Source organism: Gossypium arboreum, chromosome 7 (assembly GCF_025698485.1).
Source record: "Gossypium arboreum isolate Shixiya-1 chromosome 7, ASM2569848v2, whole genome shotgun sequence".
In the NCBI taxonomy this organism is placed as follows: Eukaryota; Viridiplantae; Streptophyta; class Magnoliopsida; order Malvales; family Malvaceae; genus Gossypium; species Gossypium arboreum.
In genome coordinates this window covers 83,164,595-83,236,683 of record NC_069076.1, presented here as the reverse complement: position 1 = coordinate 83,236,683, position 72,089 = coordinate 83,164,595, and the positions used below count along the sequence as shown (strand labels likewise).

The 72,089-nt window shown below is 33.6% G+C and overlaps 2 protein-coding genes and 1 pseudogene across 5 annotated transcripts; 1 reads left to right on the top strand and 2 right to left on the bottom strand.

Annotated features, from left to right (window-relative positions):
• Positions 1-28,652: 28,652 nt before the first annotated feature.
• LOC108469965 (mitotic-spindle organizing protein 1A-like) lies at positions 28,653-30,828 on the top strand. Of its 4 annotated transcripts, none has more exons than XM_017771121.2 (2): positions 28,653-28,807; positions 30,273-30,828. In XM_017771121.2, the coding sequence occupies exon 2, from the start codon at positions 30,284-30,286 to the stop codon at positions 30,503-30,505; it is 222 nt and encodes a 73-aa protein (XP_017626610.1). In that variant the 5' UTR covers positions 28,653-28,807; positions 30,273-30,283; the 3' UTR covers positions 30,506-30,828. The 4 variants fall into 4 exon arrangements, with proteins under 4 accessions (XP_017626610.1, XP_017626595.1, XP_017626617.1 ...); XM_017771106.2 differs by lacking the exon at positions 28,653-28,807 and adding an exon at positions 29,468-29,615; XM_017771128.2 differs by lacking the exon at positions 28,653-28,807 and adding an exon at positions 29,471-29,619.
• Positions 30,829-32,767: 1,939 nt separating this feature from the next.
• On the bottom strand, positions 32,768-37,866 carry LOC108457587 (uncharacterized; annotated as a pseudogene).
• Positions 37,867-56,223: 18,357 nt separating this feature from the next.
• On the bottom strand, positions 56,224-63,247 carry LOC108475744 (abscisic-aldehyde oxidase-like). The gene is made up of 10 exons (XM_017777736.2): positions 62,447-63,247; positions 60,525-62,219; positions 59,745-59,998; positions 59,449-59,655; positions 59,050-59,268; positions 57,981-58,946; positions 57,434-57,529; positions 57,175-57,273; positions 56,854-57,043; positions 56,224-56,742 (listed from the first exon to the last, which is right to left on the bottom strand). The coding sequence occupies exons 1-10, from the start codon at positions 62,661-62,663 to the stop codon at positions 56,531-56,533; spliced, it is 4,155 nt and encodes a 1,384-aa protein (XP_017633225.1). The 5' UTR covers positions 62,664-63,247; the 3' UTR covers positions 56,224-56,530.
• Positions 63,248-72,089: the final 8,842 nt, after the last annotated feature.

Genomic DNA, 72,089 nt, shown 5'->3' with positions numbered 1-72,089 from the left:
TTTTGAGCTCCCTAAAGCTCGTATTTGACCTTAGACATCTTTGATCACTAACAAAAAGTTTCTAAATGATTTTAAATTAATTTTAAAGCCTTAAAAAATGTTTTCAAATTATTTCTATGATTTTATTTAAAGTTTTAAATTATAGTAAAATTACTACTTTTCCCAACCCGAATGACCTTGATTTAAGCTAAATAACTTCAGATACTTGTGTTATGATTTGGACAGGTCCCTATTATTACTTAATGACCCATAATTTTTTTAATCATATTTAATCTTTCTAAACTTGGTAAATTGGGTTCATAGAAGATTAAAACGTTGCGAAATGAATACTTTTATAAAAAAAAAAAATTGGTTTAAGTTTGAAAGTGCTCTGGTAGCACCTTCCATTCATATCATAAATCAAGATAGGTGAGGGGTGTTACAACAACCCGCTACATAAACCTGGGTGCACAAGGGAATAAGGGATCCTTTTTCTTCTTCTCTTTCTTTTCTGAAGAACGTCACATTTCCTCCCTCTTCTCCCTTTAGCTCATCATACCCATTGCCGACTCTCTCTTTAACATAGGTGAACCAATGCTCTCCTCCTTTATCATTCTCTTCCTATTGGTACTTGGTATCAAGAAATATAATTAAAATTTTAATATTCACTTGTACTTTGATGGCATATATACTTTTTGTTGACCATTGACAGACTTGTTACTTAAGACTTATCTGATTTCTTAAGGCTAAAGTATTGGGATTTTATTTATTCTATTTATTATGAAGATTGTATTTCCTTAAGTAGTTCAACATAGTTGTGTACATATATCCACGTAAATACATAAGTTAATTATCAAGGAAAAATGGTTCCTATTTTCAACATGGTATCAAAAGCTTGAGAACTTAGATTTAGGAGCCTTTTTTTTTGGGGAATTTCCAAACCCTAGAAAACAAAATTTTATACTTTTCTTCTTTCGACCAATTTTTTTCATCGCCCTCTTTAACAAAGTTGTAGTCTAATCTCCAATGAAACTTCAAAATACGGTGCTCAGACTCCATACCTTTGGCATCCATGCCCATGTGCCAGCACGTGCAGCCCACCTCTGTCGACTTTGATTCTCTGGCCACCACTGTTGGATTTGTTGGTGTTTCTTCGATATCCCTTGATGTTATTGGCTCTAGTGGTGTTTTTTTAAGAGAAAAAAAATGGCAAAAAAAAGCTATTTATGATAACCTCGTTACAAACCAGTTCAGTAAAACTTGATAGGCACAATTACCTCGCATGGTCATGATCGTATTTATTGTTTATTAAAGCTAGAGGACTATAGGGGTATATTACGGGTGATTCTTAAAAACCTGATGTCAATGGTTCCACTTACTACCAGTGGGACTCTGATAACTCTCTTGTTATGTCCTAGCTTATAAATTCTATGTAGCCTCAGATTTTTAGAACATACCTCTTACTTGACCTTGTAGAAAAAAATATGGCATTCAATTGGTCTCATCTACTCACAAGTTGGGAATGATGCTAAGATTTTTTAAATCCGTAATAAGGTTCACAACACTAAGCAAGGTGATGTGTCAATTTTTCATCATTTTTCTAAATTGAGTGATTTATGGCAGAAGCTAGATTATTACCAAGACTTCCAAGCCAACTGTACTAAAGATGCAGTAAAGTTTCAGAAGCTTGTGAAAAAAGAGAGGGTTTACGACTTTTTGGCCGATTTAAACACTGAGTATGATCAAATTTAGGTTCAAGTTCTAAAAAAAAATTCATTTCCCTTCTCTTAAAGAAACATACTCCAATGTCCAGTATGAAGAAAAAAGAAGAGGTGTTGTGCTTTATACAACACCAACTGAGAAGGCTGGGTTGATTGCTAGTGGCTCTTAAGAGCACAAGAAAGATGGTAACATTGATAAAGATAATATGAAGTGTGATTATTGTGGGAAGCCACAGCATACTAGGGAAAACTGTTCGAAATTACGTGGTCGATCCACCATAGGCCATAAAGGAAAACAAAATAAGTCAAATCAGGGTCGAGCAAACTTGTATGAGGCTACAGAGTCATCTACAGAAATTACATCCACTGGACCATTTTCTTCGGATGAAATTTGACATCTCAAACGTCTCTTGTCCCAACTTGACAAGTTCCTCTAAAATTTTTTTAAACTACTCCCCAAGTCAAACAAAAATATAGTGTCAAGATAGCCAATGAGTCTTTTACTTTTGTAAGCGGATCAGGTTCTATCAACTGTACGCCCAATATTAAACTATCCTCTGTACTACATGTTCCTCATTTTTTTATTAACCTTTTATCTGTTAGTGTTATTACAAATACCTTAAACTGCAAAATCAAGTTTTTCCATGATTATTGTGTATTCCAGAACATTCAAACAAGGAGGAAGATTGGCAGTGGTAGATTGCATGATGGCTTATATATGTTGGAGGCTAGTAGTGGTTCTGTTCAAGCTTTTTTTTTTAGGTAATAACGTTACCAATCGAGAAATAATGCAGTGGCATAGGCGGTAAGGACACTTGATCGGTTGAGCGTGTGTGCGTTAAAACAACAAATTTATATAAAAATTTTGAAAGCTCGATTTTGCTACAAGCGTACAGTGTTAGTTGTAAAATTTATAGTTCCGATGGAACACAAAGTATTCCAATAGGTCGAACCCAAAGGAAGAGGCAATTGATTGGTAACTAACATACACAATAGAGTCTAAACGACTACTGATACGAATTTATAGTACGACAATTCATAAATAGATGAGTTTGCAAGAAAATTAAATATTCTACTCTAAGGACCAAATTGTAAGAAATGTAAAACTAGAGGGATTATCCAGCAAATAACTAGTGAGGGTTGTTTGACTTCGATATGGTTCACCAAATCTCACACTAGAAACATAAATCGTGTAAATTACCAAGTGGCATCAATTTTCCTTCCGATCTCAATTTTACTGACTTAGACAAATTAAGTCTGGTCTATCTTCCGATCTCGTCAGTTAATCTGGGACTAACGAACGGGAGCGTGACAAGATTACCTTTCGGTCTCACTTTATCTTAATATTCCTTTAGGGGTGTCACTACCTAAGTTCTTAGTTCTATTCAAATTATTACGATTTATACATTTGTCCAAGAGTTTTAGTTTACGCACATCTCCATTAACCAACCTCTTTAAAGGTATAGTTACACATGCTCAAAACAAAGAAAATACACATAAACATCGAAAAAAAAAAGGCAGCCATGAAAGTAAAGCTTGAGAAAAATGTAAAAGTTAAGATTTTTATGCAAGAAAACTTAAATAGCATGAAACCAAAAGCATCTAATAAAGAAATCTAAAGGCAAAAAAACATAAAAGGAATAAGCTTTAACAGATTAAAAGTAAAATAAATAGAAATACATTAAACTAAAGCTTCAATAGTTTTGAAAGTAAGGTATAAGGATTGTAAATGTAAATAAACCTTAGCTACAATATTAACTAACTTAAAGAAAACTAAGAACAACAAGAATAAGAAGTAAATGCAAAAAAATAAACTCTAATCTAAGATAGAAGAAGAGAAAAATAAAAACCTGGAAAAGTGTAGAGAAAAACTAAAAAGAACTTAGAAAAAATTAAACCTAAAATTAAGCTAATGTGTGTTTGTCTCCTCCTCAGCAATTTTTGGCTATTTTGAAGTGTATTTTGATGACTTTTTGATACCAAAAATGCCCTTACATGAGCCTTGTGTGATTGGTGGGCCAAGTAGGCAAAGGTTGCCCCTTTTTTGTACAAGTTTGTATTCCTATAAAAGGGGATATCACGATACCCAGAAGAGGGTATCACGATATCTCAAGCAGTGTTGAAACTTAGGGTTTTCCTTGAGAGGTGGATACCGCTATACCCAAGGGGATATTGTAGTACCACTTAAGGGAATCATTGATCCTTTACACTGTCAGAGGTATCGTGATTTCAAGGATTGGATATTGTGATACTCTTTGCCCTAGGTACTGTTCTCGATCATTTTCAACTTTCAACTAGCGGCCAATTTCAGTAAAAAAAATAGACAAAAATAAGACATTTCACTTATTACCCGAAAATATGAAAATAACAAAAAACTATGCTAAAAATTCTATTTTGTTCAAGAAAAATCTCTTTAAGTGTGCCGGAAAAGCCTAATTTGCCACATCAATTTGTGGCAGATCAACTCCCCCACACTCAAGTCTTTGCTTACCCTCAAGCAACACACAAAACTTGAAAAAAGACAACCCTTAGACTAAATCAGATAATTAAGTTATATAGTTGGACAACATCAAATTTGTACAAGAATTTCTTCACATGTAATTTAAGAATGACATCTAACAAATTTTGTAACATCCCGAAATACGGCTTAAATGGAGCAGTGGTTGCGAAACCACGAATTCAAGATAGAAAAGTTTATTGCAATTAATTTTATGATTTACCGAGTGATTAGATGCATGTGTTAGAATACTGATAAGAAATTTCAGTGATTGTATGTCTGAGTTGCATATTAGGGCTTAATTGCAAAAGTTAATAAATATGAGTTCTAAATGCTAAGGGATTAAATTGAAGTGCATAATTGAAGTAGAGGTCCTTAAATGGTAATTAGACCATTATATTTTCATGGAAAAAAATGGATAACATAGGTAGAAATAACTAAAAATTTTAACGATGGGCATTTTAGTGAAGTGTCAAATAAAAGAATCAAAAAGGGAAAAAGATGGAAAAAAATGTGCTCATCTTCTTCCTTAGGTCAAATTTCAAGGGTTCTCTATAGCTAGGGTTTGTTTCAAGCTTCCAAGCTCCATAGTAAGTGATTCCAAGCCCCGTTTTTAATGTTATTTACGTTTTTGGAGTCCTAGTAACTTGATTAAGCTTATTCTAGCAATAATTTAACCTAGGGTTTATATTTGGAAAAATACCTATAGGTGAAATGTGTTTATTTTGATGTTTTATGGTAGATTATGAAGCTTGAAATTGTGTTAAACAACTTTTGCTAAGTGATTTTAAGTGAAAACGAGTAAAACGACATAATCGGTAAAAATACCTAATGTTCATAAGTACATGTTAGAGTGAGAATTTGATGTTTCCATAGAAGGGAAAAATGATCAGCATGTCATAAAACGTAAGAAAATAGGATGGAATTTCATTTCCGAGCCTTGGGAAAAAAGTGTAAATATGTAAAAGTTTAAAGGCAAAAGTGTAATTTTGCCAAAGTTTGAGGAATGTTTTAATAAATGTGAGTATTAAATAAGCTAAATTTTTTATTATATATCAAAAAAGAATGAAATTCAGAGTTAGACCGGGGAAAGAAAAATATAGTGGACTAAATCGATATAGTTGATCGTATTTTGTTTCGACGTAAGTTTGCGGTAAATAAATGCAATATTCTATTATTTTATGTTAATGTTGTTAATTTCCAGCATGTGTATATTTATTTTATGAAATTATTCAAAGAAGACTCAAGCATGAATTGACGGAGAAGTAATTTTAGAAAGTCCCGATTGAACCTTAGGAATGTGTAGGATACAAATGTCATGACATTAGGGTTTAAGGATACCATGTAAGCCAATGCCAAGCATGACAATTGGTAATGTTTCTAAGGCAAGGATACCATGTAAGACCATGTCAAGACATGGCATTGATAAGTTACTATAAGGCAAAGGTCCCATGTAAGACCATGCCAAGGCATGGCATTGGTGAGTTCATAAGGCAAGGATACCATGTAAGACCATGTCGAGACATGGCAATGGTAAGTTTCAAAAGGATACGATGTAAGACTATGACAAGTCATGGCAATGGTAAGGTACCCGTGTATCCTTAATATTCCAAGTGGTTCAACGGGAAAATTTAAAGAGAATATCAAGGTAAGGTAAGGTAAGACGAGTTATACTAAAAAGGTAAGAGAAGTTCATGCTAGAAGAGCAAAGGTAAGTATATAATGTTCATGTATGCTTGATAAGGAAAAAGGTAAGTAAAATGTATTAATAAATTTGATTAAGTAAGTAAGTATTTAAGTAAGTGAGCAAGTGAAGAAGTTTAAAATATGTCTATGACAATTAATGAAGTTGCATTAAGTAGTATCATGCCAAGTAGTAAGATAATTCTTATGAATGTTGTTATTTATTTGCATGCAAACTTACTAATTTTAATGCTTATCCGCTTTATTTTCCTTCTTTTTATAGTTTTTTCAAGCTAACTCAGGGATCGTAAAGTACGTCGGAGGTCTGGGCACACTGTCACAAGGATTATTTTGGTATAGCTAGGCGTTTCATTTTGAGTATGGCATGTATAGCATCGTAGCCATTTTGTGTGTATGATCTTATGATATGGCTAATGAATGGTATGTAAATGCTTGATAATGATTAGCTATTGGAATGGCTAATCAAGGACATGTTTGGTGTTATGTATGCCTAAATGTTAGTTATTCCATGGAAATCATGAAAAAGGTGAAATTAGCTTTAAAACAGTATCGGATAGCAGTAATGATGTGAATTTGAAAAATCACTAAAAATATTAGAAATGGATTTAGATAGTGAATGAGATATATAATTAAATCTTATTGAATCTATTTTCATATGAAAGAAACAGAGTAAATAAAGGATTTGTATTTTATGAGATATTTAAATTTTGGTAAGACAGGGTCAGAGTGATTTCTGAATCCCCTATTCTGACTTTAGAAATTCACTAAAAATTGTAAAAAAATATTTAGGAGTTATACTTTATATTTATAGATTCTTTATTGAGTCTAATTTTAAGAAGAATAAGCTTCATGGTTATTTAAATTCTGTACAGGGAGAAAATTAATTCGTAGTGAACAGAGGTCAGAGCAGCCAAACACTAAAACAGGGGAAAGTTTAACTAATAACCTGTACTAATTGGCTATACCAAAAATTCTGAAAAAAATTAGTAAGAAGACATATGAGTCTAGTTACAGAGAAAATTTATGATTTAAATTTCGTGTTTCGTAACTCGAGTTATGATTTATTTAGTGTCTATGACGCAGATGGACAGTTTATTTATGAAAGATGAAATAAATTGTTTTGATTTGTTTAAGTGATCGGAAAATTTTTATTGATTCTGGTTTGTTCCCGAACCATTTCAATTTCATGTTATAGGGTCTCGAGGACCCTTTTAGGGACATATTGAATGAATGAAGCTAAATTAATTTTAAAAGCAATTTTTATGCCCTGAATTAGTAAGCTAAGTCCGATAACACCTCGTGCTCGACTCCAGCGATGGTCTCGGGTAAGGGGTGTTACAAATTTACCTACTCCTAATGTAAAAGTTATTAGTTAATGAAGTTAAAGTGCCAGTAGAGGTAGAGGCAATGTAAATGAACATATCTACAAATGTTATCCATCAAAATAAATTATACGGATCACTCATATATATTTAAAAAGAATTGTTCATGTTCGTTACAACAAACACAAGCTATGTAAAAATTAATGCGTCGATGACTTATTCGAGTAAGCCTTTTAGGCTTGTAACATTTTGAGGTTGAAGTTGGTACGGAATTAAAGAAAGTTCATCTCAGAACAGTTCAAGCACTATGAATAGTATAGCACACAAAATTGTTCCTAGTTCCTCTCAGATATGATCATTACATCTCACTGCCTTATTTATCCTTCTCTCATCTTCCTTATTTCTCCAACAATGTGGAAAAGGATGATTGATATTAGCTCATTTTTGCACACTATGATTTCAAGAATATTTTATGCTCCTTTATTTTTAATTTTTTGTTTTGAGCATATATATACTTTGTTTATTCTTTTCTTTCATAATGCTTTTGATTATCACTTTTATCTCTTTCAAATTTTCCTTTTCTTTTTAAGCATTATTTCTAGGAGGAATAACTTACCAGCTAATTCAATCCCTTTCCGCTAATAACTTCAGTACACTTTTTGAGAAACCTCCATAACGTTCCTACCAAACCCACAATGTCCATGGCCTGACGTCCATTCAATAGTGCGTTACAAAGTTTAAGGACTGTGAAGGGTTGGGTTTCGAACTCAATTTCGGCTCAAGGTGTAAAACACAGAGGCTCATTAAGAAGGGCAATGTAAGGCTCAAATTCGAGAACTAGGGATAATGTAATGTTTAAGGTTGGTCCTTTAGGGTTAAGGCTATAAAAACAATGGTTAAGGTCTTTCCCAAATTATCACCTAGCAACAATCTATTAAGCATGCATCTATTTAAACAAACAATTAGCAATTTGAATTATTTATCTACAAGGATCCATATATTCTATTTATCTTATGGTATATTTTATACATTTTCATTTCAGTTATTGCCTCAATACATTATACCTATTAACTAAGTAAACTAATTAATCTACAATTAAGAGCAAGAAATTATCTAGTATCATTAAAAAGTTACAAGTTTGGCAACTCTATATACGCATTTGATATGTACGACTACTAACTTATTACTTAATTACAGTCCAAGCACCATGCAATAACAAAAAATAAAAATGAAAGTAAGAAATTTTTTTGGATTTTTTTAAAATTTTAAAACAAGAACGAAATTTTTTTTGGAGTTTTTGAATTTTTTTTGAAAAATGCATAGAAATTAAAATAAACATAAAAACAAAAATAAATGCACATAAAAACTTATGTGCACCCCCACACTCAGAATACACATCATCCCCAATGTGTTTAAAAAAAAGGATATGATGTTACCGAAATTCCCTAGAATTGAGCATTAGACTATCTCGGACGTCCACTTCCTCGTTGAAACTCTATCTGTTGTGTAGTCTTTCAAGGTAATTCACTGCACATAAGAAAAATAAAGAAAGAAAAACAAAAAACATACCGAACACAAAATAAAAAATAAAAAAAATAGTCAGAAGTGTTTAATAGTTTACATGCCGCATAAAATTAAATAAAATTAAAATGCAAAAGCATGTAACTAAGCATTGGACGTGTCGTCCCCTAAATCAGTCACGTCGACTCTAGATATGTTTTTTCCTTTCGGAGTGGTCTTCTTCACTTTCATTCGTCGGAGAGGCATGCTCTGTTCTCTTGGATCTACACCCTTGGACATAGGACCTGTAGATATAGCATCGTCCTCCATAGTCTTATCTCGAGGCATTGTTTCACGACCCTCTAATGCCTCATCTTCCGCTGCCTCAACTTTCTTGTTTCCTTTTGTAGGCTCTACTTCCCTTTCGTTATCTTCACCCTCGGATGAGGCACTCGATTTGGTGGGCCATTGTATGGATCCTACCTCTTGCCTTACCATGAATGCAATCATAAATGACTTCATTGCCTCAAGCATCCAACTGCTGCAACGTATATCACATCTTAACCTGGATTGCCACCATGTAGGCTCACCCTTAGTTTCCTTCTCGACACTCATCCTTTTTGTAGATCGAGGTACTTCCCTTCTTTCGCTACCTAGTTGATTCCACTCCTAAATTTTCTTCCTATGAAGCTCTTGAAATTGTTGGAGCAAGAAATCTCCGATGATACTATGTGTTGGGCACTGAGTTTGCTCGGTGGATGCTATGCCAACACCAATCCTACGACAAAGGTTAGTGACTAAATGTGGGAAATAAATACTGACCTTACCACCTATGATGCAACGTTTTATTTGTCGATTCACCAAAGTACCTACACAAATTCCTTTTCGCTGCAAAATGAAATATAACAGGGCTGCTCTAAGCACATTTACATTGTTAGTATCTAATGCAAGGCAAAGACACATGCATATGAATTGCATCCATATTTTCGCAATGGGGAACATGATTGATTGATTAAATGAGAGAGGTTGCCTCGAGGAAGATTTGCACTTCCATTTGCCTCTAGCTTCCATAATGTAGTTTAGAATGGCATCCGTGTTTAAATTAGTAAAATCGAGGGACGAAAAATCATCCTTCTCGTAAAATGGAACGCTATAGTATTCGCAGATGGCGGTAGGGGAAATATTAATATGTTAACATCTGACATATACCCTATTATGTGTAATAATTTTTAAATTGGATTATAATTTCAGTACTACGGGTATAACGGCAAGTTGCTTGGGAAGCAAGCAAAAGTTATCCTATCAGTGAAAACGAACATCATCTCAGATTTCATCGCTAAAAGATAAAGCCGAACCTAAACCATGTTCAAGGATGAACATACGTCCCTGAATGGTTTGATAGAATTCTACAGGCTCCTTTTAGGCAAATTTGACTCCATTGAATTCCGGCATTGGAACCGAGGCAATTTGGGAACAAAATTGTTTTTTCATTCTCGAGGGCATTCTTATAGTTTTCTCAATGAAAAGTAATAAAAATTAATTAATTACCCAATCACAAGCATACTTATTCAACTCTTAACTCTGAGCATATCAAAACCTTCTCTTAACCATACTTATTATAGAACTAAAAGACTTATTACTTATTATAGAACTAAAAGACTTATTCATATCTTACCATAAATACAAACATTCAAATCTTACCAAACTTTCTTGAAAAATCACGCCATGCAAGTTTTATACAAAAATCTTATGTGTACTGTCCCTGCGGGCTTCACGAAAAATGCCATGTGTCTCTCTCTTATGGACTTATACAGAGTTTCATGTATTATGATCTACCATTCTGATTTACACATTATCAAAGGCTACACCATGAACACATTTACAGACATATCATATCATGCCATGGGCTTTAACCACATGGTCCTACACACATTCATGTATCATGTTTTTTCTTTCCAGTCTCATCCTACTGGAGCCTACACCATGAATGGTTCCAAGTCATACCAATTTGCAATGGGCCTCTATCTCATGGTTTTACACTTGTTTTCAATCAGTGATAAGCCAATCTAGTTAGCATTATTATTGCCCTACTAGAGGCTTCACAATAGAATGTTTCTCATTACTTACTTAACCAGATTTGAACATATTTATGACTGGCATTCTTTTCATATCACCACTATACCTGCATTCTTACCAATCAGTATTCTTCTCAATAGAATCTTACATAGATCATCTTAACACCTACCTCATCTTTATTATGATCATACATTTACTGTTTTCTATAGATTTCATTATCTTTTATATATAAATAATTCTACTTGAAAAGTTTACACAAGAGAGAGTCAGTGTAAAGACTCACTTAGTTCTCACCTACTGTAGTTCTAAGCTCTAGACTTAACATTCTTCTCAAACCAGTAGCAACCATTACTTAGAAACATAATTTCACTATTAAATCTCCAATACATACAATTTACTTGTCATATGAATTGCTAACAATTTCATGCAAAACCTTGCACTTACAATTTACTATTTAAATTCCACATGCAAACTTATTTATTCATAACTTAACATGTAGAGCTGAAACACTTACCCTGAGATGGAATAACCATTGATTGACCTTATAATATCAGATTCTAGTTTATTTTGGAAAAGATACAATCAAACTTAAGGAAGAAATCAGTGAATTCCATTTAAGGAAGAAGAAGAAAAGAAGAACCCCTTTCAAAACTCATCTCACACATATAAATATGACTCAATTTACTTAGTGCAGTTTAACAAGTGTCATACGTTTCATAATTTGCCTTCTTAATGGCCTATAGTCTCTGAGAGAATATAAACAAGTTCATTGCATTCACAATTATCAAATTAGACTGAACAATTGTGTTCTAACCAGATTACTTATAATTTGGATAGCACAATATTCTAAACAAACCAAACGTACTATACTTTTTGGTGAATACTCATTCCATACTTACTCTTTATCAATTATCACAAAATTTTCCTTAATATAACAGATTATCATGAAATCAAATCCTTTAATATAACAGATTATCATGAAATCAAATCCTTTCTTTCTTATGTGGCCGATATTGTAACAGCCCAATTTCAGTGAAATCGGAATAGTAGTTTCGAGACCACAAATTCGAGTCTAAAAAATGAAATTATTTAAATTTCATAAAATGATAGGTATTATGATAGGAATATTGCATGAAAATTTTTATCGAAAAATTTTATCAATTATGTGTCTAATTGCAACAAGGACTAAATTGAATAAAATGTCAAAGTTGAATTCTAGTAGTTATAAGGATTAAATATCTATATAATTAAAATGAGAAGTCCTTATATGGAAATTAGACCATTGATGAAAAACATGTAGATATTTTTAATGAGTCATCCATGGAAAAATTGAAAAGGTTAAGGACTAAATTAGAAATTGAATTAAATAAAGTATGATAAATGATTAAATAGAATTAAATCCATTTTATATCATCTTCTTCTTCATAAAATACATGGAAACCCTAGGAGAGAGAAAAAAATTCTCAAGCTTGATTTGGTAAGTTCTATGTCTCGTTTTTAATGATTTTTATATTTTTGAGATCGGGAAAGCTTAATTTCTTTATTTGGGTGATTAAATTGAAAGAAAATCAAAGTTTAGAAAATTACCCATGGATGGATATGCTGTAAATTGAAAGTTTCTGATAGAAAATGAAAGATTATTGATAGATAAATCACTTTTACAAGGTTGTTTTTGGTGAAAACAAGTGTAGGGACTAGATTGCAAAGTAGTGAAATTCTTGGAAAAATTATAAAAATTATGAAATACATGTGCTGTAAAAGTTATATTGAAATTTTGAATAAGCTTGGAATAAGGAGTAAATTGCATGAATTTCAATTTCTGAGCCTAGAGATGAAATTGGAATTAATCAAAAGTTTAGGGGCAAAATGGTACTTTTGCCTAAAATGTGAAGTGGGCTTGATTGAATGTAAAAAAATCATAGAATTGATGATTAAATTTATTTATATAGATCCGGAAGTGTCGAACAAAGAAAAAGATCGAGGGAAAGAAAAAGTTTCAGATTAATAGATACGATCAATTGTCGAGGTAAGTTCGCATAACTAAATTAAGCATGTAAATATATTGAATTGATTGTTGAATATTGTGAATTATGATTTGTAATTTGTATGTACATGTAATAGATCAATCTTGATTTGTGATTTACATGTAAATGATGAAATATTACATGAATCCATGTGAACATTGATTTCCGATTGGACAGGTGATTTCCGTGTATATGAGATCCTGCATATGTTGCAGTAAATGTTGTTCTGAAAGGGATAATCTTTTGATCTCAATATGAAAAGGAATGTAACCTGAAAGGGAGATACATGAAAAGGATTTATGTACCCAAATGGTACAACTTGAAAAGGTTATGTACACTTTGTGTGTACACTTGAAAAAGAAAGGTATACTTTGTGTATACCATATGAAAATGAAAGGTATACTTTGTGTATACCACTTGAAAAGGAAAGGTACACTATATGTGTAACATCCTGATTTTCGGGTTTTTCGCGATTCTTGATATTTTAATTAAATTTCTAAAATTTGGTATGTGATTATAGAATTCATAATTTGGGTATGTAAATGGGCCTATGGAAGGCCCATGAGTTGGCCAAAACCCGGTAGAATTTTTAAATTTTTGACTTAGGAGTTAGGGGTTCTGGCTAGGTGCCCTTATATTAAGTTGTGGGTAAAATGTATCACAAAAGAGCTTTGGTAAAGTGGCAGGGTGACGCCACTAAGCTCCTAAAAAGGTGGCGTGTGGAGCATAGAGGAAGACACAGGTTCGATTCCTGTGTTGGCAAATAAGAGTATTTATTTTATGTGCGGGAAGGGTAAGTGTTGAAACCTAAGTGGATTTCGTAAGAGGAGAGTTGGATCAAGTCAAATGCATAAATTAAGGAAGGATAAGGGAGAGATTTTAGGGATGTGATATGGAGATAGAGTTGGCGAATAAGGGAGATTGGAGAGGGATTTTCGGCAGAGGGTATTAGGTTAGTAATTTCGGTATTAGGGTCTTAGTTGTGCCGATTTCTTCTTTGGTGTGTAGCCTTTTCTCTCTTTTCTTTTCCAGCCGAATCTACCTCCCTCCAATTCATTTTTTCTTCCTTTTCTTCTTTCAAAACAGCCCACTATTTCCTCCATTCACCATTGTTTCTTTCCTTAATCTCGCTTTCTAGAAATACGAAAAAAAAGCCAAATCGGTGAAGATAGGGGTGCCGATTCTTTGTGACCAGCAACCTTTTCTTTTCTTTTCTATAGTTGGCGTTCGATTCTTTTACCTTTTAGGCATCCGGATTCAAGAGGAGAAAGACGTGGTAAGTGTTCAAACTCTAAACAATTCCTAGTGTAACTTTGGCCAAAAGTCAAACCCCAAATTTAGGAGATGGCGAATATGGGCATAGACTTTATGGGGTCTTCTTTTAATATTTTTGGTTTATTTATTGAAGGAGCAGCAAGGTGTAGTGTCGACTTGGAGTAGCTTGGATCACCGGAGTAGCTAGGCCTAGTCATCAATCGCGACAAAGGTAAGGTGCCTAAGGCCATTATGGAGGGTGGCCGAATGTGTAAGTGTTAATATTGGATAGTTCTTGATTTGGTTCAATTATTGCGAGCTGATCTATTTAACAACTGATGATAGGAGAAATCGTGTGGGAGATCTCGTCGAGGAATATCACAAATCAGGTGTGTAAACGAACCCTTTCATAGCTTAAAGCGATAAATGCCGAAAAGCCGAAATGCCGAAATTCTGGCATTTCGAGGACTCGTGAGCAAGCGAACGCTCATTAGTTAGTTAGATTCGTTGAGATGATGATCAGGAACATTGGAAATGGTAAGAACATGATTTTTGGCATTCACGGTAAGTTCGGCCTCGAGGGGCTGCAATAGGGCCCAACAGGCTTTCGGGCCCATTTGGGTAAAATTGGTAGAATATGAAAACTAGTTAAATTGCGACGAGACCGATAAAACCATTATGGAATATAGGCTAAATGGGCCTAGATGACGAAATTGGCTAAGTAGGGCCCATTAGGGGTTTTTGGCCCAATAACTCGATCTCGCTAAAAACGGGCCAGAATCACTGTTTGCACCCATGAATTGTTTATAAATGTTAATGAACATGGAAACCCTAATTTTTGGTAAAATTACAAGATTACCCTTATAATATGAAAATGACCATTATACCCCTAGGGTTTATATATGAACTTAATGCATGGGATTTTGATAAACATGATATGTATGATATGCACATGACATGTATGATATACACATGATATGTATGATATGCACATGAGATGTTCATAAATGCATTGGGTTGGGAATTTATATGGATGGAGGAAGTGCAAAAGGGCTTATGCCCTAGTTATTAAAGGGTTTATGCCCCAGTTATCAAAAGGGCTTTTGCCCCAGTTATTAAAAGAGGCTAGGCCTCCAGTTATATGGTAAAGCGACTATCTTTGCCAGTGGAGAGTTATGGCGGGGTGGGTCGAGTTAATCCCCACATGGTGTGTTGGTTGGTACGGGTGGAGAGTAGCGGATGGTGGGTTGAGTAGTCTCCCCAAATGGGTTGCATTCTTTCATTTGACATTACATGTGTTATAAAATGGGCCTATGGGCCATACCGATTTCTGAAAGGCTTGCCCAAGAATATGAAACTTGAAAAGGCTTGGCCGGTGTTATGAAATATGAAATATGAAAAGGGCTATGGCCCAAGATATGTTTGAGATTGGATTTGGGCTTAGACCCAACAGTGATTATTGTTTTGGGCTCGAAAGGGCTTGTTGCACATCGAGTTTCCAAACTCACCCTTTTCCTTAACCTTGCAGGTGAGCCTTGATGTGGGGACTTGGGCCGGAGGGGATTCAGAATGGCCACGATGATTGTCTTTGGACTTTTAAATAAGCGTTGGTTTTCTTTAAATTTCCATTAAATATTATTTATTATTATAGTTTTTTGGGGTTGTAATAAGGCCATTTTAACTTTTCTTTTATTTCTTTTCGGGATTATTTTAACTTTAATAACTTTAAACCTGGTTGATAATTATTCAAATGGGTTAGACTTAGGACGTGTTTTCAAAATGATACTTGTTTCCAAAAGAGTTCAACACCACGATTAATCGATTTATCAAAGTCGTTCACTTAAACAAATTTAAACTCGATATAACAAAGTGTGGCTATGGTTGTGGGCATGTCTAGGATTGGATCCAATCAAAGAGCTTGGTACTTAAGCAGCCTTCATGGCTCACCTCCTCTGCCTCGGATACCTACCTGGTGCCTAGCTTCCATACACTTTGTTAATTCAGCAAAATATATGGCTTTTAAAACACTAAAACGAAAGAAATCGGCACAACTAAGACCCTAATGCCGAAATTACTAACCTAATACCCCTCTGCCGAAAATCCCCTCTCCAATCTCCCTTATTCGGCCAACTCTATCTGCATATCACATCCCTAAAATCTCTCCCCTTATCCCTCCTTAATTTATGCATTTGACTTGATCCAACTCTCCTCTTACAGAATCCACTTAGGTTCCAACACTTACCCTTCCTGCACATAAAAATAAATACTCTTATTTGCCAACACAGGGAATCGAACCTAGGTCTTCCTCTATGCTCCACACGCCACCTTTTTAGGAGCTTAGTGGCGTCACCCTTGCCACTTTACCAAAGCTCTTTTTGTGATACATTTTACCCACAACTTAATATAAGGGCACCTAGCCGAACCCCTAACTCCTAAGTCCAAAATTTAAAAATTCTCTAGGGTTTGGCCAACTCATGGGCCTTCCATAGGCCCATTTACATACCTAAATTATGAATTCTATAATCACATACCAAATTTTAGAAATTTACTTAAAATATCAAGAATCGCGAAAAACCCGAAAATCAGGATGTTACAATATGTGTACACTTGAAAGGGTTATATGCACTTTGAGTGTACAAACTGAAAAGGGTATGTACACTTTGTGTGTACCACTTGAAAAAGGGAATGTGTACCTCGAGTGTACAACTAGAAAAGGAAAAGTCCATCGAAAATTCAAAAATTCAACAGAAATGTATTAACAAATGAAATAAGAAGAAATGACATGATGAGCTCATCTATGCATAATAATGTTTTTGTACTAACCAATTTTGGTTGAATGATTATGTATAGGTCATATTTGCTAGTTTGCTAAATTGATGGATAAATTGCTTTATGTGTGATTTACTTGTTATATATGAGTGGTAAGTGTAGTTTGGTTATATGAACTTACTAAGCATATAATGCTTACTAGGTTTATTTTTCCCTATTTTATAGTGCTTGAAGCTCGTGAAGGTTGGATCAGGTCAGAGTATCATCACACGATCAACTCCTTAACATTGGTATAAATGATAAACTCATTTTGATATAATGGCATGTATAGGCTAATGAGGCCAAATGATGATGTAATATGTTTGTTTACAACTTAGCCATTGGAATGGCTAGTAATATGTATTTTGTGGTACTGTGGTATGTTCATGTTCAACAAGATACAAATCACCTGTCATAAAACTTGATTTACAAACCAATGTAAAGGTAAGCTTTACAGTATGTTTAAAAGTTGGAAATGTTAGATTGAATGATGGAAATTGGTTGAAATGGGTGGTATATATTTATAAGTTTTCACGCAGGAAAATGGTTAAGCTTGGGTGAGAAATAGGGCTAGGAAATATCCTTATTTCATCTACATGGGTAAGACACCCGGGCGTGTGTCTAGACCGTGCGTGATACACGGACAGCCCATGGGCATGTGAAATGACCGTGTGTCCCCTGCATATTTAAATATGAAGTCAGGATAGTACACGGGCAGAAGACACGGTCGTGTGTCTTGGTCGTGTGAAGGACACGAGTTTCAAGCATGGTCGTGTGTCAAAACCGTGTAAAAATGGCCTAAAACTGGTGAAAATCAGTGTACCATACGGTCTAGCCACATGGGCGTGTGCCCAGGCCGTGTGCCCATTTGATACTTAAGAAATTGCAAGTCGGAATTCCACACGGGCTGGCCACACGGCCATGTCCCAGGCCACACGGGCTAGTGCCCCTATCTTCAAAGAAAAATTTTTAAAGTTGTCGGTTTAGTCCCGAACAATTTCCAAAGCATGTATTGGGCCCCATAAGCCCATATTATGGTCTTTAAGTTGAATATTTGAAAAGAATTGATTTGAAATGCATATTTATAACTCGTTTTTGTATAAATGTTAGTGTATAAATCTGATAATGCCTCGTAACCCTATTTCGGTGACGGATAAGGGTTAGGAGTGTTATATTTTTTGGTATCAGAGCTACAGTTTAGCCGATTCTTGGACTAACGTAGCAAGTGTGAATTTCGCAATACATGTCATTATATAATTGATGATAGTGTGATATCTCCTGACCATTTTAAATGTGTTTGTCATATAGTAAATGTCTTCCAACCTAGCAAGAGCAGAATCTGAGGAAGCTGAGAGTGCTTCTCAAGCTTTCGTACGATGAGCAATAAATGGTAGTAGTAGTAGAAGGTCCGAATCAGAAGGCCGAAGTGAATATGCTAAAGAGGCTTTCTTTGAAATGTTAGATAAATGGTTTCCTGAATATTTGAGAAGAAATTCAACTACTTTTCAATTACAACCTCCCCCACCAACTACTCAGACTGTTCTTGAGAGACCACCGGGTACTGAAACTGTTAGAATTGGTAAGGCTCCAGTAGATAAACTCAGAAAATATGGAGCTGAGGAATTTAGAGCTACAATAAAAAATGATTCGAAAAAGGCTGAATTCTAACTAGAAAATACTACCCGAGTGTTGGACGAATTATCATGTACTCTAGCTGAATACTTGAAATATGCTGTATCTTTATTAAAGGACACGGCTTATCACTGGTGGAAAACAGTAAGTTCAGTGGTTCCAAAAGAAAATATTACTTGGGAATTCTTTCAATCTAAGTTCAAAAAGAAATATATTAGTCAAAGATTCTTATATCAGAAAAGGAAAGAATTTCTAGAATTAAAGCAAGGGAACAGGTCCGTTGCGGCATATGAAAAGGAGTTTGTTCAATTAAGCCAATATGCTAGTGAATGGGTCCAAACAGAGATAGAAATGTGTAAATGTTTTGAGGAAGGATTAAATGAAAATATAAAATTACTGATTGGTATTTTGGAAATAAGAGAGTTTGCAGCACTTGTTGATCGTGTAAAGAAAGCTGAGGAGCTAAGTAAAGAAAAGAAGAAGGCAAACAGAAAAGCCCGATTCTCTGGGAAAAGACCTATTAGTAGGTCTCAATCATTTACTTCAAAGAAATCAAAGAGGTATCAAGAAGGATCTACTACTTTAGTTGGGTATTCCGATAAAGAGCGTGGTTTTCAACGCTTTAATCCCAAGTCTTCATAACCGTCAGTGACTAGTGTTGGAAGTGTGGGAAACGTGAAGGTAAAATGTAAACATTGTAACAAATTTCATCATAGGGAATGTCGAATGAAAACCGGTGCATGTTACAAATGTAGTTGATTTGATCATTTCTTGAAAGATTGTCCAGAAATAGTAGAAAGAGATGCTGAACAGACTTCAAAACTAGGTAGCACTGCTTCAAGGGGTTCACCACTTAGACACCCCGAAAATATTAGTGGTAGCCGAAGCGCTACAAAAGATTCAAATGCTAAATTTGAGGCCCGAGCTCCTGTAAGAACATCTGTCATACGAGCCCGAGAAGATGCTTCAGCGCCAGATATCATTACTGGTACTTTTTCTTTATTAGATACTGATATTATTACATTAATTGATCCTAGTTCCACACACTCTTATATATGCACAAATTTAATAGATGTTAAAAATTTACCTGTTGAATTCGCTAAATTTTTTGTGGAAGTTTCAAATCATTTGGGTCAATGTGTAAAGGTGGATAAAGTTTGAAAAAACTGTCCACTTATGGTAAAGGGTAAATGTTTCTTGGCTAATTTAATGCTACTGCCTTTTGATGAATTCGATGTGATATTAGGATTGGATTGGTTAACCCAACATGATGTAGTGGTTAATTGTACACAGAAGTATATTGTGTTGAAAAATCAAGACGGTGAGTTACTTCATGTTGAATCTGATAAGCTAGATGGATTATTTAATATGATTTCAGCAATAGCAGCACAGAAATGTATGAGGAAGGAGTATGATGCTTATCTTTCTTATGTGTAGGATACTAAGGTAACCGAGTCAAAGATTCAATTTGTGCCAGTCGTATGTGAGTTTCCAAACATGTTTCCGGAAGAATTGTCTGGCTTACCACCTGTCAGAGAAGTGGAATTCTCTATATATTTAATTCCAGGAACAACACCAATATTGATAGCATCTTATCAAATGGCTCCTACTGAATTAAAAGAGTTGAAGGAGCAGTTACGAGAATTAATTGACAGGGGTTTTGCTTGACCTAGTTTCTCACCATGGGGTGCTCCGGTGTTATTTGTAAAGAAGAAAGATGTATCTTTGAGGTTGTATATTGATTACCAACAACTCAACAAAGTCACTATAAAGAATAAATATCCACTACCTCGAATTGATGACTTATTCGATCAGTTGAAGGGAGCTACTGTATTTTTAAAGATTGATCTTCGTTCAGGTTATTACCAACTCTGGGTGAAGGATTCAAATGTTCTAAAAACAGGTTTCAGAACTAGATATGGTCATTACGAATTCTTAGTGATGCCATTTGGATTAACAAATGCACCAGTAGTGTTTATGGATTTAATGGACAGGATTTTCAAATCGTACCTAGACAGGTTTGTCATGGTATTTATAGATGATATTTTAGTTTATTCTCAAAGTGAAGATGAACATGTTGAACATTTGAGGATTGTGTTGAAAACTTTACGGGAAAAACAATTGTATGCAAAGTTTAGTAAATGTGAATTTTGGCTACGAGAAGTTTGCTTTCTTGGTCATATTGTATCTGTTGAAGGCATCAGGGTTGATCCAAACAAAATTTCAGCAATTATTAATTGGATTCCACCAAAAAACGTGTCAGAGGTTAGAAGTTTTCTGGGTCTAGCCGGATATTATCGAAGGTTTGTTAAAGGATTTTCAATGATTGCTTCTCTGATAACTCGTTTGTTGCAGAAATATGTAAAATTTGAGTGGAATGATAAATGTCAGCAGAGTTTTGATAGACTGAAGACTTTGTTGACTGAAGCACCTGTGTTGGGACAACCTGAATCGAGAAAGGAATTTGTAATTTATAGTGATGTATCTTTAAATGGTTTAGGTTGTATTTTGATGCAAGAAGGTAAAGTGGTTGCCTATGCTTCAAGACAACTTAAACCACATGAAAGAAATTACCCGATACATGATCTTAAGCTGGCAGCCATAGTGTTTGCATTGAAAATATGGTTGTATTATTTATATGGTGAAAAATGTCATATTTACACTGACCATAAAAGTCTGAAGTATTTAATGACACAGAAAGACTTGAATTTGAGGCAACGCAGTTGGCTCGAGTTAATAAAGGATTATGATTTGATTATTGACTATCATTCGGGAAAGTCTAATGTTGTGGCGGATGCACTGAGCAGGAAATATTTGTTTACTTTGAGAACAATGAACACCTGGTTATCTTTGTCAGATAATGGTTCGGTTGTAGCAGAATTGAAAGCTAGACCGACATTTATACAACAAATTTATGAAGCACAGAAGAGTGACAATGAGTTGCAAGTTAAACGGGAACAATGTCAAAAGAATTCTGATTCAGAGTTTCAAATTGGGTCTGATGATTGCTTGTTGTTCAAAAACAGAATATGTGTTCCGAAGAACTAGAACTAGTACAAAAGATTTTGTATGAAGCTCATAATGGTACAATGTCAGTTCATCCCGGTAGTAATAAAATGTATAATGATTTGAAAAAGATGTATTAGTGGCCGGGAATGAAAAGAGATATTTCTAAATTCGTAGCCAAATGTTTAATATATCAACAAGTGAAAGCTAAGCATCAAGTGCCTTCAGGGTTCTTACAGCCAATCAATATACCGGAGTGGAAATGGGAAATGATTACCATGGACTTTGTAACGGGATTGCCTATGTCACTAAGAAAGAAAGATGCCATTTGGGTAGTTATTGATAGGTTAACAAAACCGGCACATTTTATACCTGTACGTATGGACTTTTCATTGGATAAATTAGCCGAATTGTATGTCTCTGAAATTGTTAGATTGCATAGTGTACCGATTTCTATTGTATCTGATAGAGATCCTCGGTTTACATCTCGATTTTGGTATAAATTGTAAGAAGTACTGGGAACACAGTTGCATTTTAGTACTGCATTCCATCTTCAAACTGATGGTTAATCAGAACGGGTGATCCAGATCTTAGAAGGCATGTTACGGTGTTGTGTGCTTGAATTTGAAGGTAACTGGGAAAGTTATTTGCCTCTGATTGAATTTTCCTATAATAATAGCTACCAATCTAGTATTAAAATAGCACCGTATGAAGCTTTATATGGTCGGAAATGTAAAAAACCATTGTATTGGACAGAGCTCAGTGAAAAGAAGATTCACGACATTGATTTAATTCAAGAAACTAAAGAAAAGGTAAAGGTGATACAAGATAGCCTGAAAGTAGCTTCAGACAGACAAAAGTCTTATGCTGATCTTAAAAGAAAGGAAATTGAGTTTAAGATTGATGATAAGGTATTCTTGAAAGTGTCACCCTGGAAGAAAGTTCTCTGTTTTGGCCGTAAAGGGAAATTAAGTCCTTGGTTTATTGGACCATATGAGATCATTGAAAGAATTGGACTGGTAGCTTATCGATTAGCATTACCGCTAGAACTTGAAAGAATTCACAATGTTTTTCATATGGCAATGTTAGGACGGTATCGATCGGATCCATCACATGTTATCTCTCTAATAGAAGTAGAAATTTAGCCCAACATGAAGTATAGTGAGGAACCAATTAAGATCTTAGCACGGGAAACAAAAGAATTAAGAAATAAAAAGATAGCACTGGTAAATATTCTTGGCAGAAACATGGAATTGAAGAAGCTACTTGGGAACCTGAAGATATCATAAAAAGGCAGTACCCAAATCTCTTCACTGGTAAGATTTTCGAGGATGAAAATCCTTAACGGGGGAGAGTTGTAACAGGCCAATTTCAGTGAAATCGAAATAGTGGTTTCGGGACCACAAATTCGAGTTTGAAAAATGAAATTATTTAAATTTCATAAAATGATAGGTATTATGAAAAGAATACTGCATGAAAATTTTTATCGAAAAATTTTATCAATTATATGTCTAATTGCAAAAAGGACTAAATTGAATAAAATGTCAAAGTTGAATTCTATTAGTTATAAGGATTAAATAGCTATAAAATCAAAAATGAGAAGTCCTTATATGGAAATTAGACCATTGATGAAAAACATGTAGATATTTTTAATGAGTCATCCATGGAAAAATTGAAAAAGGTTAAGGACTAAATTGGAAATTGAATTAAATAAAGTATGATAAATGATTAAATAGAATTAAATCCATTTTATATCACCTTCTTCTTCATAAAATACATGGAAACCCTAGGAAAGAGAAACGAAATTTCTCAAGCTTGGTTTGGTAAGTTCTATGTCCTGTTTTTAAAGATTTTTATATTTTTGAGATCGGGAAAGCTTAATTTCTTTATTTGGGTGATTAAATTGAAAGAAAATCAAAGTTTATAAAATTACCCATGGATGAATATGCTGTAAATTGAAAGTTTTTGATAGAAAATGAAAGATTGTTGATAGATAAATCACTTTTACAATGTGATTTTTAGTGAAAACAAGTGTAGGGACTAAATTGTAAAGTAGTGAAATTCTTGGAAAAATTCTAAAAATTATGAAATACATGTGCTGTAAAAGTTATATTGAAAGTTTGAATAAGCTTGGAATAAGGATTAAATTGCATGAATTTCAATTTCCGAGCCTAGAGACGAAATTGGAATTAATCAAAAGTTTAGGGCAAAATGGTACTTTTTCCTAAAATGTGAAGTGGGCTTGATTGAATGTAAAAAAAAAATCATAGAATTGATGATTGAATTTATTTATATAGATTTGGAAGTGTCAAACAAAGAAAAAGATCAAGGGAAAGAAAAAGTTTCAGATTAGTAGATACAATCAATTATCGAGGTAAGTTCGTATAACTAAATTAAGCATGTAAATGTGTTGAATTGATTGTTGAATATTGTGCATTATGATTTTTAATTAGTATGTACATGTAATAGATCAATCTTGATTTGTGATTTACATGTAAATGATGAAATATTACATGAATTCGTTTAATATTAATTTGCGACTGGACAGGTGATTACCGTGTATATGAGATCCTGCATATGTTATAGTAAAGGTTGTTCCAAAAGAGATAATATTTTGATCTCATTATGAAAGGAATGTAACCCGAAAGGCTGATACTTGAAAAGGATTTATGTACCCAAATGGTACAACTTGAAAAGGTTATGTACACTTTGTGTGTACACTTGAAAAGGAAAGGTATACTTTGTGTATACCATATGAAAAGGAAAGGTATACTTTGTGTATACCACTTGAAAAGGAAAGGTACACTATATGTGTACACTTGAAAATGTTATATGCACTTTGAGTGTACAAATTGAAAAGGGTATGTACACTTCGTGTGTACCACTTGAAAAGGGAATGTACACCTCGAGTGTACAACTAGAAAAGGAAAAGTCCATCGGAAATTCAAAAATTCAACAGAAATGTATTAACAAGTGAAATAAGAAGAAATGACATGATGAGCTCATCTATACATAATATTGTTTTTGTACTAACCAATTTTGGTTGAATGATTGTGTATAGGTCATATTTTCTAGTTTGCTAAATTGATGGATAAATTGTTTTATGTGTGATTTATTTGTTATATATGAGTGGTAAGTGTAGTTTGGTTATATGAACTTACTAAGCATATAATGCTTACTAGGTTTATTTTTCCCTGTTTTATAGTGCTCAAAACTCGTGAAGGTTGGATCAGGTCGGAATATCATCACATTATCAACTCCTTAATATTAGTATAAATGATAAACTCATTTTTATACAATGGCATGTATAGGCTAATGAGGCCAAATGATGATGTAATATGTTTGTTTACAACTTAGCCATTGGAATAGTTAGTAATATGTATTTTGTGGTAATGTGGTATGTTCATTTTCAACAATATATAAATCATCTGTCATAAAACTTGATTTACAAACCAATGTAAATGTAAGCTTTAAAGTATGTTTAAAAGTTGGAAATGTTAGATTGAATGATGGAAATTTGTTGAAATTGATGGTATATATTTATAAGTTTTCATGCAGGAAAATAGTTAAGCTTAGGTGAGAAATAGGGCTAGGAAATGGCCTTATTTCATCCACACGGGCGTGTGTCTAGACCGTGCGTGACACACGGACAGCCTACAGGCGTGTGAAATGACCATGTGTCCCCTGCATCTTTAAATATGAAGTCAGGATAGTACACGGGCAGAAGACACGGCCGTGTGTCTTGGTCGTGTGAAGGACACGGGTTTCAAGCATGGTCGTGTGTCAAAACCGTGTAAAAATGGCTTAAAAATGGTGAAAAATCAGTGTACTACACGGCCAAGCCACATGGGCGTGTGCCCAGGCCGTGTGCCCCTTTGATACTTAAGAAATTGCAAGTCAGAATTCCACACGGGCTGGCCACACGGCCATGGGATCCCCACTGGTTGGCCACACGGCCATGTCTCAGGCCACACGGGCGTGTGCCCCTATCTTCAAAGATAAATTTTCAAAGTTGTCGGTTTAGTCCCGAACCATTTCCAAAGCATGTATTGGGCCCCATAGGCCTATATTAGGGACTTTAAGTTGAATATTTGAAAAGAATTGATTTGAAATCCATATTTATAACTCGGTTTTGTATAAATGTTAGTGTATAAATTCGATAATGCCTCGTAACCCTATTCCGGTGACCGATACAGGTTAGGGGTGTTACAGATATTGAACGCCAACACGCATACGCCAATACAATCACTTTGGCGGATAACATTTCACCAGACAAACTGTTTACTATGATCTGCCAAAACTTTAGACTCGCCAGACTTGGGTGTTACAACTTTCCTCCCCTTAACAAAATTTCCTCCTTAACATTTTAAAGTTGAAAGACTCTGAATACCTAATTGAAATCATTTGTTTGCTCCAAACACGTGATAATGTTTACGCAATTTTTCCTACTTACCTATCAAAAGTTTTCCGTCTATTGTCCCACTTCTTTGAAACCTTAATAAGAAATTTCCACCAGTCTGCTTTTTTAGACAAAATAGGAATTTTGGCGGTTAATCACCTAGATTCGAACATTACACTCTTACACTTTTGACAGATGTCAAACTCGCATTAGAGAACCCGAAAAGTTTTCACGAAATAAACTTTTTACACACGTTTGTTTCTATAAAACAGAGACTCAAACATTTTCTTAACACTTTCACTAAACCATTCAAAATCCCTAACCTCTTTCTGCTCAATCCTTCAGTTTCTATCGTCTTTAATCTCATATTTCTTAAAAGTAATTTGATCTTCTCTTCACTTCTTTTCTTTTTCCCAATTACATTTAGTGATGTCTAAAACAAATACTCGAAGTAGAGGTTGAAGCCAAAATAGTTGAATCATCACTCCCAAGATTCCCTTCTCTCTCGATCCCCAAGGTCCTGATGATACTCCCCCATGCGTATCAACTCCCTCATATGAATGTAGTACCACCTAAGAGGAAATTCATAAGTATTTAGGGTCTCGAGGCATTAGACACCCAAATTTTTCTTGTGATTTCAGACGACAATACCCAAGGTTTTATCTTTCCTTTGATTTTACCAAAGGCTAGCTTCTACTTACCACTACACCCATTCTTTTGCTCGGTATTAACTGAGTATGGCATTGCACCAGGACAACTATCAGCCTTGTCCTGGTGGACTTTGGTAGCCTATTTTATTGACTGTTGCATGGGTAATAAACCACCACTCCTGGGAGTTTTTTTAGAAATTTTATCAGTTAAAAGTCATAAGACAAGGGGTTGGTGTTGGAAATGCCTATTTGTACGCCAAGGTTATGAGCCATTTATCAAAACATTATTTCCAACCTGCACTTAAAGAATGACAAGTTCATAAGAGTTATCTGCAAACTTGGAAGTGGTTTTGTTTTTCCTACATGTTAGTCTCTTACTCGGGAATCCATTTGTGCCTATTGTCAACCTATTGATTCTAAAGTTGCTAAGAAACAATTTAAACATCCGATGAGAAGGCGTACCCTTGAATTGTGGAGTTAGTTACAGTTAGGAATGTTTTCCAGAATTGTTTACTGAATCAAAGCCCAAATGGTCGTCAGGATATTGACCCCATCAGTTGGTTAGATAACTATAATGTGGCTTAAGCACTGGAGGCCTAGCTATTTAATGGCACCAGTAACCTAGCACAAGTCTTGACCAGACGTGCAAGAGAACCTCATTTTTATTTCTATGAAGTTTGTGGGATTTGATCTTACAACTAGATTATCACTCTTGGTATTCCTCATTTTTTTTCTTCTTCTTCAAGTGAGGCTAATACTCACATTGATGATGTAGGATCATTTTCAAAATCTCATACCACGCCGAACCAAGCATCTGATATGGACATCACTGCTTTATAAAATGAAGCTCACACTAAGGAAAGAGTTACCTCTGCCCCCTCAAAGAAACCAACAATAAAGAAATATCAGAAAAGACCCAAGTAAGAGTGTGTAATATATGGTTAAGTTGATTAAATTGAATAAATCAAATTAAATAAACCCAAAATTTTTATTTAATTCAATTAATTATTTTGATTTAAATGATTAGTTTATTCAATTTCAATTTTAAAAATTTAAATCAAAATGTCGATTGAGTCTTAGTTCAATTGATATAGATATTGTTGCCAATGCCGGAAGACGTAGGTTTGAGTGCGTTGAAACGCATTATCCTCCTATTTATGGATTGAGGAGGAACTATGGGTAATTCTAAATATTATCTAAATAAAACATATATGATTAGAACTTATAATAAAATTGTTAAAAAATTTTAACCAAAATAATTGAGTAAATCAATTTTTAAAGATTAAAATATAATTTTATAAATATACTCAACCTAATATAAATCCAACTCAAGTACCCAATCCAAATATAAAAAATCAAACCCAAGTCCAATTTAACCATTATACCAGAGGTGAGCATGGGTCGGACCACCCGGCCCGAGCTGAAGGTTAGCCCGAAATGTGGGAGGATTTAGGCAAAAATATAGGCCCAAAAAATAGGTTTCAACAAAAAAAAAGGCCCGTTTAAAAAATGGGTCAGCCTCAGGTAAGGCATTTTTGGCCCAGGCCCAATCAGGCCAGAATTCACTAGAGGACAAAAAAAATCTAATTTTTTTAATATTATTTTCTTGTTATTTTCGCCCTATTTTGCTACCATTTTACTATTATATTGCTACTATTTTGTTATTATTGTTTGGATATTGTATAAAACTTATTTTATTGTTAATTTTATTATTATTTTAAAGACATTTGTTAATTTTGTTATTATTTTGGAGACATTTGCTTGTTAAGTTGCATCTATATTAGTGTTATTTAAGTATATATATTTTTTAAAATTTATTTTCAATTTGTTTGATGTTTTAGTATTTTTGATGTAATATATATATTTTAAAATTATATAAAAATAATATAAAATTAATATGGTCAGATCGAATCAGGCACGAGTTTTAATATTTTTATCCAAATTAAATTTAAATAAAATTTTAAACTAATTTTTCAAATCGATCCGAGCCTAACAAACGAGCCTAAATTTTTAGTCCAACCAGCCCATGCTCACCTTCACATTATACTTCTAATTTAATAATTAATTTAATTATAATTTTAAAGGTAATTTAAAAAGGCCTTCCCTTCATTTCTCCCTAAAACTAAGAGTAATACCAGCCGGTAGGCACCACACCAGCCCCTCCCCGACGTTCACCCACTACCGGAGGGCCTCCGACGTCCACCAGGTCATTCGCCCGCCACCCACTCGCCGACGGTACGAAGATAACTTTATTCCTTTGTTCTTTTCCTTTTTTATTTATTTATTTGTTCCTTTCTTTGGTTTATTCTTCAAGTGAGTCCTTTGTGAAGACCAGTTTGTACTTTTAGTATTTTTTGGTGTCTTTCAGCCATTTTTTGGTGTATTTCTTTTTGCTGTTTTTGTTTTTTTTTTTATCTGTTTGGACTGTTTGTATTAAGCCAAGTAAATAAATAGCAAACGCCGACAAATTGAACCGAATCGATCAAATTCGGTTCGGTAATTTTGATTATCTCCTAGATTTGGAGTTAATGGAGTTGATCACTCCTGTTTTATTATCGTAATTCGATTTTAATAACTTTCTTTATATATTTTTATTATCGTAATTTTGAGTCAATGGAGTTGACCACTCCTATTTTATTATAGTTATCAGTAAAATGTTAAAATTTTAATTTTTAACTCTCTTTATATATTTTTAGAATTTTTTAAAATTTTTAAAATTTTTAAGAAATATGAATTTTGGAGTTTTTATAAATATTTTGAATTTTAAAATTATTTTAAATTTTTAAGAATTATTTTGAATTTTTAAAATTATTTTGAATTTTTTTTATAATTTTTGTTGAGAATGAGATCAATTTGCTCAATTCTAAATTTTGAGATATTCAAATTATAAAATCGTACTTATTCGAGTTGACACAAATAATTAGAATAATTTGATTCGATTTGGTCACCGCTAACCCAAAGTCATCTTACTTAGAGAAAATTAACAGCGTCCTAAATTCTGGGTTTCCCTTGTTCCATCATATCTTCATGCTTGTTACTTCTTGTAGGTGAAGTAGTGTTCTTCTGCTTGTTTTGCTTTGAAAATTTTTGGATCTGTTGATTTTTCCCAATTTATACGCTCTTCTGCTTAGCCTCATATATACATATGTACATATCAAATAAGGTTGAGAGGTTCAGTCTTCTTACCATAACTAGGGTTTTTTTCCTTTCTTCCTTTTTTGGCCATTTTTTCTAAGTTTAGGCAAAGGAGAGATTTATTGATGGTTAAAGGTGAGACAAAGGGGTGGAGCTTTGTACGAAATCCAAAATGCTTTTTTAAAATTATATAATTCGTGGGAAATTAAAAAAAACTCGAAAACGCTCTCACGGCTCTGCTTAACTGATTTGAGTGCTCTTTTAGATGATTTATGGATGAATTTCTGATGATTGCTTATTATCTTTGCTAAACATGGGTGTTTGGTTCATGGTTGGATAGTGGGACTTTCGATTTTATATATACTTTGGGGATTATTTGATGATTTCATGTGGTTTTGTCTATTAATTTTATTCAATTAAAGCCACTTTAAAATCTGTTTTAGTTCTTGATTAATTTCATGAGCTGCATTTATTAATGTATCTGTAAGTGTGTTGTTAAATATGTATTTGTAAATTTGCAGAATCAAGCATAATTTTCTGAAGGTTTTTTTCCCCTTTTTTGTAGCCTGTTGTATTATGGATCCAGAAGCTGCACAAACTGCCCGAGAATCTCTAGATCTGGCATTTCACATGTCAAATATTCTCGATACAGGTCTTGATCGGCATACTCTTTCGGTCCTTATTGCTCTCTGTGATTTAGGTTTAAACCCTGAGGCTTTGGCTGCTGTTGTCAAGGAACTTCAAAGAGAACCTCCACCATCAACCCCGTTGTCATCTTCTTCATCACAAGTACCTTAACTTCGGAGTTCAGTATTTTCTAGTAAACTTTCGAGTAATGCCTTTGAGTTTTAATTTGTTTTGATTGGTGTCTTTCAGTAGAAACTTTCTTAGGTTTTCTCATCTCGAACACGATTGTGCTTAGTGTTCACCTTGTGCTTAGTCTCTGTATCTAATTCGATCTTACATACTATGTTTGATCAATTATATATTCACTCTGGTGAACTGTCTTTTCTTCTTTATCTTGGAGCTTTTGTTGCCGGATGTTGTATTTGGTGTGGGATTTCATAGAATTGGCTGCAATAGTGTATTTTAATTAAAGGAATGTTTAAATTCACGTCCCATACTCTGTTTGCTGAGCATATCTGGGTTATTTAATTTTTAGTATTTTCTAACTGCTGACATGCTATTGATGGAGGAAGGAGAGGACCTATGTAGAAAGAAAATAATTACCGATCTATATAGCTCACTGAAAACTTTATGAGATATTTTGGTTATTTTTAGCTTTCATTTTTGCATTTTTGAGATAATTTTCTCCAGTTTTCATCATTGGTGTCACTAAAAATTATCTTCACTGTCATAGTCTACAATTTGAGTGTCTTTAGTTCTTCTCTTCTTCCAGGGAAAATTTGTTCAGTGTCTATTCTTTACAATAATATTCCACTTATTATATAAAAGCAGTGGTGGTTAATTTCATTGGAAATGTATAACTCTTTAACAATAAGTCTTAAATCATTACACTAAGGGAATATTGGTACTCTAATCACAAGTTATGCAAAATAGCTTTTGTGTTTATCTGCTATTTGAGTTAAAGAGTCTTTTATTCTCTGTTACTTGTGTACTTAATTTTATCTACCTTTTCCTTTCAATTTTAATTGCTTGTTGATGATGTTCAAGAGGCTAGTATTGGCTAATGAAGTTTCCAAAGTCCTTATTGCATGCAAGGTAGCAAAAATTTAAAAGCAATTGGCTTTGCATGTCAGTTAGGGGGAAAATGACCAAAAAACAACTGGGAAAACACAAAGAATGACTTGAAAAATCATAGGGTATTGATCTCTTTTGCTTTCGTTTGATGGGAATAAGCTTTGCTGGTTCTTATGCCATTTAGAAGTTGAATAACTGACTAGAAAAAGGAACAGAGTTTAGCTGCTTCAACATGCATGCGTACACGGACAGAGACACAGACACAGACACATGCACTTGCCTATGCATACATACATTTACAGAATTTGCCAATAAGGGCTCAGTAGCTTTTGTTTTTTTGGTATATGCTTTCCATTATGTTATCATTGCTTAAGCACTTAAAGCTTTTGTGTGTGTGTGTGTGTGTGTGTTCTATTTGTTCTTGTGTTTATTTTCAATTTTAACTGCTTGTTGATGATGATACAATCACATTTTAGGTAAATCCATGTACTTGAAGGTTCAAATGGATGAACAAAATTACCTATTTGTGTTGTATTGTTATTGTTTTCTTGCAGCTAAGGGCATAATGTATTCCCTTTGAACTAACAAAATAAAGTTTATATTTACATTATAATATTGCAATACTTCTCCTTCAACTTGAACAAACAAACTAATATAATGTATGAAAATACAGTAACTTGGCATCATATGTTGAGCTATAATGAAAATAAAGTCTTATGTATAAACTATTTGTTTATTTTATTTTCAATCAGATCCGTTTCAGTTTGCATTTGAGTTTGTTTTATATAATAAAATAGTTTTAAAAAAAAAACTTAATTTAGGCTGGGCCGGGGTCAAGGTTAGCATTTATAATTTGAATTGGGTTTGAAAAAATTTTAGACCCATTTTTTTGGACTAGGTTTGAGCTTATCAAGTGAGTCTAAAATTCTGTTCTGGCTCAGTCCACGATCACCTCTATTGATTAATTCAGTCAATATAAAATTTTTAGTTTATTCGGTTATTGTCATAAAAGGATCGAACTGATTGAATGCACGCCTCTAATTTCAAGACATTTTCTCTCTTGACTATATCTATCCAATTTTTTTTTAAATATTTTATTTTTTTATATTTTTTACATCCGTTTTATTGCCCGTGTTATGAGTTTCTGTCTCTACTAACAAGACATTTTTAATGTTTGAACTTGCATTTTTTTTTAGAAAAGCAATATGTTCTACCATTAGTTCTAACATTTATTATTATTTAAATATTTTACATATCATTATATTAAATTTTTAAATATTATTAATTATTATATTAAAATAATAATTTATCATTATATTTAAAAATTTTAAAATATTTCATGCACCATTAGTTATATAAATATTTATATTAATTACTTAAAAGGTATTTAAAATGTACATTTCATGTATATTATATTAAATAATTTAAATTAATTTATTTTTAGTGTCTAATATCACGTCTAAAATTAGCATTACAACTTTTACCACAATTTTTATACTAATGTTAACACACTTGATATTACAACCCACACTTTTCCATGACAATTGTTTTCAAAAGAGCAATGCCTAACTAACCTTCCGTAGGCTTAGTAGTCAGACCAAATCCAAATGGAAAAAGAGGGTCGTAGTGCGGATCACCAACGTTCATGGGGAGCTGGTCAACAGTCTTGAACCATGTCCTTGCAAGCTTGCCGGTGAACCCATAGTCACCAAACAGCACATCAGCAACACCTTGGCCCTCGGTCCCTGGAAGCCATGCTACTACAAGTGCATTAATTGACGAGAGATAGGGTTGCATGACAACTGGCCGGCCAGAGATGACAACAACAACACATTTCACAGCCCCACAAACATTGTAAATGGCACGTGGACCAGGCTCGGATAACGTAAGATTCAGGCTATCACCAAATGTTTCTGCATACGAGGGTTCTCCCACAACAACAATGGCAAAAGAGAATTTGTTGGATTTGACAAAGTCTGAATCAGGGTTCTCACTGTAGACAACTCGAGTGGTCGGATCAACCGTATTTTTAATTGCCTGGAGGGCAGTGGTGCCTGCGATCATGCAGACTGTCTTAAGTCGAATGTAGAATATTTTGATTTGATATCCACTATCACCGATCAATCTAAAGCTTCCATGATAACAGAAACCATACAAGACATAAGAAAATAAGGACTTCAACAAAGCTTAAACTACGCCCTTAAGATGAATCATTAATAGCACTAGCAAGGTTTGCACAATGATTTTTACCAATTGATTCATTTCAGATGTTGAAAACCAGTGCCTGATATGTGACCATGCTCAGATTTTGGAGGCCACCGCCGGACAAAACTTGAATGCTTTTCTGGGTCATTCTATTTGTCAAACTGAAGCCTATATGCTTGAATATATTTTGAAGATTGAATTCAAGACGTACCACTAGTGAGATCATTGCCACCAAGACCCTGCCATGTGATGGTCCAGCCTCCGCATTGATAGCCCAAGTTATCAGCATGAATTCCGGATACTAGTATCTTAGTTGCTTTCTTGGGAAGGGGTAACAATGGCTTATCAGCAGATTCACCGTTCTTCAGCAGGACAAGGGTTTTCCTCACAGCTTCCCTTGCTAACTCCCTGTGCTCCTGTTCAAAGCTCGATATTGTTTAATAAAGCCCATGTCTGACAATAAATGGCGAGCATCGAAGTCCATTCATAACAACAGAATAGGTTCAATGGAAGGTACCTGACTCCTTAGTTGGTTCACCAGGCTGTAATCAGCCATTGGATTCTCAAAGAAACCCATGACAACTTTTACTCTCAAGATCCTCTTTACAGCATCATCAATCCTGCTTATTGGAATGATATTGTGCTTAACCTGATAGATTAGGACATCAATGAACTCCGTGAAATTAGAAACCATGATCTGCACAACACCCAGAGATTGCGTATAAAAATCTTAAATGCTTGAGGGGATGTCAAAGGAAATGCTATATACTAAACAAGAAATGGTACAGCGTGTGCATCAAATATTTGAATAAATGACGTAGATAATAATAGTACTAAATATTCACCGACCATATCAATACCAGCACCAACTCCAGCTTCTACAGAATAAGAGTAGTTAGCATGTGGAGGAGAGGTGATCTTATCAATACCGAGCCAATCTGATATAACAAAACCCTGAAATACACCCAAAGAAATATGTCAAACGAAATGCTATACACTGATTTTTGTAGGTAGATAAACATTTAGTTCAAGTCATTTTGTTACCCTGAACTTTAGCTTGTTTTTCAGGAAGCCGGTCACAAGATCACGATTAGCATGCATCTTTTTCCCATTTCAACTAGAATAGGATACCATAATTGTTGCAACACCCTTTCTAATAGAGTTTAGATATGCTGGCATGTGAATGCTGAGTAGTCCATTCAAGCTAATCAGAGTATTGTTCTCATTTATGCCCTTTGTAGTACCTCCATCTCCCAAAAAGTGTTTAGTGTGCTGCCACCTTTTTTCTAGTAATGGAAATCAATTGACTAGTTAAAAACCAAGACTTAATCTGACCAATTTGACTAACTACTTCAAGCATGCATTATGAGAACCTATAAAACTTCATATTTATCATTTTTCCTAGAAATGAAATTTCAGCAGCTATACTTACACTGAATCAGGTGAAAAAGTGAAGGGAATTGTCTACTTTATGCTAACCTGGAGTTCATTTTTCCAGTTAGAATGCATAACCGAAGAAGAAAAATACAAAGAAATAGATGCATATAACTGGAAAATACTTCAATGTTCAATATATAAGCTGGGGCTAATATTTTGCTTGATCTGTACCTACCCTGCCTTCAGCATAAAGCAGTAGATAGATGAGCTGACCACTATAGAAAAATGTTATACATCTAAAGGAAGCAGACACTTACCAATTATCTTATTCGGACTTGGTTGCTTACACTTTCCAATTATCTTATTCGGACTTGGGAGTGAGTGTATGGGTATGTTCAACCTTTTTTTATTATTATTATTATTATGTATTTTCATATATTTGGAGGATCCTTGGAGGTCGTATCTCCATGCACATGTCCGAAAATGTGTCGGATATGGGTGTTGGGTGTAGAAACTTCGAGAACAATGAAATAGCTTTCCAATCAGCAAATCAGATAATTTATCCTCATCCAACTAATGAGGTATCATAATGAAGAGTTTGGTGGACCTAGTACTTTGTTTCCATTATTCAAGTCATGTATATTTGAAGACAAAATGGTCTGCAATGCAACCCTGCAACATGAATACACCTAAACACGTACAAAAGATTTAAGAGAAACTAAGGAAACTCGTGATTTGGGAATTTGCCATCATAACTGTGTGTTTATAGTAAAGACTTACTCTACAGAAACAAAGGGAACACCCTTTTTAGAATTGCCAGGGATGTCTCCTTGTAAACCAGGTATAATCTCAGTCATTAACTGAACAATCTTATGATCCTCACTGTAGCTTTCATAGCATCGACCCCATCTTGGATCTCTGCAAACCTATTAAACATCAACAGCAGAAGTAAAAACAAACGCACTATTAGTAGACATGGTCTAGGCTTCTCACAATATTCAGCATTACCGCAATGCATGGAGCAAAAACATAGGAGATTCCTGTAGCTCTAACTTCGAGAGCAGTTGCATCTCCAATCTTCTTGATAAGCTGAGGATCCCTGAAGAGCAAATGAAAAAGATAAATAATCCCAAAAAAGAAATCTTCGAACTATTGATTTGACTTTAGTTCCAAGTCTCACCATCACCTGCTTGATTGATAGGGTATCAAAACTCAAATGTAACTTAAGCTATCTCATTATTCTTCAATCTGTAAATTCCCAGAATGTTGTCCATTTTGATATTTCAAAAACAGAGTAGAATAGAACACCAAATTCATGGAAAGATTACTCTAATATTTCAATGAGAATGCAATTTGCAATTGTTCAAAATTTCAGCCATTAAAGTTGGTACTATTACAATTTCTACCTGAATGCACCATTCCACTTTAACAATAAGACACTTAAGACAACATAGGATAACAACTTTCTGTCTAACAAATCAAAAGGGGAAAGTCCAAACCTCAGGCAAAATGTATAACCTTGAACAATAAGAAAAATAGAAAATCAAATAACATGTTTACCTCAAAGATAGAGGCCTTACCTGGTCACTCCAAGACCAACATTATGAGGAAAAATAGTAGCTTTGTACACATTATTGTGGCCATGAACTGCATCAATCCCATATATCATCGGAATCTGAAGACGGGTGGATAAGGAACCCTTTTGAATTGTGTTCACCATCTTAATCCAAGTCTCAGGAGTAGCTTTTATGGCCGGCACACTCCCTCCGCCACTCAAAACACTCCCTGCAAAATCCATAGAACCTCCAATTACCTCACAATTCATTAAAGAATACCATTAAGTGAGACAACCATTTAGGCAAATTATAAGAGAAAAAAAAAAGATTACTGCATTACACAATGATAGTAAAGTTAGAAACCTTTATAAGTGGATTTATCTGCTTATCAAATGTCCATTTTACTAAAAGAAAATGAGAAAAGTTAACCAATAGAACAAATCATAGTGTATTTTCTAATTAAGGAAGACGATCATAGAAATAGAACAAATGAGATATCTAAACGATTTAATCAAAACATGTGAAAACTAAAATGTTGGCACATCAAAGATTGTTCGAAAGGTGATTCTGTTTATACCAATAAAGTACTTCTTCATCACATCTGGGGTAGCAACGCTGCGTTCGATCTGAGTCATTTGGCCAATCTTTTCAGCCAAAGTCATCCTGCTCATTAAGTCTTCGATTCTAACACCCACTGGCTGTTTTGGGTCTTTGTACTTCGCATATGTTGCTTCTGAAACAGCTGCTAAGCAGCATAACAGTAGAATTCCCAACATGGGTATTGAAAATCTACCCATTTTTTGAGTTCCCAGATCAAGTCTTTGCTCTGAAAGCCTGAAGATTTAAAGATAGTTGGAATGGTAGTAATTATGCTAAACGGTATAATTTCAGCATGAAAGCCAAATATTGTTGCTAAATAAATGGCAGAAAAACAATTAAAAAAACAAATATGAAAGCTAAAAGTCAAGTGCTTTGAAGCATTTTCACTTTTCTGTGCTATCAGATATGTTACTGACAAAAAGAAAGCGTGGAAAACGCCCGGAAGGGGATATTGTGAGAAAAAGATTGAAGTGAAGCACGTAGCAGGATAATGAAGAAGAACTTAGAGATTAAAACGATAGAAGCTGTAAAACAAAATGAAGGAAGGGTTTGAACTTAAACAATTACTAGGAATCGATACCATGAAGATATAGATAGCAAGCTGCATTTGGGACGAGGAAATCTCAGATTTCAGGTGTTTCTGAAATGCTATTTCCCGTTTAAATTTCAAAGAAGATTTTGAGTAGTTATCTTATCCACCTCGATAATTTCAACATAACCCTTGGTGTTTTTATTTAATCGGTTTTTAATTGAATAAAAGGTAAAAAATTACACCAACAGATAATTTAATTTCGAATTAGTTAGCAAAATATTCGTTTTAGTTTTAATTCAATCGCTCATCTTTCGAAAAAAATAAAACAATCATTTTAACCATTTTCTGTTATAAACGTAATGAAAAAGTGACATGGTAGTTAACTAACCATCAAGTTATTTCTAGCCCAAAAAATATATAAAGATAAATGTCAAAACAGTCACTCAACTTTGGTATCAATGAAAAAAATAGTCACTCAACTTTCAATTCAGTCACTCTACTTTCAAAAAATAACAAATCGGTATTACTAAATTTAAAAAACCAGACACCTAAAAAGAAGAACAAATAAAACCCTTGAATGAATTCTTCTTGTTCAGGAAGAAAATAGAGAACCATGGCTTACTCATTGTCATTAACCTAAAATACCATTTTTTATATCCTTTCTAGATTACCCCTTAGGTTTGTGACTCGACTCAAATCCCTTTCCAATGATTGGACTTACCTCATCTCGACCCCAGCTTTCGTTGCCGACCATCTCCGCCGCTCTTCTTCTAATCCACCTTTCATCCTCCTTTGCTACAATATCTAGTCCGATTTTGACTTGGGGATCTTGCTAATCACTGACCCGACCCAAAATTTGACTTGTCAACATTTGGTTGTCCCATTGGAGGAACCACTATCTTTGTTCCAAAAAATTATGGGTTCAATCGATTGTTTGGTTTGTCTAGATGTTCCTCTTTTTTGTTTTTTTATTTTGTTTTATGCAACTTGATCATTTTGACAATGAAGTTAGTGTTGTTTAGCTTAATCAACGACCCTTTTGTTTATATCATCATATCCCATGAAGATCTCGACAAATCCGAGTCGTTTTGGTTTTTGAATCACTTGAATGTTGCTTTGGAGGATTTTCTCCTCACCATTTGATAGTTTGACCTAAAATTATCTTCAATCCCATTTTAATCTAGTTTTTTTAGAGTTAATGACTTTGGGCAATAAAAAAAGACAGTTGGATCCCAATCATGTGACTCCTCTATTGGGGGGTGGAAAAAGAAAAAAAAAGATAGGATGGTGGTTTGGAGGTCAACGATGGTGACGCTAAAGATGGTTGTGGTGGAGACGATAACGGCAAGATTGTTAGGATAGAAAGAAGAAGTATAAACATATTGAGCCATTTACGCAAAAAATTAAAAATATTGGGCCATCTATGAAAAACAAAAAAGGAAAAGACGAAAAAAATAGTCACTAAACTTTACCTCGTCTAACGTGGCAAGTTAATTAACCACATTAGCTAATATATTGGCCACATCACATGTCTCGTTAGACCTATAACGGAAAATGTTAATGGATGATTGATTTGTCACTTTTCGATAACGTTAGTGACTGATTTGTCACTTTTCAATAACGCTAGTGACTGAGTTGTTACTTTTTTAAAGTTGAGTGACTGAATTGAAATTTTGCCTCGTCCAACGTGGCAAGTTAACTGGCCACGTCACCTGTCCCGTTAGGCCTGTAACAGAAAATGTTAATGGTGACTGATTTGTCACTTTTTGATAACGTTAGTAACTATTTTATTATTTTTCAAAAGTTGAATGACTGAATTGAAATTAGAGTGACTATTTTGTCAGTTACTTCAAAGTTACGTGATTGTTGGTGTAATTTAACCTTGAATAAATTTACATATTCAAACTTCGATTTAAACATTAAACCTTAGATATCTTAAAAGTTTAAATATAGTGGACAAAATCACATTTTTACATTAAATATATATTTTTAATTTCAAAATACATTGTGATAAGAACCAAAAGATAATTGAAGCAACTAAACAAAGTTAATAATAAATTTGATTAGAGTGGATAAATTTGATTTTGATGAGTGATAGTGGCTACAAAAACCCAAAGTAAATTTTTAATTTAACTCGAACAAATATATTCAATTTGTATTCATCTCACTTGACTCGATTCGAGAAATTTTCAAATTGAATTAAGATGATAAAATAGGATTCGTCAACTCGATTAATTTGAATTTTTTTATTTGATTCGATTTGATCGAATACTCACTCTATTTAAATCCATTAAAATTTAAAATTTAATAGCTATTAATATTTAAAACCGTAATTGATAATTTAATTTTTATGATATTCATTTTAATTAGAGTTTAGGGCAATATATATATATATATATATATATATATATATATAACCCAAATTCTTGCTTGAAGGTTTACATATGATCAGTTATTTCCTCAACGTGATCAGAGGAAAAAAAACGTTTTGAATTGTATAGCAACTCAAACACTTCAATCTCATTCATTTGAGACGGAAATTGTATGAAATGATGAGAAATTTTGGAAGTACCTGGTTGGATTGCGAGAGGCCAAGTGAGTCGTAGACGATAAGAAAATACAGTAAAATATAAGTTCAAAAATGAGCCATGAAAGCGAAATCTATGTGGAGCTCAGAGAAAGTTAGTTTCAGTTTGGAAGTTGTTGATGGATATATGTATATCATCGGCTTGCTTGACTTTAAGCTGGTCACATTCCGTCAATCATCACTGGTTTGGTTTTTCAAATCCACCATGATTTTGTTTGGTAAAGTTACTAAAATTATAAAATAAGCACTAAATTATTTAAATTTTTATTTATTTAAATCACGACATTGTTAAAGTTATTGATATATAATCTTTGTTATTTGTATCGTTTGTACAAATTAAAAGTTCTATTTTCTCTTATCTCCCATAATTTAGTTTTTTTTTATAAAACAGCTTTAAATATAATGAATTTACGAACCAAAATCTAAATAATTTTCTTTTTCAATATCCAACACTAGTCGTCCAATCAACTTGGACCTATGGTACTTGTTTTACTCGTCGATTGGTACTGATCTACTTTACCGATCATCGAATTATAGCTTAGAGCTCGTTAATTAAATTTTTTTTAAGAAAAAAATTAATAAATAGATGATTTAAATAAAAAATTTCGAATAATTCAATTACTTAAATGGAAATTTTCAAATAGAAGAATCTTCTCTAATTTTTTTTAAAATTAAATGATGAAAATAAAAACTTATTAATACTTTAATAAGTTGCATGAGTGTTTTAAAGTTAAAATATACATTGGATCCATATTTTATGTCACAGTTATTATTATTTATAGGAGGAATTTGTTGACACAAGTTTTGTTTGTTCTTTTGTATATACAACTTTCTTTTCTTTCTTCTCAATTTCCATTTCAGCTTTTAATAATAATTTTAATCCATTAATTATTATGAATATTGTAAACAATAAAACATTCTTTTTGTCTTGGTCTTTCTTTTCTTTTAATTGGATTGATAATTCTATGTTAATCCATTAATTATTACTATCTAGTGGGTGGAAAAACACATGTTTTAAAACAGAATTAGTTGTTAATTACATTTTTATGTCAAGTGTAAAACGTTCTATTTTTTTTTAAATTAGAATATACAACTAAGATTACAATATGATTATTGATCCAAATTTGTTAAAAAAATGAAAATCTTAAACTTATGGAATTTAAGTTTGGTAAACTATATAACTAGTGAACCAATGTATCTTTGTTTTAATCATATAGATTTAAATTTTTTATTTCAATTACTTACATTATCAAAATTTAATATTTTAGTCACTCATTCATTAAATCACTAAAGAAGTGCTGACATAATTATCTTTTCATTGGCATAATAATAAGTTTAGCCATTTAATATTTACAAATTCTATTAATTTAGTTCTAATTCTAAATATTCAATTAATTTAACTTTCAACTTTACATATTATATCAATTTAATCTTAATTCTTAAAAATTTAAAACTAAAATAAACAACTTAAAAAATGATTTAAAAGTTCACTTTTCAATAAAAATATAAGATTTTATAAAAATACATACAAAATATTTATAAATAAATGAATATTTATTCTTCTCATTCTCTAACATGGCGTTTATTAATTAAAATAATAAATTTATTAATAAAACAATTTGAGAAAAAATTGAAAAAAAATTAAGCAAATTCAACTTTTTCGTTTTATTTTTTCAATAGTAACGACCACTATTTTAGGTTGAGTGAAAAACTACAACCTGAGGTCAAAAAGGATAAGAATCGATGTTTTTAGATTGTTGCTCAAAATGAGTTTGTTGCGTTTAATGTTGTGCTTGGGGGCAAGCTTGATTTGAGGATATATAGGTGAGGATGAGGTCTTGGAAACTCATGAAAGGTCATGATCGATTGCTCTACAACCAATTCCTAATTTGATGGCATGATGACAGAAAATATGAAGATCTAAAGTTCAAAGTAAGGATTATCAGTGTCAATGGTTATAGCTGAAGATAATGCCTAGTGCTCGAAAATTTTGACTAGAATTAAGGAATAATGTCAAATGTATAATAAATAAATTATTATTATAAAATAAAACTAAGAAAAAGAAAAGTTTGAATCTTGTTTGTGGATTTTAAAATATTTTATTTATAAAATTATTATTTTAATAAATAAATTTTAAGTAAAAAAAGTATATTCAGTTATTTATAATTTTATAAAATATTGTATACTTTTATCGAAAAATAAAATTTTGAATAAATTTTTATTTAAAAGTTTTTAGTTTTAATTTTAAATTTTCAAGAATCAACACTAAATTGATACAAATGTATAAAATTGAGAGTTAAATTTATTGATTTTTTAAATTAAGATTAAATTGATAAAATCTAAAAATATTAAAATATACATTTTTATTATGCCAATGAAAATAGCAATATCAACACTTCATTAGTGATTTAACAAATAAATGATAAAAAAATGGAATATAGAAATAATAGATATTACATTGTTTTGTTGGTTAAATGTAGTAAACAACTAATAGCATTAGGTTCTTTGGTTGGCGAAAATGATGTTATCGATTAGATTAAGAATAAGTGTTAAATGACATTATTACCTTTAAAATAATTATAATATTTTTATTATATTATTAAGTATTTATATAAATTAAATTAAATTAGTATAATTCATAAAAAATAAAATAATATATGTAAACAATTTAATATTATAATTAAAAATATAATTTAGTAATATATATTATAATATATTTAATAGTACAATAGTATAATATATTATTTATAAAAATATGATTTATTTAAAATAAATCTAAAATCATATGTAAAATTATTTTATTATATTTAAATATCTAGAAATATTATTAAAACCTACCTAAAATTTTATTTTATTATTATTTTATCTCTTTCTTTCTTTGATTCTCTCTTTGAATGAACCAACTTTAATCTTTTTTTTTTTTTTCAAAATCTTCCTATTCCCAGCTCATCACCGTCACAGTCGTACTCATTATGGCCATCAATCATCGTCAAGGGTTCATGAAATTTCATCGACAAATTTCTCATAACCTCCTCATTCTTATTTTCTACTTTGTTTTTTCAAAAAAAAAAAACCCTTAACAGTAAACCTATATCTACAAGAATAATCTTCAGCTTCCATTGCATTTTTGTGGTCTTCCATAGCTTCAAGCTTTCATTTCGGTTATTTTATTCGTTGTTTACCCCCTAATACTAATAAAAAATAAAACTCAAAAAGTTATTTGTTTTTTTGTGAGGAAAATACACATTCAAGCTTGACGAAATTTATCTTGATCTGGTCTGAAATAATGAGGGTAAAATTGAAAAAAAAAATTGTTGTTGAGCGAAATAGCTATTATTTGATGAAAATAAAGAATGTTAATGTATAAGGCATGAATTTCAATTCGATAAATTAAAGAATTCGTTGAGCCAAATTACGGAATAATCATTCCTCTTTGAAATAGATCCGGAATGAGTTGGCTATTCATGCCAACCAAATTTACTGTAAATTTTGTTGACATTAATCACTAAAACTTAAGTGAATAAAAAAATGCTACTATTTGAATTACTATTTATATAGTTACCCTTTTAAGTTATTTTAGAAAAAGACATTATTAATTTTTATTATTTATTTTTTTGCCAAAATTAGAAAATGGTTATGTTGGTGGTGTAGTGAATATGACAGAAAGACAGCAATTTATTGTTTTATCGTGAATCAAACATTAAGGCCAATAGAAGGTTTAGAATTGATAAGCAGGAAGCAGGAACTGTGAGAGTTACAAAGTATTTTAACCTCAACTCTATATGTATCTCTAAATTCAGTGTAACCTACCCAAATTCTTTTCTTTTGAAACAAATCTGAAAAACCGAGTGTAACCAAAATGGCATGCAAATGCAGTGCAAACTTTCTATATCAGTTTGAGCTTCTTATAAAAAGCTTCTCTTGTCAAGAAGCTGTTAAGCCTAGTTGAACATGCATGTCACAGATTCAAAGCATTCTATGCAACATTGGCCAAAGACAAAATTTCAAGCATCCTAAATATGCATTGCCAGTCCATTCTTTACCCACAATAATGCAAAATAGGTAACCAGAATAATCAACCTCCATCCCAACAGCAGGAAAAATTATTTTATAGACCATTTCTACCACATTATCTATAGTCCCCTCTAATTAAAAGGGGACACATCATCTTTTTTTTCCACATCATATGTACATTTGGACTAAACTTCTAAATAAAAAATAATATATCATGGATACTATATGAATACTATGAAGAGAGATTTGTGGAATCCGACAATAGGACTTAAAGTCACTATATGAAAATGAAAGAATTTTGAGTTAATCAAGTTGCCGAATATTATTTTATTATCCTAACTTGATTTAAAATTTTCCCGAATTGAGTTGAGTGATATGTGATTCAAATCGGATATATTTTTTCGAGTTAAATTAAAAAAAATAGCTTTGGTGTTGTTTATTTTTATGTAATTTTTTAAAATATTTTTCTTTAAAATTTTTAAACAAGAAAACAAATTAAAGCAACACAACATAAGTCCAAATAAACGACACAACAATATTATAATACAAAACATATAATAATCATATATTGGTCATGTATCTGAAGGGGTTTTAGAGATCTTTATCCCAATATTTATCTCAAAATAGGCGAGGTATGAATATTTAAAAGAACAAAAATTGAGAACTTAAAAAGATCCCAAAGTTGTGACCTAATACCAAATATCTTGAAACCAAAAAGTTAAAATTTATGAAACAGGAGAGTCTCATTACCAAATATTTTATAGAATTCCCTTTGAAATCTTCACTATACATAATTCAAATGTAAAAATTTAGACAAGAAAACTAACATATCATCTTCACTATACATAATTCAAATGTAAAGATTTAGACAAGAAAACTAACATATCGGATTGTCAACACCTATGGTAAGTTGCTAACTATTGAGAAATAGAGTGAACAAAGTACTGCTGAGTATAAACAAAGTTTATTGAGTATTTGAAAGAAATCTTTTGTATTTTGCCTAGTAATCTGTCATTGTACATTATAGTGATAGTATTTATAGAATACAAATAGTAACTACTATGGATAACAACCTAACAAATTTAATAACAGACTAACAGCTTAGAGACTAGGCTCAATTCAACAGAGTAAACTATACTCTTAACATTCACCCATCTTCTCGATAGGTAAGACTCGAAGAAGATTCTGAAATCTAGAAAAAAACGAGACAAAAAGTGGCTTGGTTAGAATCTCAGCTACTTGATCACACACAGGAACCTCACCAATAACAATAGAGCCATCAGCGACATTTTGTCGAACAAAAAACAGATCAAGCTCGACATGTTTGAACTTGGAATGTAAAACAGGATTAGCCGCTACGGAAACTGCACTAAAATTGTCACACCAAACAGTTGGTGGATCAACACTTTAGAGGTGCAACTCCTTGAGTAACGAGACTAGCCAAGTAACATCACTAGTAGCTGAAGCAAGACTTCGATATTCAGCCTCAGCTATAGATCGTGAAACCACAGGCTGCTTTTTGGAACACCAAGAAATAGGTGTGTGACCAAAATACACACAGTAACCCATCGTAAAGCGGCGATCATTAAAATCCAACCCCCAGTTAGCGTCCGCATATCCAACTAAAGAAAGCCGATCGGATGGCCAAAAATCAATCCCATAATCAAGTGTACCGCTTAAGTACCGCAAAATTCTTTTTAAGGCAATAGGTGAACAAAAGTGGGCGCATGCATGAACTGGCATATACGGTTCACTGCATAAACAACATCCGGACGAGTCAAGACTATGTATTGTAAAGCACCGACAAGACATCTGTACTCAGTAGGATCAGTGAGACGATCCCTTTCATCCTTAGATAGAGTAGACGAGCTAATCATTGGAGTATGGACACTCTTAGCATGAGACATAAAACTCCGTTCAAGTAATTCATGGATGTACTTTTTCTGGCAAAGATGAAGACACCCCGTGGAGGAATGAGTAACCTCAATCTTGAGAAAATAGTGGAGATCACCCATATCTTTAAGGGAGAATTCATCGTTCTGCTGCTGAACAAAGCTATTTATACAGATAGGTACACTTTCGATAACAATAATGTTATTACATATACAAGAACATAAAGAACGGAGTTAGTCGTAAGTCGAACAAACAAAGACACATCAGATTTAAACATGACAAAGCCAATAGAAATAAGAAAATACTTCAATTTATCAAACCAAGCACGCAGAGCCTAACGAAGACCATACAAAGCTTTCTTCAAACGACAGACTAACGGTTTTCCATTTGACTCATATTGAAAATATCCCAGAGGTTGTTGCATAAACACCTCATCAGCAAGATCGCCATTTAAAAAGGTATTGTTCACATCAACTTGACGAAGCTGCCACCCTCTAGAAACTGCAACGGACAAGATCACTCAAATAGTAGCAGGTTGTACTACTGGACTGAAGGTTTCATTGAAATCATACATAGGAACTTGAGAACATCCTTTTGCGACTAACCATGCCTTTTGACGAGCAATAGTGCCATCAAGATTTTTCTTGACTTTGAAAAGCCATTTACATCCGATTGCCTCACGATTAGGTGGTAATAAAATGAGATCTCATGTGGAATTATTAATGAGAGCATCAAATTATGCTTGAGCTGCAGCACGCCATTCTGCGGTAGAAAAAGCCTCTTCAATGGTGTGGGGCTCAACAACTTGAATAGACAAAGCCTTGGGCTTAAAAATGCCAGCCTTGAACCGAGTAACCATCAGATGAGTATTCGTCAGAGGTAAAGAAGATTCGAAAACTAGAGGAGAGCTAGATGTAGGTATGACAGAGCCAGAAGCCACATCTTCATTGGGTAATAAGGAAAAACTATGAGGCTCATGGTTAGAGTCCACCCTAGTCTGACGAACTGTAGAAATAATAGTTGAAGAGCAGCAAACATGGGAGGAAGATGAAGGTAGATCGGATGAGAGTTCCACATGCTGAGAAGATACAATTTTAACCAGAGGTACAAACATGGTTGTAGAACCAAATGAGGACACGAAACCCTGCGTAGCAGATGGAGGAGACAAAAACCATTGTTTATCAAATACAACTATATCCCAAGAACGTACACAGTTGTGATCGAAAATCTAACTTATGACGCTGAAATGGACGTAAATAAGGGAAGCAGCAACACCCAAATACACATAGATGATCATATGTGGGATCTTGTCCATGAAGAGCTCTATACGAGGACTGCCTATTCAGTACTGAGGTAGGAAGACGATTGATGAGATGAACAACACAATAAAAAACATAGGCCCAAAAGTCCATAGAGAGATTTGTTTGTACCAAAAGTGTGATGCCTATGTCAACAATATGTCGATGCTTGCCTTTAGCCACGCCATTCTATTTAGAGGTATGCAGACATGACAAGCGATGAAGTATTTCTTGAGTTGCTAGAACAGAAGTGAAGGCTCAATACTCGCCACCCCAGTCATTCTGAAATTGTTTAATATATTTCCCAAATTGTGTTTTGATTAATTGCTGAAACTGAATGAAGCAATCCACTACTTGAGACTTTTGTCAAATAAGATAATTTAAGTAAACTGAGTACACATGTTAATGAAATACACATAATACCAATTATTACCACAAGCAACTGACGCAGGTCCCTAGACATCAGAGACAACCAAGGCAAATGGATCATTGTATTTAGTAGTCGAATCGAGAAAGGGAAATTTATAGACTTTCCTTTTTGACATACAGAACAAACACTATTTAGACAAAGTTTATTCGAAGCAATATTACATTTACTCAAAACAGATTTAATGACAGAATCAGATGGATGGCCAAGGTGTTTGTGCCACAAAGAAAACATAGTTGAGGCATCAGAACGATTTTGAAGTCTAATGTTAGCAGCAGAAGGGGCTACAACAATTTGAACAGACGTACCTGACATTGAAAAGTGATACAGCTTATCACGAATGTGACCCGTCAGCAAGATCTCCCGAGTCACACTATTCTTAATAACACAATATGTTGGGTGAAATTCGAAAAACACACCATTGTTAGTGGCAAACTAAGAGACTGACAATAGATTTTTTCTTATAGTTGGAACACACAAAACATTAGATAACAAAAGAAATTTAGTGTGCATAGGTAAAATCGTATTTCCAATAGACGAGATCGTGGTGGGAGTCTCGTCACCCATTAAGAGAGATGATTTACCTAAATAAGGAGTAGAGTCATGCAATGCAGAGGCATCGTGACATACATGATGTATAGCACCTGAGTCGGTATACCAGGACGTAGTGCCGACCGGTATAAGAATATAAGAGTCAGTGCCATCACAGTTGGAGCCGTATTGAGTGGCATTAATATGAGACCTAGTGGATTCAGAAACATCAGAAATATGCAAATCAGGTATACGAGGGAGCCCAATATATGGGTTAGATCCACTGTAAACTCGAGCTCGAGGCTTGGTCCGCCAAGGAACGAATGAGCCGGCAACATCATCACTCGGACCTCTAAGGTTACGGCTATACTCAGGAGGAACACTAAGCTCTACACAATTCGAAACTGACCCATTTGGCAGAGTTGGAGCATGCAGCCCAAAAGAATGTGAGATACCCCCAAATTCTTGATTGGGGGCAGCTGCATTTGGCTACTAAACCCAGTAGGCTCAATCGGCCTAGAGCGACCATAAGGAGTAGGCCTATGGCCATTAAACCAAAAAGGCCCAATCGGCCTAGTACCCACATGATGAAGATGCCTAGGCGTAAAATATGGTGCACAGTCAGACACCAAATGAAAATTAACACCATCAAGGGTCCTACCACACAGACCATCATTATTGTTTTGAACGAAGGGGTTATAACCCCTAACAGTTTTAGATACATACGCATAACCCGAAAAATAATTCTTTAGCTTTGTCATTCCATCATAAGTCGACGACAGTGGAGATGACATCTATGCATCCGATGACGGCCCCTCGTAGTCACAATTGTAGCGGTAGAAACACCTCTGAGCGAGATGCCCGAACTGTCTGCAGATCTGGCATTGAACCCAATACCTGAACCCTCACCCACAGCCTCTAGCCAGGGGACGACTACCACAAATAGAACCTCCATGGCCAGTGATGGAATGGTCTCTAAGAGGTTGGCACAAAAAGGTATCTCCTAGACCACATACGCTTGACGATTCTCGTACTCAAGAGGCATGTCGACAAGGCATTGAAAACACAAAGGCTCCTATGAGAACGAAGCGAGTGTAATAACGGCATCAAACTCAGGAGGTAGGCTTGCAAGCAGAGTCTCTACTTTCTCTTCCTCGGAGATCCGTGAATCAGAAGCCGTAATCAAGGCACTCATATTTTGGATCTTAGCCACATACTTTTTGACTGAGAGACTCATTTTCTTGAGAGAAAGTAAATCATGATGAAGACAAGAGAGTTTCGCAACGGTGAGTAGAGCGAAAAGTCGTGTGGCGGTGTTTCACACATCACACGCAGATCATGCTTCTGTAAAAGAAGATAAAATGGAGGGGTTAATCGTGGAAAGTAACTATGAAGCTAATAACCTATCCTGTTGAACAAAGGCTGCCACATTTGGATTTGGAACGAGCGAGCCTTTCGGAGACTGCACAAAATACAATGGAATCAAAAAAGTGTAATCCAAAAATCTGGTCAGCTTATAACCTTTGACAATCAACCGAACATGCTGCTGCCACTGAACAAACATGTCTTCATCTAACTTAATAGTCTCATGATGAGAAAATAACTGGACGAATCTAGCGTTAGTGAACGCCAGACATCCAGGATCAATAGAGTCAGAGTTGGCAGTCATTGAGGCAGGTCTCCAGAACCTTTAGATGACTGATACCATGTCAACACCTACAGTAAGTTGTTAACTATTGAGAAATAGAGTGAACAAAGTACTGCTGAGTATAGACAGAGTTTATTGAGTATTTGAAAGAAATCTTTTGTATTTTGACTAGTAATCTGTCATTGTATATTATAGTGATAGTATTTATAGAATACAAATAGTAACTGCTATGGATAACAACCTAACTAATTTAGTAACAGATTAATAGCTTAGAAGAGTAGGCTCAATTCAACAGAGTAAACTATAATCTTAATAATGAACATTTAATAATATTGTCAAAGTCTAATATGAAACTTGGTAACTAGTAGACTACCAGAAAAGTATAAATAGATATGCCTGCCAGACAACATTAAATGAAATGGTGGAATTGTCCTTAAATCTTTCATCAATATTACAAGTAGAACAGTCAAACACTGTAAAAGTCAATTCGTGAAGCGGTTCATAATCTTATTGAGTTTTAACAAGCAATATGATCCAACAATAATTTTTGAGAGCTCAGAGAAAAGTTCCGAAACATAATTTCACTAGACATACAAAAACCATGAAATGCTTGCTAGCTCTCTTTGCTTTTGATCGGTAAGATGTTAACTATGTTTGAAAGGGTAAAAAAATTCAGTAGAATTTTATTAGTAAGTTACATAAAATTTTGAGACAAAAGAATATATATATTTCTCACGTAGCAATTATCTTATATATATATATATATATATATATATATATTGCTCAGTGTTTTGGGACAAACTTAGGAGATGTAGAAAAGTTGAGGTTAATACTAAAGAGAATGGAGCAGTATCGGCTAAAAGGAACACTAGTTTTGAAGCTAACAGAGACCAGAGATGGCGAGGGATTTGCTTAACGTAAGGAAGCTCGATAAACTGATAAAGAAAAAGAAGAATGGAGGTAGGGATTTTGATTTGGGGGGTTGAATGAACTGATGGAGAAGAAAAATAATGAATGGTTTAATTTAGGGATTTTTGAAAAAGAAGAAGAATGGATTTAAGGGTTTCAAGGGATGGAGGGTTTGATTTGGGGGAAATTAGGAAAATGGTAGGGTTGGCCAATTGGGGGTAGACGGCTTTGTGGGGGAAATGGGATAAGGTAAAAGGGTTTGGGTTTTGGTATAATATAGATTTAAAATTTAAAATTTAAAATAATATAGTTTATATTTGATTTATTCAAAATATTCGAGTTATTCGAATTTGAAAATTCAACTTGACTTGAATTTGAAATTTGAAAAAAAAAATTGAGTTGATTCGATTAACTCGATTCGAATAATTCAAGATTCGAACTATTTCTTGACTTTTTTGAGTCAAATCAAATTTTGCTCACCTCTACTAGGTGCGCTTTAAAAAGATGTATGCAAGTTGCCTACAGCATGACATCACTAAACAATCCACTGTATAATATCTCTATAAAGGTTTACTTCCCAAGGAGAGGAAGATGATTGACGCTACGAGTGGAGGGGTATTAGTCAACATGACTCATCAAGTTACGCGATATTTGATTTCAACTATGGCGGCCAACTCCTAGAAATTCAAAACTAATGTGGAATTACGAGACGGGTTCATGATATAAGTACTCATTCCTTGGAAGACAAGATAGATAAATTCATTGAAATTGTTCAAATTTTGGTTGTAGGCAAAACACCCCTAAGTTGAGCTTGCAGTATTCATGTAGTCCTTGATCATACAATTGATGCATGTCCAATCCTCAATGACGACTCCATAGCACAAGTGGACACTGTAGGAAACTTTTCGAGACCACCACAAAGGCAATATGACCCAAACTCTAACACTTACAATGTTGAATGGATGGATCATTTAACTTTAATTATGAAGAAAGCCTCAATATAATGAATGTTGGAGAAAATCCCGATTCATAAATGGTTTTCTTGCACATCGAAAAAATAAAAATTTAAAAACTGAGCGGGTTTGTGATATTTATAGCAATAAACTTTTCCCAAAAAGTACTTGTGTTTTGAGCGAGACGGATCCTAGACGTTCTTGAATTTCAATAGAATGACTTTCTCTACTATTCTCGTATGCAAACTATTTCGAGTGTGGGCTCGAACAATCACGAATCAAACACAAAACAAAAAATAATTTTCTTACTTTCAGTAGGAAAGTAAATCTCTCTTTTATAAGAATTGGTAAAATTTTATTTTCCAGAAATAGAATTTATACTTTGAAATAAATTTTGACAATTTTCAGAATAACAATATCTTAAAAGTTGTATATCACTTGTTGTTTTTTTAGCTCTACCAATGTCATTTATTTACAGACGAAGATAAAGAAACCCTAATTGAATTAGTAGATTACAAATAATGCTTATTTAATTGAAAAACCAATCTCCTAGTTGAACTAGGAGAGAGGGGTGACTAATAAGGTGTGCTTTTCCTCATATGTATTATGATGGGATCCGGGCCTCTCATGTATTGGGTCCAATTATATGTGCTTTTGAACTTTTAACCTAAAATTTTATAATTTAATCTAACCCAATACATATTTTCTATTTTCCAAAATAAATGTTATTTATTAAATTAATTTTAATTAATTAATTTTCTAATTAAATAATTTTCTCAACTCAATTCTAATTTTATTAAAATCATGACAACTTTATCGTAAAAAATCTATGAGAAAATATATTTAATTTCTACATTCAATGAATTTCATAGTGACCAATTAATTTAATTCTATTTTTGAACTTCAATTATTTAATTAAATAATTAAAAAATTAATTTAATTCTTAGGTCATTTCCATACTTAGTGAGAAACCATATTTATTTCTGAATGTAACCCATTTATCTAACTTTTTTCATTTCTATCCATTTCTGTTCATTTGATTCAATCATGCAATTCATTTCTGGTTTCAACGATTTAGCGGAGGAACCGATTGAACATATGTAATTAGGGCTTAAATAATTTGTAATCAAGTTTAAGTTTTTCACCTATTAATTATAAACTCATTTAGTCATGAAGTCATTCCACTATAGTATCGTGACTGAGCTCTCCCTAATAATATATCATTACGAAAGCTACTCGATTAGTGTTTGTCCAATGATCTTATCATAAGTGTGTCACCCTAATAGGATATCCTTAATATCTTTGGGATAAATCTATTATCCCATTATGATCCTATTTTATCTCACGACAATCATTATATCTTTCTTTATAAAAAGTCAATTACTATCAAATAGCGATTAAGTTATTCATCATGTAACAAATTTTCCTCTCGTCAAGCATCGGTGTCACGACACCTAGGCTTCAGTGATGGCGACCATGATTTTTTCACTTCAACACCTTCAGTGGTTCGTGACTTGGAAGCTTGGTGTTGCTACTTTAGGCTCGATGACGCAACTCCCTTAATAGTAGGCTGCATATTGATTTCTCATTGAAGTTTGGCATCCTCAAGGTGAAGGGACTTGGTGTCGCGACTTCTAGGGCATCAATGTCGTGACTGACGGTTACAAACTAACAATAAATACGACAAAGGCAAGTGCACCTATCGAACAATAGTATAGCTATGGTGAGTAGAGAATATCATATCCACGAGGATTAAAAGTATTAGTAATTACTATTTTTCTATTATTTAGCTGATAATTTGGGGTGATGTTTTTTATTCTAAATTTATTAAACTAATTTAACTAAGAATGCAACAGAGAAATAATCGAATATTAACCAATGAGATAGACAATACCCAGGAAAGAATCCACCTAGACTTCACCTATTATTATGAATCTGAATTAAATGATTTATTCACTGGTGTTTTGATCCGTAGAAATCCCTAAATTAGATTAATTATCCCTTTCGAGAGTAAGAACAACTGACTCTAGGTTGATTAATTGAAATCTCTTTCCGATTAGAACCCCTATCGTCACATTAATTCGATCTATGGATTCCGCTATGAGATTTGACTCTAATCAGATAGATTTATGTCATCCTATTTCTAGGATTACATGCAAATCCACTCAATTATGCTAGATCTACTATTAAACAGAGACTTTTGCTCCACTAAATTAAGCACATTAAACATGAATTAATATCCTGAAAATATTAAAACAAGAAATAAGCATACATAATTGAGAATAAGAATCAACTATTTATTGCTTAAAAACAAAAATTAAATAAAAAGATTCATCGTAGGTTTCATCCTCCCTAGGTATCTAGGGAATTAGTTCATAATCCTAAATAGAAACATCTCAAAATTAGAATATCCACAAGACATAAAGAAACTCAATAAAACTTCGAAAGAAACTAGAGAGAGATCTTCAATCTTGATAGAGATCCGCTTCCGAGTTGGTTCTGATGGCATTCTTTGAGTGTTTCCAACGGAGATCCGCTTCCGAGTTGGTTCCGATGGCGTTCTTCGAGTGTTTTCTTCGATCTTTTCTGATTGCCCCATTATGTCTTCTTTTAATGGGTATTTATAGACTTTGAATGCTCAGGAAGCCTAAAAATTGAGTTTTTCCGCATATTTGGGAAGTAGGATGCGAAATCAAAATAATCCATAAAAGATACCTGTAAATACGCGGAATAAGCATATAAAAGATACGTAAATTTCTTGAGAATAAACTCCTTGAGTTTTTTGAGGTTCTTTGACTAGAAAAATAGTTTAGTAATCCATAAAATAAAGAACACAAAAAAATCAAAATAATACTAACAGTGGTTGTCTCTAGGTATTAACCTAATAATGTCTATTTATAAGGCAAAAATCACATAAAGGAGAAAATACAAAATTTTCCTTGATTAAAATAAAGCAAAATTTTGGTAGATTTTTGCGTTAAACTTCTAAAACATTTTTAGACACTTTTTTGACATTTTTTTGGGTTTGATTCATGAAATAACTTTGGTTAAATCTTTCAATTACCTTCAAACAAATATATTATGAGCCTAAAACGGAGTTTTGGAGTAATGCTGTGTTGAAAGTCTATTCCACAAAAACTTGTCAAAATTAATCATTAACTCATTTTTTTCTCCAATTATTCTACTAAATCCATAATAAATAAAACATAAGTATAAATAATATAATTAAGAAGTTCGATGCATAATTAAGAGTAAACTTTTAGGTTTTTTCATTCGTAGACTTGATGAAATCCATCATTATTGCTTTCCCGTAGGCGTAATTTGTACTGTTGAGTATAAAGGGATGAGACACTGATAAACCTTCGATTTGCAAGCAATCTTTAGACCAAGAAACCCATTAGTTGTTTTAAGTGACAGTCTGTACTAATTGAAAGAACTATGAATGACATTTGTAAGCAAAATTGAGCAGTGTCAACTACTTTAAGCATTGATGAAGAAAAATGAAAAATATAGTGATATGTTGATGCAGTTCAGTTTTCCCATGTCTATCTTAGAGAGGAAATTCAGTATGTTAACACCTCGTATAACAAGTGATTATAAGCTCTAACATTCACCGGATTAAAATATCACTTTTGCACCTAAGATCTAGATCACTTTCCTAGTTTTCCCCTAGACAACTTAGGATAAAAACCAAGTAACACACTTAATTTTACCCTCAATGCACTCCAAAGAAACATTCATCAATTAATAGAATAAAGTGCTCTCAGATCAGTACACCACTTATACAAGTCTCCTCAATATATATGAAATTGAGACTTGCAAACACACTATATAAATTACAATGAATCTTCCCATTAAAATAGCTAAATAATCAACTTTGAAAATATCTTCCATAAGTCCAAGATAAATCTTGAGTATTCAGGATATGCTTCCAAGTTTACTTGATCTGATCCAATCTCTTCAAAATAGGAAAGTTAATTTTCTTAACTCAATCCAAATCGATCTTCAAGATATGTTACTATAAACGGTTTATATATCATAGAATGACTTGCATACATCAATATTAACAGCAAATATCTTAACCCAATGTTTTTTGTTACCAAAATTCGCTAACACATATATAGCAAGTTTATGAGCTTGTGTAATGCCAAACGCTAGCGGGTACTATTACTTGGCATTTTTCATAAATTGCTTCAATAAACTGGTAAAAAAGTTTGGTATAAATTGAGACAAAAAATATAGATACTAACTTGAGAAAAAGTATCAAATTTGAGGACTAAATGCATATTTAAACTTTTAAAAAATCTATAATAACATATTGATTCAATTAAAATTTTAATTACTTTTTTTAACATAAGTAATAACACGACATAAATAGGAATAATAATAATAACAATTACAATAATCGTGATAGTAAGAAGAAGACGAACACAATACTAACACAAGAATTAACAGGTTTGCACAAGAGATCCAACAAACCATATAGGCCCAACATGAAGGGCTTGTGAAAGACTAATGATAAACCTTGCTTTCTCTACAGGCAATCAAAGATTGGGACATTGTTTAACTGATAGCCTTCAGAATCCTATCACTTAGCTTCCGATTGTCCACTGTAAGAATCTTTGAACGCTGTCAAGCCCACAAAGCTCCTTCACAACAGGCATGATTGCAGGTACCTCCAACTTAAATGTTGAACTAGACTCGTCTCCTCCCCATGAATGAAGTTGTTCCCTGGCTTCTTTTATAGCTGCTCTTATAGCACAGTGTACCGAAGCTGCTAGCGTTAACGGCGGCTCTCCCGAAGCTGCAAAGGAACAAATTGTTTGATGATTGCAGTAAGAACCGGATGCCCATCTTTTACATACTTACATGCATGCATACATAATAATTGTTTGATGAAAAAATCCCAACTTGCCTTTTGATGAAAGTACACGATGTTTATGATGTCCACTGTTGAGGATTTCTACATTAAACTGCTTAGGTATAGTGTCCACTGTGGGGATCTTATAAGTCCAAGTGCCTTCTGCAGTCACTAATCCTTTAGAGTTTGTAGGATATTCTTCAAGCATAAAGAACCCTATTCCTTGAACAAATGCTCCTTCAGTCTTATAGGAAAAAAAAAAAAAAAGACCCAAGAAACTTGTTAGTCAATGCTTGAATTTAATCATGATTGCATGTAAAAAAGAAAAAAAACCCAAATGTTGCAGAGCATTGAAATCATATAAAAGATCATAACCTGTCCTAAATCAACAGCAGGATTTAAGCTTTGGCCGCAATCATATATGATATCTGTTTGTAATATTGTGGTTTGCCCTGTTAAAACGTCTATCTCCACCTGCAATGCCACATCTTCATTATTAGGAATTTGTTTTTGAGATTCTGCAACCGATATAAGATGAACGAGACATGTTTAATTGACTAGCTCTGGAAAATTCGCCTTGAAGAAAACTGCAAAGAATGAATAAAAGAAGACTAAGATCCGTTGATATACTTGCCTCACTCACTGCAGCACCATAATTCAAGTAACTCAGGGACGAAATGTCTGGTACATATAACGAAATTGCTGATAAGTTCACGGAACTGTTATATGCCTGCATGTGGTTAGATTAAAAGAGTGAAACAGGAATCATCAAAATCTATGAGCAAAGTATCATCAAGCAAGTATATGAAGAATTAAAACAGTAGAAAAAATATAAGCATGTTTCAGGGTAGAACTGAGGCCCTCTGCTGAAATAATTAAGGTGGCCAATAAGGCTACTCTTAAACCTCAGTACCATATTTGACATCGCCATACTTTTCCTTTTCGTTCTAAAATTATCTGCAACGTTTCAGCTTCTTAATGTCGAACTGTATATTTGTTATAGAGCCATGAAGAGCAAAGAGATTTGGAGCAATTTAGCGGTAATGTTTCCATCAAAAAGATCACCCAAATTTCGATTTCTAATCAGAAAACTAAATAAACAGATCGTAGAATCAATGTCTAAGCCTTTTCTCTCAACATATGATACGAAATGAACATAAGACCTTGAGTTTAACAAATACCTGAAGAATCAATGTCTCCCATTTTAAAGATCCCATTTGCTCTACCAACCTTTCCTTGAAAGCTGTCAGTCGCTCGACTAAGATATCGCAGCAACGTCTAACAGCTTCACAGCTTGATTCTGACGTTGTACTTCCAGCAGTGGTGCCACCTTGAATTAAACTCAAGGTATCAGTTTGTATGACCCTCACCTTCTCCAAAAGTTCGTCAGTTCCACCACATTGGATCAAACCAAGAGCGTATGCTGTCATCTGTTTCACCTTCGTCCAAAGACCCTGACCGAGCTCAATGCCTCCAACTTCAACTACAATCGATCCATCACATAGAATGCTTACTTTCCCTGGGGTTGCTTTCAAGGTCACTTCATGCACGATAGGGACTCGAGAGATTCCCCTTTTCCGCCATTTATTACACCTATTAAACTGTTTCAACATTTCAATCCTATGGTAAAAGCTTGAAGACGTTCCCAACTTATTCCATATAGAAGGTAAAGTATACTCCAATGGTTCACCAGCACTGTTCTTGAAAAACAATTCAAGGCTTTCGTACTTGTGGAGATTAATACTTCTAACTGAATCAACATCCAGGGAAAGAGTGGATGCCACATTTTCTATTATAGCTTCAGCAATGAATGATCCCTGCACTTCCCCAGGGGCCCTCATCGATGATCTGCTCGGACGGTTTGTTTTACAAACCTTTATATCGAAAGCTAAAGCACCCCAGTCGTACTTCCTTAGTGAACCGAACATATGATTTGGCAACAATGGACTTATATCAACTGAAATCCCTGCATCAATTAATATATCGAGTCTTAAGGCTGTAATCTTCCCATTACCTTTGAATCCTACACTGTAAGTTATCTTCATTGGATGCCTTCCTCCTGCCATTATCATATCAGTCTGGCGATTGACATAGATCCTGACCGGACGCTGTAGTTTGTAAGCAGCAAGTGCACATGCTGTAGAAACCTATAACATCACATTGTATCTAGTCTGATGCTCACACTGAGTACGATTTGACATATATTTAGCTGTAAATAAGACAAATAAGAACACACTTAATGATACTCACTGGCATTGCTTTTATGGCCTTTCCACCAAATCCTCCCCCAACCCTTCTTGTTATCACACGAACATTGTGTCCAGGAACACCAAGGCATTTAGCTATTGTACTGTGCGCGAGCTCAGGGCATTGACTAGAACTGTATACGATCATGCAGTTGTCTTCATCTGGCACAGCAAGAGCTGCTTGCGTCTCCATGTAGAAATAATATTGTGATCCAAGTTTGATCTAGTCCCATGAATTCAAGTTAGAATGTCTTTAAAAGAAATAAGCCTATATGAATCTATTTTCTTGGTTATGTTTCGCGAAAATGCAAAGTACGGTCTCTAAAAAGAGAGTTAAGCTGAGGCCTATGGTACAGAAACGTGTTGAACTTAGGCTGAAAGAATGGTGAAATATTATAATTACCTCAGCCGAGTGAATTTGATGATCAGCTTCAGCCATTCCTTTAGAAAAATCGCCAACCTGTTTAGGGTAAAGGGAAGAAGGGACCTCAAAAAAGCTACATCTTTCAAAAGCCTTTTCAACAGATAATATTGGATCTAGATTCTCCTTGTCATAATTAATCACTGCAAGGTTGGCAGCCATGTCTGCATTTCTCTGTGTATCTGCAACCTGAGATGATCATTTAAATGATCAAGCTTTTTAAAATGTCATTTTGATGATGATATTAGACATACAAAAGGCTTAAAACATGGAATTACCACCAAGGCAATGCGTTGACCAGCGCATTCAGTGAGCTCATCTGCATATAATGGTTCAGAACCAAACATGGTCTGAGCCCCTATATTTTCCCCAGGAATGTCTTTGGAAGAAATGAGCTTGATGACTCCATCCAGTGATGATCCAGGCTTAAATTTTATGTCCTTCACCCATGCTAATGGCTCCGTGCTGTAAATAAATGCTCCGTGCAGGCAATTGCTTGGAGATGGAATGTCATCCACATAAACAGCTTCACCTACAAATTTATGGTGGGTGAGCAACATTGACAATATTTTATTGTAAAGTGCATGCAGAAGGTAAATGAACTTCAGGTATGAAAGCTAAAATAATAGTGACTTTCGCTGGGAAAACTTTGGAAACATTTGATCAATATTATCCACTTGTGAGTGTCGGATAAATGTGTCCAACATGGATACGCTCAAAATTTTTAAAGTTTTTCTATATATTTGGAAGATCATATTTGGACATGAATACACATATTCGGAGTAACATAGCAAAGCAGCAGTTACGTTTAACATTTAAATAACAAGGTATTATCACAATAAAGAATATATAAAATTGAAGGATTAAAGAGTGAATCATTTTTATCAACGTGTTCTGCTTTCTAACCAGTTTTGAAGAAACATAAAGCAATTAAAAAGAGTAAAGAACAAGGAGCAGCAATGTAAGAAAACAAAAGTTGGCCCTGAAAATTATTAATGGTCAAACTATGACTGCTAGTGCTAGATCATTCAAGGAATAAGAGCTAAGATGTGACAAACCAGAAGCTTGGAGGGTAGCTCCAGCTTTTTTAATAGGCTCTCCAACAGGATTATATTCTTCACTTAACTGAATCACCTGCTTTGCAGATGATAACAAAGTTGAGAATTTGGTTTGATCAAGCTGGTTAGAATCCTGTTTTCCTTTGAAATCACTGAATGGCAAAGCTTTATTATCTCCATCAGACCAAAAGCTGGAAATCTCAGCAGGGTTCTCAAGTAAGGGGTATAGAAAATCGAAGAGAAAGCCAATGGCCAAGCTCAACCGATAAGCCGGATGGGAGGTACCATCTTCAGGCACCACAGTAGTTTCAAGTATTTTAATGGCCTCATATAGAACACTGGTGTTTAGAAACTTTGCTGATAGAAACTCTTCAACATTCCTTGCTCTAATGGCATGTTTTGTTCCATAAGCACCAAATGTCAATCGACAGTGATTTAGCATAATTCCAGCCTTACTAAGTGAAACCTCAGCCAGGAAAGCGCTATTCATATAGGGAAGTGCATTTCCAATAGGGCGTGGTGCGGCTCGATACGTCTCAAATAGCAACTTAGTGTAGCCTTGGGAAGAAATATCCACACTTAACCTCCAGCATGGAATTTTAATGGCTAAAAGAACACTTTTGGAATCTAACGGAGGCCTCCCAAGAAACTCCTCCAGCATGATACTTTCATGCCTTTGATCAGTCAAGATATCAACCATTGCATCCACAGAAAGTAGTATTGTTGCAATATCTGATGGAAAGTGTTTCCTTTGGGCCATCATCAGGTTTCCACCTATACTAGCTGAATTCCTGAGGAACCCTGAGGCAATCTTTTCCATATGATCCGCAAGCTTTTTGAACACAAGTTTACCTTCTTGGCTGAACTGAGGTTCATTTGCTTCCTTCAAAGTTTCAATGGCCTTGGAAATTGTCACTGCTGCTCCAATTTCAATCCCAGTATGATCTTTCTTAATGATTGAAAGCTCTGGAATGTATCTTAAATCAATATACTTGTTGAAACGTTTTAGTTCCTTATAATAACCCATTCCCGTGTTGCTGACAACTATCTTCCTTGACGTTTCATTGTTCTCATCATCCATTTGCAGTAACCGTTGAAGTTGCTGAAGACTAACTGGACTATACCAATAACATGCTTCAGATTCCATATTGAAACCAGCCTTGGTTTTATTCTTCAGAAACTCAGGAAACACACAAGTTCCATTTCCATGGCTATATGGAGGTAATCTCCTCAGCTTTACTTCATCACATTCTCCTTTTTTCCAAAACGAGTTAAGTCCCAAATCCTCCATATCAACATCGGTTGCGAAAGTTTTACAGGCATCGACAATGGGACGGTAACCGGTGCAGCGACAAAGATTGCCTGCAATAGACTTTTCAGCTTCAGGAACTGTTAGCTTGGAGAATCCAGGACGTGGTTCAGGCCTATCAGACTTATCGGCATTAACGAGGGCTGAATAAAGAGAAACACACATTCCTGGAGTGCAATAACCACATTGAGAAGCATGGAAACCACTGAACCTTTCCTGAATAGGGTGGAATCCATCCTTGCTATTTCCAATTCCCTCAGCTGTTGTGATTGAACATCCATTGACACTGCAAAGTAGTGTCAGGCATGAACTCACTGTAAAATCCTCAACCTTGTCAAGGAAAGGGTCGTATTTGGACAGCAGAACAACACAGGCACCACATCCTCCTGTCAAACAAGAAAACAGTTGGATGTTAATACAGAAGTGGCTCAAAAATGCGCTCCAAGAGTGAACTTTGGAAGCGTAGAAGTAAGTCAGGGATAAAAAATTACACCCAATGCAGCAAAACCATGGCAACAATCGAACTATGAAAAGCGATCAAGCTATTAAAGATGTTTAGGAACTTTTAACATCCATAATTGATAAAATTTTCCAATAAGAAAGAGAGACAGACCTTCACCGCAACCAAGCTTGGGACTTTTGAAAGATGTCTGGGAACGCAAGAACTCGAGCAAAGTAGTAGAAGGGTCTACTTGGAAGAGCTCAAACCTCTCTCCATTAACAGCAAAAACTAAACTTTGCTCTGTTAACTTAGTTGTAGTTCGTGTATGACTATGCTCACCCATTTTTCTCTGAGCCCTCCTGAAACTATCACTCAACTGATCATCCATGAAAGATACCTTAATTATAAAACAAATAAACAAACAAAAGTGCGAGAAAGGTGCTATAACATCTGGTAAACAAAATAGCCTTTTAAGAAAATTGAAATTTAAGATGCAGTTTGCCGAAACCAAATATAAATAGAAAGAGGTCGAATAAATATATATTTTAGATTCAAATTCACACGCAACTTGTTTTTAAGTGAAGTATAAAAATTTAATCCAGTTTGTAGTTGTAATACATGCAACTGAATTGGGAAGAGTTTTGATCCAAGGGTCGTTCAGAGATATATCTGCTTTAAGGGCATTCTAGACTTGATCTTTAAAAATCAAGTTTAGCCATTATCTGTAGGCGGAACAAGATCATAAGGCACTTTTCTTCAAAAACGGGTTTGACCTTTCTTGGGAAAACAGTTTTGATCTCTTTTCTTCAATTGACGAAGATCAACAAGATCAAAAGGTGACTTTCTTTGGAACTAATACGGTGTTTTTCAAGATTTTTTCAAGTTCTTAGATTTCTTCTTCAAGTTCTTTAGATTTTAGAGAGGATTTTGAGTATTAAATCTTTCTTTAAGAGAACTTTTAAATTTTTGAACTTCCATAAAGTGGTTTAGAGGTGATTTCTTTTATAATACTAGTCACTTGGGTAAAAGAGAGTTGTTGTGAAATGTAAGCCCTTCATTTGAAGTGATCCATAAATGTTTTAACTCATTTATTTATTATTTATCTAACATTAATATAATTAATTAGAGATAAAATAATTATTTAATATTATCACTTAATTAAATTAAAATTTATTATTGATCTATTAATTAATTTAAATTAATGTCCAAATATTTTTTCCGGTTTGCAATATTATAATATTATATTCAACAAATATTTTTAACAATTATATAATAAAAGATATTTTAAGATACAATCCATTAAAATAATTATTTGTATGTGTTGCACATGAAATCTTGTCCAATGAGCTGCTACTAATCTTCAATATTCGAAATTAATTTATCAAAAATATGCCAACCAGAAATGGTAAATTATAATATTTTATCAACTTTTTCCTCAAATGCAACTAGAGTTGTAGCTAGTAGTTTTAACTAGCATTAAATTCTGATCCCCTTGACATTTTACAGAACAAAAACTCATCACCACGTCAAGTAATCTCCCTTTGACATTTTGCAACACAAAATGATCACCACGTCAAGTAAACTCCCCTTGACATTTTACTACAAAACCTTATAACCACGTCAAGTAGGAGTAAGCAACTCAATACTTCCACATATTTGATGTCCAAAATTAGAGTAAATTATATTATTAGTGTATTTTTATTTTAGTTATTAAATTACAAAAATTTTTAATCTCATTGTTAATGTTTTAGATCCCGTTAAATTATCAAAGAAAAAGATGATGTGACCTTTTTAAATTGGTATAATAACATATTTAGTCATTAACATTTATATATTTATATTAATTTAGTCATAATTCTAAATAATTTAATAAATTTAATCCTCTATATTTGTAAATTCTATCAATTTACTACTCAAACACATCTTCATCATAAATTTATCCAAACAAGAAATAATTTAAATAAAATTTTATGAACATAAAACTGAAATAGTTGTCTTGTAATTATGAATTGAAAAAGAAAGAAAATATAAAAAGCAAAAGAAAATATGGAACCATGTTTATGTTGTCCTAAAAGAAATAGTTATCAAATTAACAGTCTATGAATATGAATTGGTTCAGCGTTGAGATACTCTTGAATACATTGCTCCAAATCTCAGTTTAGCTTTGGATTATATAAAAATGAAAAGAAAATATAGAACAATGTTTCTACTATAATGATGATAAATGTATTTCCATAAAAGCTGAAATTATTTACTGCTTTGAAGTTAATGGTGGAAAACAAATTCGACGATGCTAATTTAAAATGAAGCTTTTAATCAATGAAACCATCCATTGCTATTTTAATGATGTTTAAAATCTGGGTTTAGTCTTTGATTTCTAAATAACAATTACGAAGGGTTAAATTTATTGCATCATTAGAAGTAAGATTAAATTGATAGAATTTGTAATAATTAATGATTAAATATGTTATTATATCAATTTAAAAAAGATCATGCCATAATTTTTATTTAACGGAAAATGACTAAAACAAATTTAATAAAAAATATTAGTGACGAAATTAAAATTTTAATAATTTAATAACTAAAATAAAAATAAATTAATAATTAAATGACTAATTATATAATTTAGTTGCAAAATTGTCAAATAGTCACATTCTTCACGCAGACAACTGGAGTCAAGACAAAGATTGATTTATTGGATACAATTTTGGCAAAAATAAGGGTACATGTGGATTTCAAGAAAAAAATTAAAGATATAGATTGAAGTTTTGATTATTTTTAGTAAATGGACAAAAATGCATTTAAGAAAAATACTTTTTGAAAAATACGTTTTAAAAAACATACTTTTCTCAAAACACGTTTTTATCATATCCAAAAACAATTTTCCTAAATAATTAATTTTTTTTTGAAATTGACATACCCTAATTTTACTTTTATTAATGTCAAGTATCTTTCAAATTGGTCCCGATTATTTAATAGCCAGTCCATTTTGTAGTCGCAACATGACAATTCTTTAATTACACTTATTTTATTTTTACTTTTTATTACGTTGAAAACAATATTTATTTCAATAACAAGAAAATAAATTATATTTATTTTTAACTTCCTCTAAATCAATAATATCTTGATTTCTTATTATAATAGAAATTTTTATTATTGCAAATTATATTATATTGTTTATATTTTTTTCACTCTAAGGTAGTGAATTTAAACTATTTTTAAAAAATGCTTAATGTGAAAGTGATATTTAGAACCCCCAATATTTGTCTTATTGGTAAAGAGTTTACCATATTCTCAAAGTTGTGAGATCGATCGATAAGTTATGTTTATATGATAGTTTAAATAAGTGTTGTATAAATGTGTAAGTTTAAAATTCTATTCTATATATATATATATAAAAAAAAAAAAAGAAGAAGCAATATTTAAGTGTATATATATACACACACCTTTCATTAACATGAACATGTGTGGTGTAAAACCAGCCTTTAGACGGTATTTTGGGAATTTGGACTGTCCTAACCTAATCCAAATCAAAGATTACATATATTACTAGATTTTGTCACATTCATTATATGAGTAAAAGAAATATAACACCCCTTCTCAACTCGATCATCGGGTTCGAGAGCTACAGGATGTCATATCCGTTGTCAGAGCAACTATCATCAATTGTACAACAAATAAATCATTTAAACATTCAAACATACCACTAACACATTCATATCATGATATACAATCCTTTCTGACTCTCAATCAAGCTTATGGAAGCTTTTTTGTCTATCTGAGTATGAAATATGACCAAATTGTAAAGTTTCAAAAATTCAGGGCCGATGTCGTGACGTCACCTCCTCTACATCATGATGTCACCAAAGCAGTTTTTCACAAGGTCACATACTGTCGACCTGCATTGCGAGGAGAAAAATGTGGTCATTGTGACAAGGACTCTATTTTTATACAAGTTAGGCCATTCGGTACCTCTTTCATGTCAACCTTTCAAACTTACCATTTGCTGCATTTTGCACAACATTTTCCTACACAAAAACATACCAAATACATGCCAAAGCATAGCATTTAACCAATTCCAGCCATCCATTCTAATATTTCCACAATTTGGCATCAAACTTATCAATTCAACTTATATCAATTCAACCTAATCAACCATGTCTGTTAACCATTAAATATCATCATTTTAACCATGTAATTCATACTTAATTTTGCCATTTATAGTGCCACAAACATAGCTCCAAGTGTTACCAAAACATTTATACTCAATAGGCATTGACCTTATTAAAACTCAAGCATTATAAATGATTCAAACTAAAACTATCATTTTCAGTTAACATATCAAACACTTATGTACATGCCACATAACCAAACTTTAACATGTTTGAAATACTACCAAATTGATAGCAGGATAATGTGAACTTCTCGTAGATTTGATCGACACGTTCTGCAAGTTGGCAATCTACAAGGAAAGGGAAAACAATGGGGTAAGCATTTCGAATGTTTAGTAAGTTCATATGAAAATTACTCAACTCACCTTGACATTACAATAAATTAAGTTGTTAAACACATTGATATATAACATGGCATCCTTATACTTTCATATGTAATTCAGCATTACAACCAATAGGTTAGTCCATTAGCATAACAAGGACATATAACTCAATTCATATACATATTCAACATATTTATCATATATCAATACTATCCATTTTATATTCAATTTGCATACATAAGTAATTCATTTCATGTTCAAATCATATACACCGTTTTCATTTTCATCACGTTACCATGTTCTCACCCAATAGGACTTTAGTAAATAGAAATCGGATACACAGAACTATAGTGCTCACACAAGCTGACAGTGATCAGGGCTGCTCACACAAGTTTTTATCGATGAATTGGCTCACAAGCCTTCGTTTATAAATTGAAAACCCACAAAAAATGTTGGATCTCAAATAAAAATGTAAATCCTTGATCGTTTTCATATTTGACCCTAATGGCATGTCATATGTATTTTAATCTTTTACTAAGTTCACCAACATACATGTACTGATAGACCTTAGGTCTACTCATTCTTACATCTGTAGTAAGTTTGTGGTTGGAAGAGTCTTAGAGTTGTCCCCACTAAGGCTAGCATGATAGTTACCAATCCACTTGATCAGAGTACTATGGACAACAGGGTGGTAAAGGACTGTTCTTTGAGTTTTGGCTAACATGTATTTTTGGCGAACTTAATGCTACTGAGTTTCCATGAGTTTGATGCCATACTGGGATTGAATTGGCTGACAAGACATAGAGCAGCAGTTGAGTGCAAGTCTAGATGTGTATGGTTACTATCTGTCAATGGCAATAAGGTGTTCGTTTCAAGGGTGAAGTGTGATGTCAAAAACATTTTAGTCTCAGTCGTTACAGTTTAAAAAATGATTGTAAAAGGTGAAGATGTTTATTTAGCATATATCTTAGAATCTAAGATAGTGAAGGAAGACTCCGCGCAAGTACCAGTTGTGAATGAGTTTCCAGATTTTTTCTAGATGAATTACCGGGGATATCGCCAAAAAAAATGCATAGTTTTCTATTGATGTAATGTTGGGGACTGTTCTTATATCAAGTGCGTTGTATAGAATGGCGCTAGTCGAATTGAAGGAGTTGAAAGCTTAGCTGCAAGAATTATTAGATAAAGGGTTTATCGAACCAAGTGTTTCACCTTGAAGTGCACCAATATTGTTTGTTAAGAAGAAAGATGAGACCTTCCAATTGTGTATTGATTATAGATAGTTGAACAAGGTGACCATTAAGAATATGTATCTGCTACCCAAGATTAAAGACTTGTTTGATCAATTAAGTGGAACTAGAGTGTTCTCAAATATTGATCTATAATCGAGGTATTATCAAGTCCAGATTAAAGGGGATGATATTCCTAACACTGCATTTCGTACTCACTATGGGCATTATGAATTCCTAGTGATATCAGTGTTTATGGATTTGATGAACAGAGTATTTTAGGCCTACCTCGACCGTTGTGTGGTCTTATTCATTGATGACATTCTGGTTTATTTAAAGAGTGAGGCAGATCATAATGAACATTTGTGAATAGTTTTGAATGTTCTCTGAGAAAACAAATTGTACGCCAAGTTCAACAACTGTGAGTTTTGGCTAAAGGAAGTTCACTTCTTGGGCCATGTTATATTTGCAAATAGGATTAAGGTAGATCTTGAGAAGATTCAGGTTGTACTAGAATGCAATCCGCTAAAAAATATTATAGAAGTGTGCAATATCATTGGTTTGGCGGGGTACTATAGAAGGTTCATGAAGTGGTCTTTCATGATTGCGACACCATTGATGCGGTTATTGAGAAAAGATGAGAGTTTTACTGGTCTAAAGAGTGTTAACACAGCTTCAATAAACTAAATAAGAGATTGACTGAAGCCCTAATGTTGATTCAACCAGAATCAAGAACAAAATACGTAATGTTCATATATGCATCTTTGAATGGGTTGGGGTGTGTGATCATGCAGAGAGGAAATGTGGTTACTTATGTTTCATGCCAATTCAAGCCTTATAAGAAGAATTACCCAACTCATGACCTGGAACTGGCCACCATGGTGTTGGGAGAAGTGTCGTATATTTTCAAACCACAAAAGCTTGAAGTATCTATTCACTTAAAAAGAGTTGAACCTACGCCAATGATTATAGATAGAGTTGTTAAAGGATTATGACTTAACCATTGAGTACTATCTAGGAAAAGAAAATTTGGTGGCTGATGTGTTAAGTAGAGAGATTGTTGCAACTCTGGCTTTCTTGAGAGCAAGAGTATGTCTGGTGAATGACGGGTCACTTCTCGCCAAGTTAAGGGCAAGCAAGACTTATTTTCCTTTCCTAAATATTGGATTCCTAACTCAAGGATGCACAGTATAATAAGTGATAAACCGTAATTCATACATATTTTTATCCCATGCTTAGCACATTTTATGGATTAATTTTCCTTAAAATTGGTGAATTTGATGCTCCTAATGCCTTAATTTCATGTTTTATACTTAGGTGAGCATAGGAGAGTGAAAAGAATGAGAAACATGCCAAAAATAGAGAAAATAGGCCAATGTACGAAATTAACACGGCCTGGACCTCCTCATACGGGTAGACCACATAGCCGTGTCAATTTGGTAGAATAGAAGCACAACTCACACGGGTGGACTACACGCTCGTGCCTATTTAACAGGCTTGACCATGGCCTTAAACAATCGTACACGGGTGTGTTCTTGCCGAGCCCAAGTTTAGTCTAATTCAAAAAGGCCAATTTTGAGGGTTCTTAGGCATTCTAAAGCCTATAAATACACCCTAGATAAGGAGGAAAAGGACACACATGGAGGAGGAAGTAGGGAACTGCTCAAGAAAAGTCGATTGATCCATCTCAGAAGTCGGATTCATCATCAAGACTGAAGATCTCCCCTCAATTTCCCTTCAGGAGTTTTGGGTTTTTCTTTATGTTTTATATTCATTATTCTTCTGAGATGTTTACCTTTTTAGTTATGAACTAAAACCCTTAAATACCTAAGGGGAATAAAACATAAGACAGATCTTGTTATTATTATCTGAATTGTATGATAAATATTTGACTTTTTCTTAATTTTGTGTTCTTAATTCTTGTTTTGATATTCCAGGATATTGATTCAAGTTAAGCTCTTATACAGAGGAGGAATAGACCCTGTCTAAGAGTACATTTGTCATAATTAAGCGGAGTTGGTTGCGTGCCTAGAGATAGGGTGACAAGATTTTGCCGGATTAGGGTAAAACCTAATAAGAGGATCCATAAATCGAGTTAATGCAACCCTAGGGAGTTAATTAGAAAGAGATTTCAATTATTCAACCTAGGGTTAGACGTTGTTAGTCTCGAGAGGGATAATAATATAACTTGGATTTCTACGGATCAAGTCAAATGAATAAATCGTCCGATTCAGAGTCAAATAACAAGTGAAGTCTAGGTGGATTTTTCCTTAGGTATTGTCTTAATTCAATCGTTTTTCTGAAAGTAATTCCCCAATTCTATTTTCTGTGAATTCTTAGTTTAGTTAATTAGTTAGTTAAAACAAACCCCATTATTCTTAGGCTAGATAATAAAAAGACAGTCATTACTAGTACTTTTAGTTCCTTTAGGTTCGACAATTCGGTCTTGCTAAAGCTATACTATTGTTTGATAGGTACACTTGCCTTCATCGTGATAATAGTTATTTTCAAGAATGATTCATTATAAATATTTAAAACTTGTCACGATTATCACGCATCAATAAGATAAAGGAAAGTATAAAGTTTGCAATGCAAGGAATTTCAGCATGAAAAATGAGGGAAAGCTACGTTTTATGGGAAGGTTATATGTTCCTGAAGAGGAAATTTTGAGGTAAGAAATCATGAAAGAGGTACATCAATAACCTTTTTCACTTCACCCAGGGAGTGTAAAGAGGTATTGAGATTTGTAGAGCTTATTTTGGTGGCTAGGGATAAAATGGGAGATATCATAATTTATAATGAAGTGTTTAACCTATCAGAGAGTTAAAGCTGAACATCAGGTTCCCTCTAGAAAGTTGTGTTCACTTGAGATTCCAGAATGGAAGTGGGATAGGATCAAGATGGATTTTATTTCGAGGTTTCTTCTTAGTACATCAAAGAAGAATTCTATTTGGGTAATCGTTGAAAGGTTAACAAAGTCAACACACTTTGTAGTAGTGCGTACACACTACTCATTAGAAAAGCTGGCGGAGTTGTACATTTCGGAGATAGTTCGCCTCCATGGTACTCCCTCATCAATTGTATCTGATCGTAACCCCAGATTCACATCAAGGTTCTGGAAGCAGTTGCAGATGTCTCTTGGAACCAAGCTTTGGTTTAACACTGTCTTTCATTATCAAACTAATGGACAATCAAAAAGGGTGATCCAAGTATTGGAAGATATGTTTAGAATTTTTGTGATTGACTTTGGATGAACTGGGATAAGTACCTGGCTTTGGCGGAGTTTGCGTACAACAACAATTATCACACCAGTTTAGGCATGTCACCTTTTGAGGCATTTTGTGAGAGGAAGTGTTGATCACCAGTTTTCTAGTTAAAGCTTAGTGAGAAGAAGTTGGTTAATCCAGACTTAGTCTATAAAGTAAAAGAGAAGGTGTTGGTCATCAAGAACCAGTGCCAAATAGAAAGAACCCGTAAAGTAGAAAAAGCTCTAAGTGAAGATTTCTGGTGAGTTCTTTCGTATCTCGAGTCTATTATCTATGTTATTTTGTTAAACCTTCCTCACTGTACAACCAGGTAAGTGGCTTTAACATTTGGTTCTAATTCTCGTGTTTAAGGAGTCAATACATGTAAGGGTAAAGATAATGAAACAAAATAGAAGTCATGCATGTTCATGGTATAAATACTCATTCTTTGGTGCATAATTTTCGTATCCAAAAGGGTGTAAGGAGGTATCGAAGGGTTGTTACGTATATGAAAAAAAAGGATATTATATTTTGCCTCCGGTATGTCACTGTGTAAACTGTGACTGGTGAAAACTTGGTCTTGCGGGGGAACACTTATGTGTTCAAAATAAAATAAGGGATGAAGGGGGTATGGAGGTTATGACTAGTAAATAGCTCTGATGAGTGGTATGAAGATATAAGAAAAATGGTTCTTTGGAACTAGAATTAGAAGCTAACATAAGAAAGGGAGTATATGGGAAAAAAATGGTGCATTTGTGTAAAACAAAGAGTTTACGTTGCATGAAGTGTAAACAATATGTTTAACTGTTATAAAAGGGTAATCTGTGAAAGTGGCATAAACGCAG

Bases quoted from the DNA above. Each gene is read 5' to 3' on its own strand.
- LOC108475744 (XM_017777736.2), bottom strand. From the start codon at position 62,663: ATGGATGATCAGTTGAGTGATAGTTTCAGGAGGGCTCAGAGAAAAATG. The intron at 62,220-62,446 runs GTCTGTCTCTCT...CTTGTTTGACAG, and splicing joins CAAGCTTGGTTGCGGTGAAG to GAGGATGTGGTGCCTGTGTT. The intron at 57,530-57,980 runs GTATTTGTTAAA...AACCACATGCAG, and splicing joins GGGAGACATTGATTCTTCAG to GCATATAACAGTTCCGTGAA.